The sequence below is a fragment of the Cibotium barometz genome, chromosome 7 (genome assembly GCF_041138505.1).
Source record: "Cibotium barometz isolate CiBa-2024 chromosome 7, ASM4113850v1, whole genome shotgun sequence".
NCBI lineage: Eukaryota > Viridiplantae > Streptophyta > Polypodiopsida > Cyatheales > Cibotiaceae > Cibotium > Cibotium barometz.
The window spans coordinates 18,247,175-18,319,263 of NC_141052.1; positions in this window are offsets into that span (position 1 = coordinate 18,247,175).

Sequence of the window (72,089 nt, forward strand, 5' to 3'; positions counted from 1 at the left end):
CATAAAAGAAAGGGATTAACTAAGTTCTCAACAAAGATAACCTCTCTAATTGTGTTTAGATCATAGAGTCTATACGGGTGGTTGCAAGATGAGGTTATCTAGTTTCATGTAGTGGGCGCCCTTGGCTTTAGCTCAAAAACAGGCATTTTTTCAAGAAGAATAGCCAATCTCTTCTAGTTAGCCAAGGAGTTTCACTTCAAGGTCTTCTAATGAAACATCATATGCAAAGTTGGGCACCTAAAACTATAATCTGATCGAATATCCAATAATTGCAAATCCCCTTTTCTTTGGGAACTAAGTTTGTATACAGGCCCTGTCGTAGGTTTAGACAGGTACAGTGAATGTGAGTAAATTGCCTATAACTTTTACATTATTACTCATATGATGCTCCCACTTTGCATATCACAAATACAAATAACATAGAGCTTAACTTGATTTATCGAGTAATTTTTGATGTGTTCTACTATTTTCTATATTATTTAAAATGTATTAGAATTGTTAAAAACATACTATTTTATCCTCCCCCCACATCTACCATTTAAAATGCTCAAATTGTATGGATCTAGTGATGATTAGATTGGGAAAGATTAGTATAATGTGGGTATAAGGTAAAATTACAAATCTAACGGTTGGATTTTTGTAGATTTACTTTGGAAAATTTATGACTGTCCGAGGCCCATTAAATCAATTGTAATTTATTTCTAGAAAATTAAATATTGAATCTTTCAATCTAAAAACTCTAGGGATCATTACTCTTGTTGCCATGAATTTATTAAAAAAAATTTGGCTTAATTTGAGTATAGAAAGGTCCATTTTCAATCCTCCCAAGTGAAAATTCCCATATTGTGTCCACTCTCCCCTTTTCAAGTCTAAAACTAATCCTAGTTAGGTTTGGAAATCTAGGCTTGGTAAACTTCACAGCTTAGGTTTCATTCCATGTGTGAGGCTTGGGAAGGCACAAATCTTATATATGCATGCCACTTTATGTCCACATGAGCTTCGAGAGGATCCACATAAGCAGCTTGACACCTCAGCTTGCCACCTCCACCCTCCATGTCAACATGGTCAACCTAGTTGACTCCCCACCTCATCATCCTAATCATCATTAATGCCACATCTTCTTGCCACATTTGCATGCCACCTCGCACTTGGTGACATGGCATGCCATATCATGGAATTGCCACATCAACCATAATAGTGCCACATGTCAAGAGAATGCCACGTGTCATGCATGCATGTGACACGTGGCACCTCCTTCCCACTTCTCCTTTTTTTTCAAAAACATATATTTGAAAAAGTTAATTTAGTAATTTAGAGAAATAGAATATAGAATTTTAAATAATAAAATATATATAACTTATTAAATAAAAGAATTCAAAATCACTAATTTTAAAGGATTATATTTTGAAATTAGATCAATAATATTATTATTAAAATTTATATTATTTAATTTAAAAAAATAAATTTTTTATTTTAATATTTCTTGAAATTTTTTTATGTAGAATAAACCTTTGAATAAAATTTAAAAAAATACTTTATTAAAAAAAGTAGTTATATAATTATAAAATAAAAGATATATTTAAAGATATATTTATATATTTAGTAATGATAAATATTTAGATTTGTTAATAAATATTATTAATAATATTGATTTTTATGTGGATAATAGTTTATCTTTAATTATCTTTATGTTTATTTTAATTATCCAATCAATCTTAGATAGGAAATCCAAGAAGGCATATGGGGTTATATGAATGGGAATGTGGAAATGGATGTATGTATGTGGATGTGTGGATGTGGAGATGGGAGTGTGGATGTATGAATGTGAAAATGGATGTATGGATGTATGCATGTGAAAATGGTTATATGAATGGGAGTGTGGATGTATGAATGTGAAAATGGATGTATGCATGAAGATGTATATGCATAGATGTGAATGTGGATGTAGATGTGGATGTATAGATGTGAATGTGGAATGTGGATGTGGATGTATGTATGTATGTGGTGGATGTATAGATGTGAATGGGAATGTGGATGTAGATGTGGATGTATAGATGTGAATGTGGAATGTGGATGTGGATGTAGATGTGGATGTATAGATGTGAATGTGGAATGTGGATGTGGATGTGGATGTATGTGAATGGGAATGTGGATGTGGATGTGGATGTATAGATGTGAATGGGAATGTGGATGTGGATGTATGTGAATGTGGATGTAGATGTGGATGTATAGATGTGAATGTGGAATGTGGATGTGGATGTATGTATGTATGTGGATGTAGATGTATGTATGTATGTGGATGTATGTATGTATGTGGATGTAGATGTGGATGTATAGATGTGAATGGGAATGTGGATATGGATGTATGTATGTATGTGGATGTGGATGTATGAATGAGGACGTGATAGTGGATGTATGCATTGTAAGATTCCTCCCCCAACCCCTTTTTGATGTCTAGTATCTTCCCCTGTAATCAATCCCTCTTCAAAAATATAAAAGACGTTTCTAACTCTTTTAGCCTAGAGAGAGAAAAATATTCTAGAGAGAGAATATTCAAATTTTGAATATTTTTGGATAGAAAAATATCTCTTCTAATTCAGATGAGTTCCCCTGAAACAGAAATTAAAAAAGAATTTTCCAATGTGCAATTGGAATTAATTGAAAATAGCTATAAAGAACCTTAGCCTAAGGGTCTAGATTTTCAGAAATCTTTAGACTATGGTCCAATTAAGGTTCCTATGGACCAATAGCATCAATCCATGTGTAGGGAGGAGATAAATCCAACTTGTAAAAAGAAAATACCCAAAAATGAGTAAATTCTCTATGTGCAATATTAAAAATATGAGATATTTTGGGTATAATGATTTTATTATGACACATATGTAAGGAAGGGGAGTCCCTTAAATGCTCACATAAGATGAAGAGTTGAAAATGTACAAGGTTTATTAGTAAAAAACTATGAGCAATATTAAAAATATGACATATGTAAGGAAGGGGAATTCTTTAAAGGAGGTGCATATTTCACATAAGATGAAGAGTTGAAAATGTACAAGGATTATTAGTAAAAAACTATGAGCAATATTAAAAATATGACATATGTAAGGAAGGGGAATTCTTTAAAGGAGGTGCATATTTCACATAAGATGAAGAGTTGAAAATGTACAAGGTTTATTAGTAAAAAACTATGAGCAATATTAAAATGATTCCATTATGACACATATGTAAGGAAGGGGAGTTCTTTAAAGGAGGTGCATATTTCACATGCTTGAATGAGTTTTAAACTCATAAAAATTGAGATAGTTCATCTCTCCTCTCTCCTCATTCAAGTCTAGTTCCAAAAAGTTAGCTTAACTGACCTAAAAATGGTCAAATATTGACCAAACTGATTTAGAAAATTCTAGAATCAGTTTGTTTGGTTAGGAGCTCAATTTTTCCTATAAATAGAAGCCTCCCCCTTGTTGAAAAATATATATAGTGTTTATGCATCGTTACTCTACTCCACCTAAGCCAAGAACTGTGAATTCATTTAATAATTCACTAGTTTTTGGAGCTTCCCTCTTTCTTCAATCCCAATTAGTGGCTCCATCAACATACTTAACCAATTGATTGGTTGGGGGCCTCTACCGTGAACAAAGAATCAAGCAAGTTGTAAGGTAATTAGTGAATATTGATCTTTCTATAATTTCTCAATGTTTCTCTCTTCTCAACCCCTCTCAAGCTTGAGAAGTTTAATTGGTATGGTTTTTTTTAATGCTATTGAAGTTTGAATAGTAGTGAAGAGTTACATAATGCTATTGAAGGTAATTTTCATTTATGTTTAAATTCTAATGATTTTTATGTAAATTCTCTCTCTCACTCAAGAAATGGTCATACTCATGAACCGTTCTCAATCCAAATCAAGCTTTTCATAAAGCTTTTCCTTAACCCAAGATTAAGCTATGCTTGAGGCCAAATTAATGGCTTTTTTCTATGCTTTTAGTTTATGTATATTAATGATTCAATCCATTATGGATTGATAATCCAATTAGAGATTATTTTAATTATTTTCTTAGTGATAAGCATTATCCCTTAGAAAAATTGAGATTTATCAGTCATAGCAGCGGAGCTATGGCAAAATTTTTATAAAAATTATGCATAAAATAATCTCATTCAAAGCATAAAAAGAGGACTTCCTACCATATTCTAGGAATTATCATCCTAGATTAATTGAAAGAATTTCATTACAATCATGGAGAAACTGAATTTTAATATTATGCATAATGGATAAATTTTTATATTAAAAGTGTTACTTTTACTATTTTTAATTTTCATGCATAGAAGTATGCATAAAGGAAAATTTTTATATCAAAAGTGTTACTTTTATCATTTTTAATTTGAATTAATGTGTCGTCGATATGAGGAAATGGATGAGAATGAGTACACATTGAATGGAATGTGGAATAAGTAATGTGGACTAAGGAGGGATAATGTGGAAAGACGAGAGTTCGATTTAGAAACTGTATTTTGTGACTGTTTGTAAATGACTGTTTTATGTCAAGAATGCTGGGGAAGCATTTTGACCGTCTTATGGATTAAGGTCATGAAGACCTAACTGTTAAAGTTGCAACTGCTGCTGACGGAGAGTCAATGGAGGACGTCTCGCGTAGCAAGGTCGACCGAGGTCTTGACCAGCCTCGGTTCGATTTAAATGGTAAGCTTCCGGTACGGTGGATGAGGGACCAAGGAAGCGGCCTATGAGTGAAGCGCTAGGTCACCTGCGAAGGATCCTAGAGGGTGCTGACCATACGGTGCTCGGGCTCTGGGTCGCCGAAGATACCCACACGTGCGTCGTGGAAGATATTGGAACAAGGAGTAAGAGTTGTTTTGTGAAACCGGGCATGGATCTGGTTGATTGACCTTGCTGGTCTTCAATGGATGAGTCCATGGCTCTTTATATGGATCTGTTGGTTGATCTTGCTGATCTTCAACGAGAGTCCATCTTGATTTTTATAAGTGATTATATTGCCGAGTATTATGGGCTAGGAACTATTGAAAAGGCCCCTGTGTGGACAGGTGGTGAGTGTTCTAGTTGCCAATGATGCCATAGATACTCTGATGAAGGAATGATGGGAAATTATGAATCAACTGGATAAATTGGAAGATTGTGATCAGTGGTACTATGGTTTCCTTAAAGGATTGTTTTAAAGTTAGCTGATGCTAAGAAAAAGGCAATTTCATATTGGGTGTGTAAGTGGTGTGGCTAGTTTTATGTTTGCATGAACTTCCGGCTAGGGGGCCTTGGAACTCTTTTCCTTGGTACCCGGGACAAAACCTAACCAAATTCCAAATTGGATCCCATCACTACAGTGGTTGGGCGGTTGGCTAACCCATGGGATCGGATGGGGTTAGGCTGGACTGATGGATCCGTAAATCGAGATTTAAATTCTAATATTACGATAGATGAAGTAAATCCCGGATAGAAATTGTTCTATGGATAGGAATCAACGGCTGTGCCTCTTGATGGGGAAAAAAGCGTTGATCCCAATGATCCAAGTGCAAGTTCTTCCTTGATTTGACCAAGTACCGTTAAAGGTGCAGTCAGATCAGTTTGATCAATAATGATCTTGACTACGTTAGAGTAAAGAGTTATCCTGGTGGAATCGCCCGTGCTTTCCGGGTAAAGGAAGTTTTTCCGGTTTTGGTTTTGGACAAACCGACGGATTAGTCTCTTGTCCGGATATCCGTGGGCGAGGCCCCGAGTGTGGGACCCCTGTCCCGCGCGAGAAGTGCTACTTCCGCTGCTAGTACCCCGAATCCGTTGCTCGGTGGGAACAGGGATCTCACAGTTGGTATCAGAGCATTTGGTTAATAAAGATCAACTGAGAAGACAAATATGTCAAAAATTTATCAAGAAACACAAAAAGGTTGTAATTGTGTGATATAAGTCATACAAATTGATATTCAAACTAAAATTCGTAATTTGGTAATTGGGTCTTCAGATGGAAGTACTGTAATTATATAGAATCCCTGACTTGCTTGAGGCCTAGACATGATGGTATTTACCTTATAATTCCAAGGACCGTGACTACCCGTATATACCGAAAGTATACTGCAGCTCTTTACTGACAGTATATACGAGTAAATCTAAGACTTGAAATTATAAGCATTATTGCTATCCAGAGGATGATTTCGAATGTGGTTGATATGATTTTTAATTCTGTTTGAGAATTGATGAATTGATTTGGATTCTGATTGAAAAATGATGATCCCTGAAATTTGGTTGAAATGTAATAAGCTGAGCGAAACCTCAATGAGGATGAATGGGACGAGTCCCTGTGATGATATTCATAACTGGAATGATGATAATGATTTCAGCAAATCACTATGAGATTAGTGGATTGTGCTGTCAGATTGCTACTATTAATACTTGACCATTAGATCAAGTTAAGGGATGACAAATTGAGAACTTACTTGACTGAAATTCCCGTGGAGGAATGTTCAGAAGGAAATTTTTCGGTCTAATGGACCATAATCATGTTAAAGATATGAATGATATATCTGAATGAATTGTTGATGAGTTCTAAGGGATATTTATCCCAGTATTCTGTTGGGTTGACCAGAATATAAGGAACCCCAGAATAAAATTGGATCGTAAGAAAAAGAGTTATCCTCTACCTTGCGAGATGAGGACATCTCGCACTTTTTTAAGTGGGGTAGAATGTAAGATTCCTCCCCAGCCTTAGAGGTATACAGGAGTAAGAATCTCCCTTTCTGATCTTATAATTATTCTCTCTCTAAAATAAAAGAAAGATTCTGTTTAAAAAAGGAAGAACCTTTTTCCTGAATACTTCTCAAGAGTCCCACCTGTTTTAAGGATTCAGAAGTGAGAATCGATGTTTTGGATATCAAGGTTTTGGTCTCGAGTACGGCCCAAAAGAAGTTCTTTATCTCTTGGGAAGTATAAGAAGTTATCTCCCTGATATTGTGGACCAAAGAAAGTAGGTGATTTAGCTTACGAACTTCTTTTATCTCCTCATCTCAAAGTTTTGAATGCCTTCTATAGAAAAATGTGCCAAACCCAAATCATGGAAAGACGGTAAAACTTCAGTGGCAAGTTACCGTTGGCTTCTAAGTTACGCTAGCTCCTTCCTTTATATAAGTCGTAACTTTTACTTGTCGTTCACAGTAATCTTACTTCCATCGATCTCCTTTCTTTCTTAATCTCCTTCATGGCTTGGCAACAAGATTTTATAGAGCAGTATGAGCGCTCACTTTTCCCTCACTTGGGAACTTCTGTAGCGCAGACAAAATGGCGGACCTATCAAGACATAACTAGGGTAACACCCTGGGGTCAACAGCACTTTCGTAACAATGTCCGCTTGGCCATGGTTATTGAAGCTTTGGGTTTGGGTCCCCGATACTACTGCGTCATGAGATCAATGCATCCTGGGTTTTCTGAGCGGGTCTTCTTACTGGCGTGTTTTCTTCCTCATGAGAAGATATGCCTTTACCCCGTTTTTGGCTTGCCTCTCAGAGGTCCTTTTGTTAGAACACCTCATACCACTGAGATAGGCGCAGCAATAACCCACAGAATCATTCCCATAGATGAGTTACCTTATACTTGTGCAGCTTGTGAGGACTGCTTTTGTGACCATATGATGGACGGGCTTATGGAAGTGTAAAGAGTTCCTCTATCTTTACTGTATAAGTTCCGAGAATGAATAAAGTTTAAATCTTGTTCGTATTTTGAATCTTGCTCTCTTTAAGACTTATCTTGGTGGTTAATCTTGATTAAAATTTTTCTCTAAGTCTCATATTCGTGAATCTTGCGAAATTATCACAAGTTGCGAGATGAGGACATCTCGCGTTTTTTAAGTGGGGTAGAATGTAAGATTCCTCCCCCAACCCCTTTTTGATGTCTAGTATCTTCCCCTGTAATCAATCCCTCTTCAGAAATATAAAAGACTTGTTTCTAACTGTTTTAGCCTAGAGAGAGAAAAATATTCTAGAGAGAGAATATTCAAATTTTGAATATTTTTGGATAGAAAAATATCTCTTCTAATTCAGATGAGTTCCCCTGAAACAGAAATTAAAAAAGAATTTTCCAATGTGCAATTGGAATTAATTGAAAATAGCTATAAAGAACCTTAGCCTAAGGGTCTAGATTTTCAGAAATCTTTAGACTATGGTCCAATTAAGGTTCCTATGGACCAATAGCATCAATCCATGTGTAGGGAGGAGATAAATCCAACTTGTAAAAAGAAAATACCCAAAAATGAGTAAATTCTCTATGTGCAATATTAAAAATATGAGATATTTTGGGTATAATGATTTTATTATGACACATATGTAAGGAAGGGGAGTCCCTTAAATGCTCACATAAGATGAAGAGTTGAAAATGTACAAGGTTTATTAGTAAAAAACTATGAGCAATATTAAAAATATGACATATGTAAGGAAGGGGAATTCTTTAAAGGAGGTGCATATTTCACATAAGATGAAGAGTTGAAAATGTACAAGGATTATTAGTAAAAAACTATGAGCAATATTAAAAATATGACATATGTAAGGAAGGGGAATTCTTTAAAGGAGGTGCATATTTCACATAAGATGAAGAGTTGAAAATGTACAAGGTTTATTAGTAAAAAACTATGAGCAATATTAAAATGATTCCATTATGACACATATGTAAGGAAGGGGAGTTCTTTAAAGGAGGTGCATATTTCACATGCTTGAATGAGTTTTAAACTCATAAAAATTGAGATAGTTCATCTCTCCTCTCTCCTCATTCAAGTCTAGTTCCAAAAAGTTAGCTTAACTGACCTAAAAATGGTCAAATATTGACCAAACTGATTTAGAAAATTCTAGAATCAGTTTGTTTGGTTAGGAGCTCAATTTTTCCTATAAATAGAAGCCTCCCCCTTGTTGAAAAATATATATAGTGTTTATGCATCGTTACTCTACTCAACCTAAGCCAAGAACTGTGAATTCATTTAATAATTCACTAGTTTTTGGAGCTTCCCTCTTTCTTCAATCCCAATTAGTGGCTCCATCAACATACTTAACCAATTGATTGGTTGGGGGCCTCTACCGTGAACAAAGAATCAAGCAAGTTGTAAGGTAATTAGTGAATATTGATCTTTCTATAATTTCTCAATGTTTCTCTCTTCTCAACCCCTCTCAAGCTTGAGAAGTTTAATTGGTATGGTTTTTTTTAATGCTATTGAAGTTTGAATAGTAGTGAAGAGTTACATAATGCTATTGAAGTTAATTTTCATTTATGTTTAAATTCTAATGATTTTTATGTAAATTCTCTCTCTCACTCAAGAAATGGTCATACTCATGAACCGTTCTCAATCCAAATCAAGCTTTTCATAAAGCTTTTCCTTAACCCAAGATTAAGCTATGCTTGAGGCCAAATTAATGGCTTTTTTCTATGCTTTTAGTTTATGTATATTAATGATTCAATCCATTATGGATTGATAATCCAATTAGAGATTATTTTAATTATTTTCTTAGTGATAAGCATTATCCCTTAGAAAAATTGAGATTTATCAGTCATAGCAGCGGAGCTATGGCAAAATTTTTATAAAAATTATGCATAAAATAATCTCATTCAAAGCATAAAAAGAGGACTTCCTACCATATTCTAGGAATTATCATCCTAGATTAATTGAAATAATTTCATTACAATCATGGAGAAACTGAATTTTAATATTATGCATAATGGATAAATTTTTATATTAAAAGTGTTACTTTTACCATTTTTAATTTTTATGCATAGAAGTATGCATAAAGGAAAATTTTTATATCAAAAGTGTTACTTTTATCATTTTTAATTTTCATGCATAGAAGTATGCATAAAAGATAATTTTTTTATATTAAAAGTGTTACTTTTACCATTTTTAATTTTCATGCATAGAAGTATGCATGAAGGAAAATTTTTATATCAAAAGTGTTACTTTTATCATTTTAATTTTCATGCATAGAAGTATGCATAAAAGATAATTTTTTTATATTAAAAGTGTTACTTTTACCATTTTTCATGCATAGAAGTATGCATAAAGGAAAATTTTTATATCAAAAGTGTTACTTTTATCATTTTTAATTTTCATGCATAGAAGTATGCATAAAGGATAATTTTTTTTATATATCAAAAGTGATACTTTTATCATATTGGATTTCATGTATAGAGGTATGGATAAAAGATGATTATTTTAATGTAAAAAGTGTTACTTTTGTCACAATTGAATTTCATGCATAGAGGTATGCATAAAAATTGATTATTTTATTATAAAAGTGTAACTTTTATCATAATTGGAATTCATGCATGGAGGTATGCATAAAAGATATTCTTTTTATACTAAAAGTGTGATTTTCATCATAAATGGATTTTATGCATAACTTAGATGCATAAGAGAAATTCTTTTATTCTAAAAGTGTAATTCCTACCAAATTGACTTTATGCATAAGAAGATGCATTTTAAAAAAAATGATTTTTAATTCAAAAGTGTCATTCTCATCTAAATTGAATTTATGCATAGGAAGATGCATAAAAGATTGAATTTTAATTCAAAAGTGTCATTTTCATTTAAAATGAATTTATGCATAAGAAGATGCATAAAAGATTGATTTTTCTTCGGAAGTATTAATCTCCTTAAATGGAATTTATGCATAAGTAAATGTGTAAAGAAATCTTATATCAAATATAAGAGTTCTCTTGTATTCTATAAATAGATATGAGATGTGATAGGATGTGATAAGAGGTGTATAAGAGATGATAAGAGGTGATAAGATGAATTAAGATGTGATAAGATGTGTATGGGATGAGGTAAGAAGTGTATGTGATAGGATAAGATGCATATGGGTTGTGATAGGACGAGAATGGATGTGATGTAAAAGATTAGATGTGAAGGCATATGGGGTTACATGAATGGGAATGTGGAAATGGATGTATGTATGTGGATGTGTGGATGTGGAGATGGGAGTATGGATGTATGAATGTGAAAATGGATATATGAACGTGAAAATGGATGTATGCATGAAGATGTATATGCATAGATGTGAATGTGGATATAGATGTAGATGTGGATGTATAGATGTGAATGGGAATGTGGATGTGAATGTGGATGTAGATGTGGATGTAGATGTGGATGTATAGATGTGAATGGGAATGTGGATATGGATGTATGTATGTATGTGGATGTAGATGTGGATGTATAGATGTGAATGGGAATGTGGATGTGGATGTATATGAATGTGGATGTATAGATGTGAATGGGAATGTGGATGTGAATGTGGATGTAGATGTGGATGTAGATGTGGATGTATAGATGTGAATGGGAATGTGGATATGGATGTATGTATGTATGTGGATGTAGATATGGATGTATAGATGTGAATGGGAATGTGGATGTGGATGTATATGAATGTGGATGTATAGATGTGAATGGGAATGTTGATGTGAATGTGGATGTAGATGTGGATGTAGATGTGGATGTATAGATGTGAATGGGAATGTGGATATGGATGTATGTATGTATGTGGATGTAGATGTGGATGTATAGATGTGAATGGGAATGTGGATGTGGATGTATATGAATGTGGATGTATAGATGTGAATGGAAATGTGGATGTGGATGTATGTATGTATGTGGATGTAGATGCGGATGTATAGATGTGAATGAGAATGTGGATGTGGATGTATGTATGTATGTGGATGTGGATGTATGAATGAGGACGTGATAATGGATGTATGCATGTAGATGTGGATATATGGATGTGAATATGAATGTGGATGTGGATGTGGATGTATGGATGTGGATATGGATGTGTATGTATGAATGTAGATAAGGGATGTGGATGTATAAATGAGGATGTGAAAATGGAGGTATGCATGTAGATGTGGATGTATGGATGTGGATGTGGATGTGGATGTGGATGTATAAATGAGGATGTGAATGTGGATGTGAATGTGAATGTGGATGTGGATGTGGATGTTGGATGTGGATATGGATGTGTATGTATGAATGTGGATATGGGATGTGGACGTATAAATGAGGATGTGAAAATGGATGTATACATGTAAATGTGGATGTATGGATGTGAAGGTGAATGTGTATGTGAATTAATGTGTCGTCGATATGAGGAAATGGATGAGAATGAGTACACATTGAATGGAATGTGGAATAAGTAATGTGGACTAAGGAGGGATAATGTGGAAAGACGAGAGTTCGATTTAGAAACTGTATTTTGTGACTGTTTGTAAATGACTGTTTTATGTCAAGAATGCTGGGGAAGCATTTTGACCGTCTTATGGATTAAGGTCATGAAGACCTAACTGTTAAAGTTGCAACTGCTGCTGACGGAGAGTCAGTGGAGGACGTCTCGCGTAGCAAGGTCGACCGAGGTCTTGACCAGCCTCGGTTCGATTTAAATGGTGAGCTTCCGGTACGGTGGATGAGGGACCAAGGAAGCGGCCTATGAGTGAAGCGCTAGGTCACCTGCGAAGGATCCTAGAGGGTGCTGATCATACGGTGCTCGGGCTCTGGGTCGCCGAAGATACCCACACGTGCGTCGTGGAAGATATTGGAACAAGGAGTAAGAGTTGTTTTGTGAAACCGGGCATGGATCTGGTTGATTGACCTTGCTGGTCTTGTAAGATTCCTCCCCCAAACCCTTTTTGATGTCTAGTATCTTCCCCTGTAATCAACTCTCTTCAGAAATATAAAGACCCTGTTGCTAACTATTTTAGCCTAGAGAGAGAAAAGTTATTCTAGAGAGAGAATATTCAGATTTTGAATATTTTTGGATAGAAAAATATCTCTTATAATTCAGATGAGTTCCCCTGAAACAGAAATTCAAAAAGAATTTTCCAATGTGCAATTGGAATTAATTGGAAATAGGTATAAAGAACCTTAGTCTAAGGGTCTAGATTTTCAGAAATCTTTAGACTATGGTCCAATTAAGGTTCCTATGGGCCAATAGCATCAATCCATGTGTAGGGAAGAGATAAATCCAAATTTGTAAAAAGAAGATACCCAAAAATGAGTAAATGTTCACATAAGGTGAAGAGTTGAAAATGTACAAGGTTTATTAGTAAAATACTATGAGCAATATTAAAAATATGAGATATTTTGGGTATCCAAAAATGAGTAAATGCTCACATAAGATGAAGAGTTGAAAATGTACAAGGTTTATTAGTAAAAAAACTATGAGCAATATTAAAATGATGCCATTATGACACATATGTAAGGAAAGGGAATTCTTTAAAGGAGGTGCATATTTCACATAAGATGAAGAGTTGAAAATGTACAAGGTTTATTAGTAAAAAACTATGAGCAATATTAAAATGATGCCATTATGACACATATGTAAGGAAAGGGAATTCTTTAAAGGAGGTGCATATTTCACATAAGATGAAGAGTTGAAAATGTACAAGGTTTATTAGTAAAAAAACTATGAGCAATATTAAAATGATTCCATTATGACACATATGTAAGGAAGGGGAGTTCTTTAAAGGAGGTGCATATTTCACATGCTTGAATGAGTTTTAAACTCATAAAAATTGAGATATTTCATCTCTCCTCTCTCCTCATTCAAGTCTAGTTCCAAAAAGTTAGCTTAACTGACCTAAAAATGGTCAAATATTGACCAAACTGATTTAGAAAATTCTAGAATCAGTTTGTTTGGTTAGGAGCTCAATTTTTCCTATAAATAGAAGCCTCCCCCTTGTTGAAAAATAGTTAGTGTTTATGCATCGTTACTCTACTCCACCTAAGCCAAGAACTGTGAATTCATTTAATAATTCACTAGTTTTTGGAGCTTCCCTCTTTCTTCAATCCCCATTAGTGGCTCCATCAACATACTTAACCAATTGATTGGTTGGGGGCCTCTACCGTGAACAAAGAATCAAGCAAGTTGTAAGGTAATTAGTGAATATTGATCTTTCTATAATTTCTCAATGTTTCTCTCTTCTCAACCCCTCTCAAGCTTGAGAAGTTTAATTGGTATGGTTTTTTTTAAATGCTATTGAAGTTTGAATAGTAGTGAAGAGTTACATAATTTAATAAATGCTATTGAAGTTAATTTTCATTTATGTTTAAATTCTAATGATTCTTATGTAAATTCTCTCTCTCACTCAAGAAATGGTCATACTCATGACCCATTCTCAATCCAAATCAAGCTTTTCATAAAGCTTTTCCTTAACCCAAGATTAAGCTATGCTTGAGGCCAAATTAATGGCTTTTTCTTATGCTTTTAGTTTATGTATATTGATGATTCAATCCATTATGGATTAAGGATCCAATTAGAGAATCATTTTAATTATTTCCTTAATGATAAGCTTTATCCCTTAGAAAAATTGAGATTTATCAGTCATAGCAGCGGAGCTATGGCAAAATTTTTATAAAAATTATGCATAAAAAATTTTCATTCAAAGCATAAAAAGAGGACTTCCTACCATATTCTAGGAATCATCATCCTAGATTAATTGAAAGAATTTCATTATAATCATGGAGAAATTGAATTTTAATATTATGCATAAAGGATAAATTTTTATATCAAAAGTGTTATTTTTACCATTTTTATTTTCATGCATAGAAGTATGCATAATGGATAAATTTTTATATCAAAAGTGTTACTTTTATCATTTTTATTTCATACATAAAAGTATGCATAAAAGAAAATTTTTATATCAAAAGTGTTACTTTTATCATTTTTAATTTTCATGCATAGAAGTATGCATAAAGGAAAATTTTTATATCAAAAGTGTTACTTTTATCATTTTTAATTTTCATGCATAGAAGTATGCATAAAGGAAAAATTTTTATATCAAAAGTGTTACTTTTATCATATTGGATTTCATGCATATAGGTATGCATAAAAGATATTCTTTTTATACTAAAAGTATGATTTTCCTCATAATTGGATTTTATGCTTAACTTAGATGCATAAGAGAAATTCTTTTATTCTAAAAGTATAATTCCCTACCAAATTGAAATCATGCATAAGAAGATGCATAAAAGATTGATTTTAATTTCGAAAGTGTTAGTCTCCTTAAATGGAATTTATGTATAAATAAATGTGTAGAGAAATCTTATATCAAATAAAAGAATTCTCTTTTTTTTTTTTAAAGATATGAAATGTGATAAGATGTGATAAGAGGTGTATGAGATGTGATAAGAATTGATAAGATGCGTATGGAAAGTGATAGGATGTGATAAGAGGTGTGATAAGAGGTGATAAGATGCTTATGAAATAAGTTAGGATGTGATAAGATGAATTAAGATGTGTATGGGGGGATGAGGTAAGAAGTGTATGTGATAGGATAAGATGTATATGGGTTGTGATAGGGCGAGAATGGATGTGATGTAAAAGATTAGATGTGAAGGTATATGGGGAAAATGGAGGTAAGCATGTAGATGTGGATGCATGTATGTGAATGTGAATGTAGATGTGAATGTGGAATGTGGATGTATAGATGTGGATGTATGGGAATGTGGATGTGGATGTATGTATGTATGTGGATGTAGATGTGGATGTATAGATGTGGATGTATGGGAATGTGGATGCATGTATGTGAATGTGAATGTAGATGTGAATGTGGAATGTGGATGTATAGATGTGGATGTATGGGAATGTGGATGTGGATGTATGTGAATGTGAATGTAGATGTGGATGTATAGATGTGAATGTGGAATGTGGATGTGGATGTATGTATGTATGTGGATGTAGATGTGGATGTATAGATGTGGATATATGGGAATGTGGATGCATGTATGTGAATGTGAATGTAGATGTGAATGTGGAATGTGGATGTATAGATGTGGATGTATGGGAATGTGGATGTGGATGTGGATGTATGTGAATGTGAATGTAGATGTGGATGTATAGATGTGAATGTGGAATGTGGATGTGGATGTATGTATGTATGTGGATGTAGATGTGGATGTATGGATGTGTATGTATGAATGTGGATATGGGATGTGGATGTATAAATGAGGATGTGAAAATGGAGGTAAGCATGTAGATGTGGATGCATGTATGTGAATGTGAATGTAGATGTGAATGTGGAATGTGGATGTATAGATGTGGATGTATGGGAATGTGGATGTGGATGTATGTGAATGTGAATGTAGATGTGGATGTATAGATGTGAATGTGGAATGTGGATGTGGATGTATGTATGTATGTGGAAGTAGATGTGGATGTATGGATGTGTATGTATGAATGTGGATATGGGATGTGGATGTATAAATGAGGATGTGAAAATGGAGGTAAGCATGTAGATGTGGATGCGTGGATGTGAATGTGGATGTGGATGTGGATGTGGATATGGATGTGTATGTATGAATGTGGATATGGGATGTGGATGTATAAATGAGGATGTGAAAATGGAGATAAGCATGTAGATGTGGATGTATGGATGTGAATGTGGATGTGGATGTGGATGTATGGATGTGGATATGGATGTGAATATATGATATGTGATGTGAAGGAATCTGAAGTGAAGAGATGGAAAAGGAGGTGATTGGATGAGTACACATATACATGGAATGTGGAATAAGTAATGTGGATTAATGAGGGATAATGTGGAAAAATGAGAGTTAATATAGAAACTGTATTTGTAAACTGTTTGTAAATGCTGTTTGTAAATGGCTGTTTTATGTCAAGAATGCTGGGGAAGCATTTTGACCGTCTTGTGATTAAGGTCGTGGAGACCTAACTGATAAAGTTGCAACTGCTGACGGAGAGTCAATGGAGGACGTCTCGCGTAGCAAGGTCGACCGAGGTCTTGACCAGCCTCGGTTCGATTAAAATGGTGAGCTTCCGGTACGGTGGATGAGGGACCAAGGAAGCGGCCTATGAGTGAAGCGCTAGGTCACCTGCGAAGGATCCTAGAGGGTGCTGACCATACGGTGCTCGGGCTCTGGGTCGCCTAGGATACCCACGCGTGCGTCGAGGAAGATATTGGAACAAGGAGTAAGAGTTGTTTTGTGAAACCGGGCATGGATCTGGTTGACTGACCTTGCTGGTCCTCAACGGATGAGTCCATGGCTCTTTTATATGGATCTGTTGGTTGATCTTGCTGATCTTCAACGAGAGTCCATCTTGATAAGTGATTATATTGCCGAGTATTATGGGCTAGGAACTATGGAAACGGCCTCTGTGTGGACAGGTGGTGAGCGTTCTAGTTGCCAATGATGCCATAGATACTCTGATGAAGGAATGATGGGAAATTATGAATCAACTGGATAAATTGGGAGATTGTGGTCAGTGGTACTATGGTTTCATTAAAGGATTGTTTTAAAGTTAGCTAATGCTAAGAAAAAGGCAATTTTCATATTGGGTGTGTAAGTGGTGTGGCTAGTTTTATGTTTGCATGAAATTCCGGCTAGGGGGCCTTGGAACTCTTTTCCTTGGTACCCGGGACAAAACCTAACCAAATTCCAAATTGGATCCCATCACTACAGTGGTTGGGCGGTTGGCTAACCCATGGGATCGGATGGGGTTAGGCTGGACTGATGGATCCGTAAATCGAGATTTAATTTCTATTATTACGATAGATGAAGTAAATCCCGAATAGAAATTGTTCTATGGATAGGAATCAACGGCTGTGCCTCTTGATGGGGAAAAAAAGCGTTGATCCCAATGATCCAAGTGCAAGTTTCTTCCTTGATTTGACCAAGTACCGTTAAAGGTGCAGTCAGATCAGTTGATCTGTAATGATCTTGACTGCGTTAGAGTAAAGAGTTATCCTGGTGGAATCGCCCATGCTTTCCGGGTAAGGGAAGTTTTTTCGGGTTCGGTTTTGGAAAAACCGACGGATTAGTCTCTTGTCCGGATATCCGTGGACGAGGCCCCGAATGTGGGACCCCTGTCCCGCGCGAGAAGTGCTACTTCCGCTGCTAGTACCCGAATCCGTTGCTCGGTGGGAACAGGGGGACCTTACAGTTATTCCCAGATATTGTGGACCAAAGAAGGTAGGTAACTTAGCCTACGAACCTCTTTTATCTTCTCATCTCAAGGTTCTTAATGCTTTCTATAGAAAAATGTGTCAAACCCAAATCATGGAAAGACCGTAAAACTTCAGTGGCAAGTTACCGTTGGCTTCTAAGTTACGCTAGCTTCTTCCTTTATATAAGTCGTAACTTTTACTTGTCGCTCACAGTAATCTTACTTCTATCGATCTCCTTTCTTTCTTAATCTCCTTCATGGCTTGGCAACAAGAACTAGTTTTATCCATAATGATTCCTCACCTTCAAGACGCAAGTGAATCTGTGAAGAAGGATTTTATAGAGCAGTATGAGCGCTCACTTTTCCCTCACTTGGGAACTTCTGTAGCGCAAACCAAATGGCGGACCTATCAAAACATAACTAGGGTAACACCCTGGGGTCAGCAGCACTTTCGTAACAATGTCCGCTTGGCCATGGTTATTGAAGCTTTGGGTTTGGGTCCCCGATATTACTGTGTCATGAGATCAAGGCATCTTGGGTTTTCTGAGCGGGTCTTCTTACTGGCATGTTTTCTTCCTCATGAGAAGATATGCCTTTATCCCGTTTTTGGCTTGCCTCTCAGAGGTCCTTTTGATAGATCACCTCATACCACTGAGATAGGTGCAACAATAACCAACAGAATTATTCCCATAGATGAGTTACCTTATACTTGTGCAGCTTGTGAGGACTGCTTTTGTGATCATATGATGGACGGGCTTATGGAAGTGTAAAGAGTTCTTCTATCTTTACTGTATAAGTTCCGAGAATGAATAAAGTTTAAATCTTGTTCTTATTTTGAATCTTGCTCTCTTTAAGACGTTTCTTGGTGGTTAATCTTGATTAAAATTTTTCTCTAAGTCTCATATTCGTGCATCTTGCGAAATTATCCCAGTTTGCGAGATGAGGACATCTCGCATTTTTTAAGTGGGGTAGAATGTAAGATTCCTCCCCCACCCCCTTTTTGATGTCTAGTATCTTCCCTTGTAATCAACCCTCTTCAGAAATATAAAGACCCTGTTGCTAACTATTTTAGCCTAGAGAGAGAGAAATTATTCTAGAGAGAGAATATTCAGATTTTGAATATTTTTGGATAGAAAAATATCTCTTATAATTCAGATGAGTTCCCCTGAAACAGAAATTCAAAAAGAATTTTCCAATGTGCAATTGGAATTAATTGGAAATAGGTATAAAGAACCTTAGTCTAAGGGTCTAGATTTTCAGAAATCTTAAGACTATGGTCCAATTAAGGTTCCTATGGGCCAATAGCATCAATCCATGTGTAGGGAAGAGATAAATCCAAATTTGTAAAAAGAAGATACCCAAAAATGAGTAAATGCTCACATAAGGTGAAGACTTGAAAATGTACAAGGTTTATTAGTAAAAAACTATGAGCAATATTAAAAATATGAGATATTTTGGGTATCCAAAAATGAGTAAATGCTCACATAAGATGAAGAGTTGAAAATGTACAAGGTTTATTAGTAAAAAACTATGAGCAATATTAAAATTATTCCATTATGACACATATGTAAGGAAGGGGAATTCTTTAAAGGAGGTGCATATTTCACATAAGTTGAAGAGTTGAAAATGTACAAGGTTTATTAGTAAAAAACTATGAGCAATATTAAAATGATTCCATTATGACACATATGTAAGGAAGGGGAATTCTTTAAAGGAGGTGCATATTTCACATAAGATGAAGAGTTGAAAATGTACAAGGTTTATTAGTAAAAAAAAACTATGAGCAATATTAAAATGATTCCATTATGACACATATGTAAGGAAGGGGAGTTCTTTAAAGGCGGTGCATATTTCACATGCTTGAATGAGTTTTAAACTCATAAAAATTGAGATATTTCATCTCTCCTCTCTCCTCATTCAAGTCTAGTTCCAAAAAGTTAGCTTAACTGACCTAAAAATGGTCAAATATTGACCAAACTGATTTAGAAAATTCTAGAATCAGTTTGTTTGGTTAGGAGCTCAATTTTTCCTATAAATAGAAGCCTCCCCCTTGTTGAAAAATAGTTAGTGTTTATGCATCGTTACTCTACTCCACCTAAGCCAAGAACTGTGAATTCATTTAATAATTCACTAGTTTTTGGAGCTTCCCTCTTTCTTCAATCCCCATTAGTGGCTCCATCAACATACTTAACCAATTGATTGGTTGGGGGCCTCTACCGTGAACAAAGAATCAAGCAAGTTGTAAGGTAATTAGTGAATATTGATCTTTCTATAATTTCTCAATGTTTCTCTCTTCTCAACCCCTCTCAAGCTTGAGAAGTTTAATTGGTATGGTTTTTTTTTAAATACTATTGAAGTTTGAATAGTAGTGAAGAGTTACATAAGTTAATAAATGCTATTGAAGTTAATTTTCATTTATGTTTAAATTCTAATGATTTTTATGTAAACTCTCTCTCTCACTCAAGAAATGGTCATACTCATGACCCGTTCTCAATCCAAATCAAGCTTTTCATAAAGCTTTTCCTTAACCCAAGATTAAGCTATGCTTGAGGCCAATTTAATGGCTTTTTTCTATGCTTTTAGTTTATGCATATTGATGATTCAATCCACTATAGATTAATAATCCAATTAGAGATCATTTTAATTATTTCCTTAATGATAAGCTTTATCCCTTAGAAAAAATTGAGATTTATCAGTCATAGCAGCGGAGCTATGGCAAAATTTTTATAAAAAATATGCATAAAATAATTTCATTCAAAGTATAAAAAGAGGACTTCCTACCATATTCTAGGAATTATCATCCTAGATTAATTGAAAGAATTTCATTATAATCATGGAGAAATTGAATTTTAATATCATGCATAAAGGATAATTTTTTTATATCAAAAGTGTTACTTTTATCATTTTTAATTTTCATGCATAGAAGTATGCATAAAGGAAAAAAAAATTATATTAAAAGTATTACTTTTATCATTTTTAATTTTCATGCATAGAAGTATGCATAAAGGATAATTTTTTATATCAAAAGTGTTACTTTTATCATTTTTAATTTTCATGCATAGAAGTATGCATAAAAGAAAAATTTTTATATCAAAAGTGTTACTTTTATCATTTTTAATTTTCATGCATAGAAGTATGCATAAAGGATAATTTTTTTATATTAAAAGTGTTACTTTTATCATTTTTAATTTTCATGCATAGAAGTATGCATAAAGGAAAATTTTTATATCAAAAGTGTTACTTTTATCATTTTTAATTTTCATGCATAGAAGTATGCATAAAGGATAATTTTTTTATATCAAAAGTGTTACTTTTATCATATTGGATTTCATGCATAGAGGTATGCATAAAAGTTGAATATTTTATTATAAAAGTGTTACTTTTAGCATAATTGAATTTCATGCATAGAGGTATGCATAAAAGATATGGGAAGTGATAAGATATGATAAGATGCATGTGGATGTGGATGTATGGATGTGAATGTGGATGTGGATGTGGATGTATGAATGTAGATGTATGGATGTATGAATGTGGATGTATGGATGTGAATGAGGATGTAGATGTGGATGCATGGATGTAAATGTGGATGTGGATGTGGATGTATGAATGTGGATGTATGGATGTATGAATGTGGATGTATGGATGTGAATGAGGATGTAGATGTGGATGCATGGATGTAAATGTGGATGTGGATGTATGGATGTATGCATGTAGATGTGGATGCATGAATGTGGATGTATGGATGTGAATGAGGATGTAGATGTGAATGCATGGATGTAAATGTGGATGTGGATGTATGGATGTATGCATGTAGATGTGGATGCATGAATGTGGATGTATGGATGTGAATGAGCATATAGATGTGGATGTATGGATGTGAATGTGCATGTAGATATGGATGTATATATGTGAATGGGAATGTGGATGTGGATGTATGTATGCATGTGGATGTGGATATGGATGTGTATGTATGAATGTGGATATGGGATGTGGATATAGATGTGTATGTATGAATGCGGATATGGATGTGGATATGGATGTATATGTATGAATGTGGATATGGGATGTGGATGTATAAATGAGGATGTGAAAATGGAGATAAGCATGTAGATGTGGATGTATGGATGTGAATGTGGATGCGGATGTGGATGTATGGATGTGGATATGGATGTGAGTATATGATATGTGATGTGAAGGAATCTGAAGTGAAGAGATAGAAAATGATGTGATTGGATGAGTACACATATAAATGAAATGTGGAATAAGTAATGTGGATTGTATGAGGGATAATGTGGAAAAATGAGAGTTAACATAGAAATTGTATTTGTAAACTGTTTGTAAATGCTGTCTGTAAATGGCTGTTTTATGTCAAGAATGCTGGGAAAGCATTTTGACCGTCTTGTGATTAAGGTCGTGGAGACCTAACTGATAAAGTTGCAACTGCTGACGGAGAGTCAATGGAGGACGTCTCACGTAGCAAGGTCGACCGAGGTCTTGACCAGCCTCGGTTCGATTAAAATGGTGAGCTTCCGGTACGGTGGATGAGGGACCAAGGAAGCGGCCTATGAGTGAAGCGCTAGGTCACCTGCGAAGGATCCTAGAGGGTGCTGACCATACGGTGCTCGGGCTCTGGGTCGCCTAGGATACCCACGCGTGCGTCGAGGAAGATATTGGATCAAGGAGTAAGAGTTGTTTTCTGGAACCGGGCATGGATCTGGTTGACTGACCTTGCTGGTCCTCAACGGATGAGTCCATGGCTCTTTTATATGGATCTGTTGGTTGATCTTGCTGATCTTCAACGAGAGTCCATCTTGATAAGTGATTATATTGTTGAGTATTATGGGCTAGGAACTATTGAAACGGCCCCTGTGTGGACAGGTGGTGAGCGTTCTAGTTGCCAATGATGCCATAGATACTCTGATGAAGGAATGATGGGAAATTATGAATCAACTGGATAATTTGGGAGATTGTGATCAGTGGTACTATGGTTTCATTAAAGGATTGTTTTAAAGTTAGCTGATGCTAAGAAAAAGGCAATTTTCATATTGGGTGTGTAAGTGGTGTGGCTAGTTTTATGTTTGCATGAAATTCCGGCTAGGGGGCCTTGGAACTCTTTTCCTTGGTACCCGGGACAAAACCTAACCAAATTCCAAATTGGATCCCATCACTACAGTGGTTGGGCGGTTGGCTAACCCATGGGATCGGATGGGGTTAGGCTGGACTGATGGATCCGTAAATCGAGACTCAAACTTTTGTTTTTATGATAGGTAAAATAAATCCCGGACAGTAACTGTTCTATGGATAGGAATCAACGGCTGTGCCTCTTGAATGGGGAAAAAAGCGTTGATCCCAATGATCCAAGTGCAAGTTTCTTCCTTAATCTGACCATGTATCTTATAGATGCAATTGGATCAGCTCGAACAGAAATGTTCTTGACTACGTTAGAGTAAAAAGTTATCCAGGTGGAATCGCCCGTGCTTTCCGGTAAAGGAAGTTTTTCCGGGTTCGGTTTTGGAACAACCGACGGATTAGTCTCTTATCCGGATATCCGTGGGTGAGGCCCCGAATGTGGGATCCCTGTCCCGCGCGAGAAGTGCTACTTCCGCTGCCAGTATCGTGAATCCGTTGCTCGGTGGGAACAGGGATCTTACAGTTGGTAAATGTATGTATGTGGAAGTAGATGTGGATGTATGGATGTGTATGTATGAATGTGGATATGGGATGTGGATGTATAAATGAGGATGTGAAAATGGAGGTAAGCATGTAGATGTGGATGCGTGGATGTGAATGTGGATGTGGATGTGGATGTGGATATGGATGTGTATGTATGAATGTGGATATGGGATGTGGATGTATAAATGAGGATGTGAAAATGGAGATAAGCATGTAGATGTGGATGTATGGATGTGAATGTGGATGTGGATGTGGATGTATGGATGTGGATATGGATGTGAATATATGATATGTGATGTGAAGGAATCTGAAGTGAAGAGATGGAAAAGGAGGTGATTGGATGAGTACACATATACATGGAATGTGGAATAAGTAATGTGGATTAATGAGGGATAATGTGGAAAAATGAGAGTTAATATAGAAACTGTATTTGTAAACTGTTTGTAAATGCTGTTTGTAAATGGCTGTTTTATGTCAAGAATGCTGGGGAAGCATTTTGACCGTCTTGTGATTAAGGTCGTGGAGACCTAACTGATAAAGTTGCAACTGCTGACGGAGAGTCAATGGAGGACGTCTCGCGTAGCAAGGTCGACCGAGGTCTTGACCAGCCTCGGTTCGATTAAAATGGTGAGCTTCCGGTACGGTGGATGAGGGACCAAGGAAGCGGCCTATGAGTGAAGCGCTAGGTCACCTGCGAAGGATCCTAGAGGGTGCTGACCATACGGTGCTCGGGCTCTGGGTCGCCTAGGATACCCACGCGTGCGTCGAGGAAGATATTGGAACAAGGAGTAAGAGTTGTTTTGTGAAACCGGGCATGGATCTGGTTGACTGACCTTGCTGGTCCTCAACGGATGAGTCCATGGCTCTTTTATATGGATCTGTTGGTTGATCTTGCTGATCTTCAACGAGAGTCCATCTTGATAAGTGATTATATTGCCGAGTATTATGGGCTAGGAACTATGGAAACGGCCTCTGTGTGGACAGGTGGTGAGCGTTCTAGTTGCCAATGATGCCATAGATACTCTGATGAAGGAATGATGGGAAATTATGAATCAACTGGATAAATTGGGAGATTGTGGTCAGTGGTACTATGGTTTCATTAAAGGATTGTTTTAAAGTTAGCTAATGCTAAGAAAAAGGCAATTTTCATATTGGGTGTGTAAGTGGTGTGGCTAGTTTTATGTTTGCATGAAATTCCGGCTAGGGGGCCTTGGAACTCTTTTCCTTGGTACCCGGGACAAAACCTAACCAAATTCCAAATTGGATCCCATCACTACAGTGGTTGGGCGGTTGGCTAACCCATGGGATCGGATGGGGTTAGGCTGGACTGATGGATCCGTAAATCGAGATTTAATTTCTATTATTACGATAGATGAAGTAAATCCCGAATAGAAATTGTTCTATGGATAGGAATCAACGGCTGTGCCTCTTGATGGGGAAAAAAGCGTTGATCCCAATGATCCAAGTGCAAGTTTCTTCCTTGATTTGACCAAGTACCGTTAAAGGTGCAGTCAGATCAGTTGATCTGTAATGATCTTGACTGCGTTAGAGTAAAGAGTTATCCTGGTGGAATCGCCCATGCTTTCCGGGTAAGGGAAGTTTTTTCGGGTTCGGTTTTGGAAAAACCGACGGATTAGTCTCTTGTCCGGATATCCGTGGACGAGGCCCCGAATGTGGGACCCCTGTCCCGCGCGAGAAGTGCTACTTCCGCTGCTAGTACCCGAATCCGTTGCTCGGTGGGAACAGGGGGACCTTACAGTTGGTATCAGAGCATTTGGTTAATAAAGATCAATTGAGAAGACAAATAGGTCAGAAATTTATCAAGAAACACAAAAAGGTTGTAATTGTGTGATATAATTCATACAATTTGATATTCAAATTGAAATTCGTAATTTGGTAATTGGATCTTCAGATGGAAGTACCGCAATTATATAGAATCCTTGACTTGCTTGAGGCCTAGACATGATGGTATTTACCTTATAATTCCAAGGGCCGTGACTATCCGTATATACCGAGAGTATAACTGCAGCTCTTTACTGACAGTATATACGAGTAAATCTAAGACTTGAAATTATAAGCGTTAATGCTATCCAGATGATGAATTTGAATGTGGTTGATATGATTTTTAATTCTGTTTGGGAACTGATGAATTGATTGGGATTCTGATTGAAAAATGATGATTTTTGAAATTTAGTTGAAATATAATAACTTGAGCAAAACCGCAATGAGGATGAATGGGACGAGTCCCTGTAATGATAAATGATGAAAATGATTCAGCAAATCACTATGAGATTAGTGGATTATGTTGTCAAATTGCTACTGTTAATACTTGAGACGGTAGATCAAGTTAAGGAATGACAAATTGAGAACTTGCTTAACTTAAATTCCGTGGAGGAATGTTCAGAAGGAAATTTTCGGTCTAATGGACCATTATCGTGTTAAAGATATGAATGATATGATTGAATGAATTGTTATTTAATGATGAATTCTATATAAGGGATATTTATCCCCATATTCTGTTGGGTTGACCGAAATATAAGGAACCCCAGAATAAATTGGATCTTAAGCAAAAAAGTTGTCCTCTACTTGCGAGATGAGGACATCTTGCACTTTTTTAAGTGGGGTAGAATGTAAGATTCCTCCCTAGCCTTCGAGGCATACAGGAGTAAGAATCTCCCTTTTTGATCTTAAAATTATTCCCTCTCAAAAATAAAAGAAAGATTCTGTTTAAAAAAAGGAAGACCCTTTCCCTAGAATACTTCTCAGGAGTCACGCTGTTTTAAGGATTTAGAACAATGAGTTCAGAAGTGAAAATCGGTGTTTTGGATACCAAGGTTTTGGTCTTCATTCGAGTACGGCACAAAAGAAGTTCTTTATCTATTGGGGAGTTTAAGAAGTTATCCCCCAGATATTGTGAGCCTTATCTGACTTCAAAGAAAGTAAGTGACTTAGCTTACGAGCTTCTTTTATCTCCTCATCTCAAAGTTCTTAATGCCTTCTATAGAAAATTGTGCCAAACCCAAATCATGGAAAGACGGTAAAACTTCAGTGGCAAGCTACCGTTGGCTTCTAAGTTACGCTAGCTCCTTCCTTTATATAAGTCGTAACTTTTACTTGTCGTTCACAGTAATCTTACTTCCATCGATCTTCTTTCTTTCTTAATCTCCTTCATGGCTTGGCAACAAGAATTAGTTTTATCCATGATGATTTCTCACCTTCAAGACGCAAGGGAGTCTGTGAAGAAAGATTTTATAGAGCAGTATGAGCGCTCACTTTTCCCTCACTTGGGAACTTCTGTAGCGCAGACAAAATGGCGGACCTATCAAGACATAACTAGGGTAACACCCTGGGGTCAGCAGCACTTTCGCAACAATGTCCGCTTGGCCATGGTTATTGAAGCCTTGGGTTTGGGTCCCCGATACTACTGCGTCATGAGATCAAGGCATCCTGGGTTTTCTGAGCGGGTCTTCTTATTGGCGTGTTTTCTTCCTCATGAGAAGATATGCCTTTACCCCGTTTTTGGCTTGCCTCTCAGAGGTCTTTTTGTTAGATCACCTCATACCACTGAGATAGGTGCGGCAATAACCAGCAGAATCATTCCCATAGATGAGTTACCCTATACTTGTGCAGCTTGTGAGTGCTGCTTTTGTGATCATATGATGGACGGGCTTATGGAAGTGTAAAGAGTTCTTCTATCTTTACTGTATAAGTTCCGAGAATGAATAAAGTTTAAATCTTGTTCTTATCTTGAATCTTGCTCTCTTTGAGACTTTTTCTTGGTGGTTAATCTTGATTTAAATTTTTCTCTAAGTCTCATAATTCGTGCATCTTGCGAAATTATCCCAGTTTGCGAGATGAGGACATCTCGCGTTTTTTAAGTGGGGTAGAATGTAAGATTCCTCCCCCAAACCCTTTTTGATGTCTAGTATCTTCCCCTGTAATCAACTCTCTTCAGAAATATAAAGACCCTGTTGCTAACTATTTTAGCCTAGAGAGAGAAAAGTTATTCTAGAGAGAGAATATTCAGATTTTGAATATTTTTAGATAGAAAAATATCTCTTATAATTCAGATGAGTTCCCCTGAAACAGAAATTCAAAAAGAATTTTCCAATGTGCAATTGGAATTAATTGGAAATAGGTATAAAGAACCTTAGTCTAAGGGTCTAGATTTTCAGAAATCTTTAGACTATGGTCCAATTAAGGTTCCTATGGGCCAATAGCATCAATCCATGTGTAGGGAAGAGATAAATCCAAATTTGTAAAAAGAAGATACCCAAAAATGAGTAAATGTTCACATAAGGTGAAGAGTTGAAAATGTACAAGGTTTATTAGTAAAATACTATGAGCAATATTAAAAATATGAGATATTTTGGGTATCCAAAAATGAGTAAATGCTCACATAAGATGAAGAGTTGAAAATGTACAAGGTTTATTAGTAAAAAAACTATGAGCAATATTAAAATGATGCCATTATGACACATATGTAAGGAAAGGGAATTCTTTAAAGGAGGTGCATATTTCACATAAGATGAAGAGTTGAAAATGTACAAGGTTTATTAGTAAAAAACTATGAGCAATATTAAAATGATGCCATTATGACACATATGTAAGGAAAGGGAATTCTTTAAAGGAGGTGCATATTTCACATAAGATGAAGAGTTGAAAATGTACAAGGTTTATTAGTAAAAAAACTATGAGCAATATTAAAATGATTCCATTATGACACATATGTAAGGAAGGGGAGTTCTTTAAAGGAGGTGCATATTTCACATGCTTGAATGAGTTTTAAACTCATAAAAATTGAGATATTTCATCTCTCCTCTCTCCTCATTCAAGTCTAGTTCCAAAAAGTTAGCTTAACTGACCTAAAAATGGTCAAATATTGACCAAACTGATTTAGAAAATTCTAGAATCAGTTTGTTTGGTTAGGAGCTCAATTTTTCCTATAAATAGAAGCCTCCCCCTTGTTGAAAAATAGTTAGTGTTTATGCATCGTTACTCTACTCCACCTAAGCCAAGAACTGTGAATTCATTTAATAATTCACTAGTTTTTGGAGCTTCCCTCTTTCTTCAATCCCCATTAGTGGCTCCATCAACATACTTAACCAATTGATTGGTTGGGGGCCTCTACCGTGAACAAAGAATCAAGCAAGTTGTAAGGTAATTAGTGAATATTGATCTTTCTATAATTTCTCAATGTTTCTCTCTTCTCAACCCCTCTCAAGCTTGAGAAGTTTAATTGGTATGGTTTTTTTTAAATGCTATTGAAGTTTGAATAGTAGTGAAGAGTTACATAATTTAATAAATGCTATTGAAGTTAATTTTCATTTATGTTTAAATTCTAATGATTCTTATGTAAATTCTCTCTCTCACTCAAGAAATGGTCATACTCATGACCCATTCTCAATCCAAATCAAGCTTTTCATAAAGCTTTTCCTTAACCCAAGATTAAGCTATGCTTGAGGCCAAATTAATGGCTTTTTCTTATGCTTTTAGTTTATGTATATTGATGATTCAATCCATTATGGATTAAGGATCCAATTAGAGAATCATTTTAATTATTTCCTTAATGATAAGCTTTATCCCTTAGAAAAATTGAGATTTATCAGTCATAGCAGCGGAGCTATGGCAAAATTTTTATAAAAATTATGCATAAAAAATTTTCATTCAAAGCATAAAAAGAGGACTTCCTACCATATTCTAGGAATCATCATCCTAGATTAATTGAAAGAATTTCATTATAATCATGGAGAAATTGAATTTTAATATTATGCATAAAGGATAAATTTTTATATCAAAAGTGTTATTTTTACCATTTTTATTTTCATGCATAGAAGTATGCATAATGGATAAATTTTTATATCAAAAGTGTTACTTTTATCATTTTTATTTCATACATAAAAGTATGCATAAAAGAAAATTTTTATATCAAAAGTGTTACTTTTATCATTTTTAATTTTCATGCATAGAAGTATGCATAAAGGAAAATTTTTATATCAAAAGTGTTACTTTTATCATTTTTAATTTTCATGCATAGAAGTATGCATAAAGGAAAAATTTTTATATCAAAAGTGTTACTTTTATCATATTGGATTTCATGCATATAGGTATGCATAAAAGATATTCTTTTTATACTAAAAGTATGATTTTCCTCATAATTGGATTTTATGCTTAACTTAGATGCATAAGAGAAATTCTTTTATTCTAAAAGTATAATTCCCTACCAAATTGAAATCATGCATAAGAAGATGCATAAAAGATTGATTTTAATTTCGAAAGTGTTAGTCTCCTTAAATGGAATTTATGTATAAATAAATGTGTAGAGAAATCTTATATCAAATAAAAGAATTCTCTTTTTTTTTTTTAAAGATATGAAATGTGATAAGATGTGATAAGAGGTGTATGAGATGTGATAAGAATTGATAAGATGCGTATGGAAAGTGATAGGATGTGATAAGAGGTGTGATAAGAGGTGATAAGATGCTTATGAAATAAGTTAGGATGTGATAAGATGAATTAAGATGTGTATGGGGGGATGAGGTAAGAAGTGTATGTGATAGGATAAGATGTATATGGGTTGTGATAGGGCGAGAATGGATGTGATGTAAAAGATTAGATGTGAAGGTATATGGGGAAAATGGAGGTAAGCATGTAGATGTGGATGCATGTATGTGAATGTGAATGTAGATGTGAATGTGGAATGTGGATGTATAGATGTGGATGTATGGGAATGTGGATGTGGATGTATGTATGTATGTGGATGTAGATGTGGATGTATAGATGTGGATGTATGGGAATGTGGATGCATGTATGTGAATGTGAATGTAGATGTGAATGTGGAATGTGGATGTATAGATGTGGATGTATGGGAATGTGGATGTGGATGTATGTGAATGTGAATGTAGATGTGGATGTATAGATGTGAATGTGGAATGTGGATGTGGATGTATGTATGTATGTGGATGTAGATGTGGATGTATAGATGTGGATATATGGGAATGTGGATGCATGTATGTGAATGTGAATGTAGATGTGAATGTGGAATGTGGATGTATAGATGTGGATGTATGGGAATGTGGATGTGGATGTGGATGTATGTGAATGTGAATGTAGATGTGGATGTATAGATGTGAATGTGGAATGTGGATGTGGATGTATGTATGTATGTGGATGTAGATGTGGATGTATGGATGTGTATGTATGAATGTGGATATGGGATGTGGATGTATAAATGAGGATGTGAAAATGGAGGTAAGCATGTAGATGTGGATGCATGTATGTGAATGTGAATGTAGATGTGAATGTGGAATGTGGATGTATAGATGTGGATGTATGGGAATGTGGATGTGGATGTATGTGAATGTGAATGTAGATGTGGATGTATAGATGTGAATGTGGAATGTGGATGTGGATGTATGTATGTATGTGGAAGTAGATGTGGATGTATGGATGTGTATGTATGAATGTGGATATGGGATGTGGATGTATAAATGAGGATGTGAAAATGGAGGTAAGCATGTAGATGTGGATGCGTGGATGTGAATGTGGATGTGGATGTGGATGTGGATATGGATGTGTATGTATGAATGTGGATATGGGATGTGGATGTATAAATGAGGATGTGAAAATGGAGATAAGCATGTAGATGTGGATGTATGGATGTGAATGTGGATGTGGATGTGGATGTATGGATGTGGATATGGATGTGAATATATGATATGTGATGTGAAGGAATCTGAAGTGAAGAGATGGAAAAGGAGGTGATTGGATGAGTACACATATACATGGAATGTGGAATAAGTAATGTGGATTAATGAGGGATAATGTGGAAAAATGAGAGTTAATATAGAAACTGTATTTGTAAACTGTTTGTAAATGCTGTTTGTAAATGGCTGTTTTATGTCAAGAATGCTGGGGAAGCATTTTGACCGTCTTGTGATTAAGGTCGTGGAGACCTAACTGATAAAGTTGCAACTGCTGACGGAGAGTCAATGGAGGACGTCTCGCGTAGCAAGGTCGACCGAGGTCTTGACCAGCCTCGGTTCGATTAAAATGGTGAGCTTCCGGTACGGTGGATGAGGGACCAAGGAAGCGGCCTATGAGTGAAGCGCTAGGTCACCTGCGAAGGATCCTAGAGGGTGCTGACCATACGGTGCTCGGGCTCTGGGTCGCCTAGGATACCCACGCGTGCGTCGAGGAAGATATTGGAACAAGGAGTAAGAGTTGTTTTGTGAAACCGGGCATGGATCTGGTTGACTGACCTTGCTGGTCCTCAACGGATGAGTCCATGGCTCTTTTATATGGATCTGTTGGTTGATCTTGCTGATCTTCAACGAGAGTCCATCTTGATAAGTGATTATATTGCCGAGTATTATGGGCTAGGAACTATGGAAACGGCCTCTGTGTGGACAGGTGGTGAGCGTTCTAGTTGCCAATGATGCCATAGATACTCTGATGAAGGAATGATGGGAAATTATGAATCAACTGGATAAATTGGGAGATTGTGGTCAGTGGTACTATGGTTTCATTAAAGGATTGTTTTAAAGTTAGCTAATGCTAAGAAAAAGGCAATTTTCATATTGGGTGTGTAAGTGGTGTGGCTAGTTTTATGTTTGCATGAAATTCCGGCTAGGGGGCCTTGGAACTCTTTTCCTTGGTACCCGGGACAAAACCTAACCAAATTCCAAATTGGATCCCATCACTACAGTGGTTGGGCGGTTGGCTAACCCATGGGATCGGATGGGGTTAGGCTGGACTGATGGATCCGTAAATCGAGATTTAATTTCTATTATTACGATAGATGAAGTAAATCCCGAATAGAAATTGTTCTATGGATAGGAATCAACGGCTGTGCCTCTTGATGGGGAAAAAAGCGTTGATCCCAATGATCCAAGTGCAAGTTTCTTCCTTGATTTGACCAAGTACCGTTAAAGGTGCAGTCAGATCAGTTGATCTGTAATGATCTTGACTGCGTTAGAGTAAAGAGTTATCCTGGTGGAATCGCCCATGCTTTCCGGGTAAGGGAAGTTTTTTCGGGTTCGGTTTTGGAAAAACCGACGGATTAGTCTCTTGTCCGGATATCCGTGGACGAGGCCCCGAATGTGGGACCCCTGTCCCGCGCGAGAAGTGCTACTTCCGCTGCTAGTACCCGAATCCGTTGCTCGGTGGGAACAGGGGGACCTTACAGGTCTTCAATGGATGAGTCCATGGCTCTTTATATGGATCTGTTGGTTGATCTTGCTGATCTTCAACGAGAGTCCATCTTGATTTTTATAAGTGATTATATTGCCGAGTATTATGGGCTAGGAACTATTGAAAAGGCCCCTGTGTGGACAGGTGGTGAGCGTTGGCAACGTGTTTTAGATATGTATCGTCAACGCATGGAAACTATGCTAAAGTTGCCCTGTGAAACCAGATTTTGCACTAATTTTTATATGCTTCAATCTCTCCTAAGAAATAGGAATGCAGTGATGGAAACCTTTGTGTGTGCTGGCTTCTCTGAGTGGGAGGTTGACCAGTCCGAAAAGGTTAAAGAAAAGGTGAGGTACATGCGATCTTTGATATCGGATCGTAGTTTATGGGAGGAAGCAGCAGATTGTTATCATGTTATGATGCCAGTTATGCTTGCTTTGCGCCAGTTGGATTCTAGATTGCCAAATATCGGGAAGGTTTGGATGGCGTGGTGGTCCATTCAAGAAAGCCTCGCAAACCCAGAGGAGCCCACTAAAACTGTTGTCAAGCATTGGAGTCCTCCATTCACCAGAGCAAGGAGAAATATCTTGGCCAAGTATGTAAGCGCTCGGTGGGTAGGAGCACATAGTCCATTGCATAGTGTTGCATATTGTCTTGACCCAGAATACTGTCATATGGACGTGAATGCCCTAGATGAGGAGGTAATCGATGATTTCTATGATGTTGTGGAGCGATTTTATGAAGGTTCAGATGAGCAAGCAACAGCGGTAATTGAGCTAACCAAGTATAAATTGAAAGAAGGTAGATTTGCCTTGGAGTTTGTGCAAAAGCTTGCTAAGGAACAGCCTGCTTGGAAATGGTGGATGTTGAATGGGGGAAGTGTTCCAACTTTGCGACGCTTAGCTGTGAGAGTGCTTGCGCAATGTGCTTCAAATTCTAGTTCTGAACGTAATTGGAGCAGTTACAAGTATGTGCATTCTATTAGCAGAAATCGTTTATTGAGTGATAGAGCTGAGAAGTTGGTGTATATGTATTGTAATGATAAATTGGTGAAGTCAATTGAGTCAGATGATTACAACGAAGAGATGCCTAAGTGGACATATGACATTACTCAGTATGAGTATGATGCAGAAGAGAATGGAGATGTAGAGCCTAATGTCCCACATACGAGCGATAACTTGTGCTTTATTGAAGAGATAGAAGAAAACTTGCAACCCGATTTTGGTGTTAGTAAAGCCACCCGCAGACGCTCGTCACGTTTGATGTAATCATGTTAGTTGACACACTCCAATGTAATCCGTCTTGCAACAACTGGATATCAAACATGTTGGTGAACATTTTAGAGAGAATGGTTTTTAGTCTTGTCATGTTAAACTTGGAATACGAAATCATGTTAGTTTTGACACACTCCAATGTAATCCGTCTTGCAACAACTGGATATCAAACATGTTGGTGATCAATTTAGAGAGTATGGTTTTTAGTCATATCAAATTAAACTTAGAATACGAAATCATGTTAGTTTTGACACACTCCAATGTAAACCGTCTTGCAACAACTGGATATCAAACACGTTGGTGAACATTTTAGAGAGAATGGTTTTTAGTCATGTCATGTTAAACTTAGAATACGAAATCATGTTAGTTTTGACACACTCCAATGTAAACCGTCTTGCAACAACTGGATATCAAACATGTTGGTGAACATTTTAGAGAGAATGGTTTTTAGTCATGTCATGTTAAACTTAGAATACGAAATCATGTTAGTTTTGACACACTCCAATGTAATCCGTCTTGCAACAACTGGATATCAAACATGTTAGTGTCAATTTAGAGAGTATGGTTTTTAGTCATGTCATGTTAAACTTAGAATACGAAATCATGTTAGTTTTGACACACTCCAAAGTAATCTGTGTGCATGTGTTTGTGTGTGTGCGAGAGAGAGAGAGAGAGAGAGAGAGAGAGAGAGAGAGAGAGAGAGAGAGAGCATTGGAAATCTTTTGAACAAAGTTGCCGAATCTTGTTAAATTCCAGGGTTGCATTTAAGAGAGAGATAAGTTTAAATGCGGCTCTAACTCGTCCATGTGTCGTACATTGGTCAACCGATCATGGTCGGCACCCAATTTAAAACATATATACAAATTTTTGTGAAATTCTTTGCCGCACAAAGCACACGTAGTACTGTTGACCATATGTTGCAAAAGACAGGTCAAGTGGTACATGTGCCCACATGGGACAGTGTAGTGGCCAGACCATGAGTGAAAGAAACTATAACAAATAGGGCATGGTCCGCCACTTTCGTGCCCATGTAGAGGTGGTTGCTCCAAACTATTCGGGTGTTCAAATGCCGTCATAGGAGAGTTTGCATGGCCTTGCTCCTCCATTTGCGTTATGCGTCTCTTCAAGAGCTTGTTCTCTCTTAGTATATCTCTAGCGCTTGAACTTTCAGGTGCTTGCCCGCGCTCTGGTGCTGCTTCCGTCTGTTGAGGGCCTTGGGTGCCTCTAATTTGGTTGATTTGAGTTTGAAGCTCATCAACCGTGTGATGAACTTCCATTGAGGCTCCAAGAATGGCCAGTTGCAACTCATCTCGAGGCATAGTGATTGACTCACTCCGAATGTCTTCCACATGTAGATGAGGAGGTCGAGAGCTAAAGTCTACAACTGAATTCTGCACAAATTGTGCATATAGCATTTTAGCAAACCAGAAGGGACAGTCACCGTGATGCATGGGTTGGGCCATGACATCCACAAAAATGCGCTCCGCATGCTCGATAATTAAAGGAACACTACATTGTGTCAGCTTCAAGCGCCCTTTTTTTATGGCATCATTGGAGACGTCAGGCCAGATGCTCTTGACCATCTCTTTGGACACATTCTTGTTTACTTGGGCATACTGTAATCCATGGGCCGGTGCCCATTTGGAGGTGCGTCCGGCAATACGTGCCACATCATTCACAGTGCCACTGCTCGAGATTTGCTTTAAGCGTTCAAATGCCTTCTTTGCGGCTTCATTATTATCAGCCATCTGAGAAAAAGTATGTACACTTTAAGTTTATAGAATCAATGTTAATTTAGGAATAGCTTTAAAGTTATTTTCAGATGTTAGGTATAAGTTTATAAAATCAATGTTTATTTACTGCAAACTTGTTATTTTCAAATACTCATAGAGAGAGAGAGAGAGAGAGAGAGAGAGAGAGAGAGAGAGAGAATTGGGATCAAAACAATATTTAACAATTGGGACCAAAATAGTGTCAGTCGATTAAAGGCAGGTCATGGAATAGATAGCCAACCAAAACATATCATTTACAAGAGGCTTTATAATAAGTGTGGTGTCATCTCAGATAGTGGACGTAAGCATGCAGCAGGTGACACTTCCAAATTCTTCAATTGCTCCTCAAAATCTGCCATGGTCTTCCTATCTTCCTTTGATGGCGTCATATAGGCAGCCGTCCATTCCTTAATCAAATTTGTGTGGATGGCAGTTTTACCCACCCACGGCACTTTGGTCATTTCTGCAAACTCAGCACAAAATAATGTAAACTTTTCAATCACCCAAGCCAAGCAGAAGACATCTGATGCCTTGCTCCATGGACAAGGGGACCTTACATCTGCGAGCTCAGGGGCTCTCCAGGGGCGTTGATCGTGCTCTGCTTTGTTGGCGATATTTGTGGGTTTGAACTCAATCCCATCCCTCAATGCAAGACCCCAGTCAATGATGCCTACCCGTGGCACCCCTTCTTTGGTGAAATCTATCATTATATTCCAGGGGTGGCAATCATTGTGGATGATCCCTTCAGCATGTGCAAAGGCCATGGTATTCACAAGGGCACAGATAAGCTCGGGAGCATGAAAAATCAAAGACTTGTATCGCTCCATTTCATGAGGAGCCACTTGTTTTTTCTTGTATCTGTTGCCTTTGTCTGCAGCAAGCATGGAACTGAGGGTCCCCTTAGGAGGCGGAACACACTCCATTATATCTCCAAGACTTCCCCCATTAAAGAGGGGGAAGAGCAGTATCCATGGCTCCTTCCTTGTGTGCCCAATGGCGCGCACTATGCCCCTGTGGGTTAGGTCGATTGAAGCCTCCTGAGCAAAAGACTTCAATTGAGCCCTTCGGCTACCAAGGAATTGCTTTGCACAATAAGAAATGCCTTCTGGAAACCAGGAGACACCTTGAATATGGCATTTATGTACAACGCCGTACGATCCAGAGCCCATCTTCTTTTCTGTGATGATGGCCTCTGCAGGCAACCCAATTGTCATGCTGCAGTTAGTATTATGCATTGTGCGCTGCAAGTGGGTGCCTTTAGAGACCTCACGTGCACCAGATGATAAATCTTCTTGTTCATCAGCAGGCCGGTCCAGCTCTTTGCGAGCTCTCTTGCTCAGGATAGCTTGGGTGTCTATGGCCTTTGCACGCTTGGACCTCTCTTTCTCTACCTTCCATTTTGTGTGGAAGTGCTCCAGCTTGGATTCATTTGTTTCCGCTGGTCTGTCGTCACCTAGGTCAACAGCGCATCTAGGCATGTTGCCCACAATGCTAGTAACAAAATGCTTGATGGCTGCTCCATCAGCACCCTCATGGATATTTTTCACTGCGCGGACAACCTCACCTAATATTTGCTCAAATCGATTCCTATCAGACACAATACCCTCGATGTGATTAGGTGACAAGCAACTAATGAGGGTAACGAGTTTGATACGAATTGATTTCTTGATTTCAGGAGTAAGCGTCGCCATCAATCTGCACAATATAATTGACAAATAGTTGCAACATTTATAACCACAAAAAATGCTATTTGTAAGCTAACTAAGAGATTTCTACATCCAACACACTTATGACTCATGTCATGCAAACTAAATAATCACAGTCATCGTCAAAAACAAACACAAAACACAAGTTTAGGACTTAACTTGACGTCAGCAGACCTAGTCAGTATACCGACCATCTGCAGATATCGCATTAAGATGAAAACTATGGCACAAGTTAAATGCTTTGACACATCGTCAGCAGACCTAGTCAGTATACCGACCATCTGCAGATGACTATCAAACCAAATAACAAAAACAAACTTCACCACATAACTTGGTGTCAGCAGACCTAGTCAGTAAACCGACCATCTGCAGATACCGTACTAAGTAGCAAAGCATCACACATGTCAAATGCTACGAGCGCACATCAGCAGACCTAGCCAGTAAACCGGCCATCTGCAGCGGGCTCTCAAAGCATTTAACAAAAACAAAGCCGCATTGTAACTTGGTAACTGCAAACCTAGTCAGTAAACCGACCATTTGCAGATACCGTGCCACAACGAAAACTTCTACATAAGTTAAATATTAAGAGTGCACATCAGCAGACCTAGCCAATCGCTCGGCCATCTGCAGCGGGCCTCTTAACATTTAACGACACATGCACATGCATCACAAACAACCTTAAACTTAAGCATATGCAAAAAATTAAATGACACCAACACTTTCAACTTAAAAATTACCTCAAATAGATCACACTAGCACCACTGACACCAAGTACAAGGAAGATTCTGTGAACAGTGACCCCCTGGACCACTCTTTTATACCACAATATGGCCCGCCGGGCCGGGAGTCGGGCCCGGCGGGCTTCTGCGCGCCCGGCGGGCCCGGCGGTCCAGACTTGTAGCCCGGCGGGCCAATTGTGGGTTACCAGGTCATCCCACCCTCTAGGATTTGAGAACTGTGAATTTTGTGAACATTGAGATTTGTGAACAATAGCTGTGATCACAAGAAAAAAGGCTGTGATCACGTGAATATGAAATCCCTGCCTGAAACACAAGGAACTGGAAACGGGGACCTGGTGCTCATGTATGGTGTTGGCAGCACCAAGAAAAAGAAACTCAAATACAGAGGGTTAGGACCTTTCAGAGTGTCTGAAATCGCCCCTCAAGGGTCGGTCCAAATTGAATTCATCGAGAGAGTAGAAATGGAAGGATACATCAATGGTAGCAAACTCAAAAAGTTTTACGGACCCTTGACCCAGGAAATGCTCACACAAGAGAATCTTTTGAAACAAAAGAAGGAGCTAGCCAAAGAAAAAATCAGACAAGCTCAAGAAGAAGCCAAGGAAAAGCAGAGACTCGAGGGAGAAATGGTACATGTGAACATGGCTTCACTCACCTTGCTTGACGAGGATGACCTGGACATTGTGCTTGCACCTTTCAGTGTAAAAGTGTCTTTGAAAGAGAGTAACACTTAGAACATTGTGCTTGCACCTTTCAGTGTAAAAGTCTCTTTGAAAGAGAGTAACACTTAGAACATTGCATTAATTGATAGAGGATCAAGTCATAACTTGATCTCCTATAAAACGTGGGTAGCTCTAGACAAACCTCACCTCGAGGCCTCTGATGCAGAAGTTCGCAATAGTGTGCATTTGTCAACTACAAAAATTGTGGGATTTTTTAATGTTAATATTTCTATCAGGAATAATCACTTGGTTGGAAAGGTGTTTTTCAAGCCTGAAGGATCCATGGAAGAAGAGATGATTCTTGGACGATCCTTGATTTGCGCTAGTAATTGTCTCATCCAATGGAAATAATGGGCAACACAACTCAATGATGGCAAGGATACCATTACTATGCCATTATGGAGTCCATTAAATAAAGGAAAATAGGAAATGACATGTGACATGGAACCACCAGTATCCAAAGAAACAAGAGGCCATAATAGAGAAAGTTTCCACGTCACAACCTCATCTCCATACAAGAAAACCACAAGAAAAGTAGCAAAAGTATCCATAGTACGTCAATAGTGGATTCCCAAAGCCCAACTTCAAGCCTAAGGGTACTATAATACAGACAAGACCTCAAGGGGATCCAACCAAAAAAGGCATACTACAAGCAAGGGACCAGGAAAGCATCCCAAGGACATGAAGAAATATTCCAAGCAAGCTTGCTCTCAACTCAGCATTCAAAAGTTATGGGTCCAAAAGGACTTACTAGCAGCACAGGGCTACTATCAAGGGAATGCAACAGTATGGGTACCAAATACCACTCCAAGACCCAATGCTACGTGCACCTTTAGGATAATAGAAGAGGCCCATAAGCACAAACAAAACCAATCCCCTGCTAAATCAAGTCATAAAAAAGAACCAAAATTGGCCTGGCGGCGTGGCGAATGAAATTTGTTCAACCAAGTAAACAGGAGAGTGCCACACTGCCAATGTCATCTACTAAGGAGAAAGAGCTAAATCAAATTATGGACTAGGGTAAAGAAGACATGAACTCACATGCACAAGAAATAGAACACGTTCACCAAGATTTGGTAGATGCATTTGTCAACTCGATGGAGGGAAAAATCAAAAGCTCTCAAAGATCCTTGTCCCCTCCGCGCAACGATTTCAAGGATGCTAGCAGCAAACGTAGCACTTCTTGTGCGGGGCAAGGTCCCTCACTCGGGACCTTGGCCCATGGATATCCGAACAAGAGACTAATCCCTCGGTTCTTCCAAAACCAAACCCGAAAAGACTTCCCTCGCCCAAAAAGCACGGGCGATTCCTCTAGGATATTTTTACTCTAACGCAGTTAAGAGTCTTAACTAACTGATCTGATCTGACCGAGCCCGTTAAGTCCCATAGTCAGATCAAGGAAAAGACTTGCACTTGGATCATAGAGACCAACGCTTTTTTCCTCATTGAGAGGCACACCTTTTGATTCTTTTCCATAGAATTTTTTTTTTCCAGGATTTACTTCATTTATTGTACCATAACAGAATTGAGTCTCAATTTTAGGGATCCATCAGCCCCAGCTAGTCTCGTGGGTTAGCCAACCACTGTAGTGATGGGATCCATTTAAGAATTTGGCTAGGTTTTGTCTTGGGTACCACGGAAAAGAGTTCCTAGGCCCCCTAGCTATATATTCATGCAAACTTAAAACTAGTCACACCACTTACACACCCAATATGAAATTGCCTTTCTCATAGATTCAGCTGTCTTTAAAACAATCTTTTAATGAAACTATAGTATCACTGATCATAATCCTCCAAAATATCTGGTGGAATCCTAATTTCTAATTTTTTCTTTCATCGGTGTACCTATGGCATCATTGGCAACCTGAACGCTTACCACATGTCCATTCAAGGGCCTTTTTGATAGTTCCTAGGTCATAGTACCTGGCAATATATTCACTTAAAAAATCAATATGTAATCTCCGTTGAAGATCAGCAAGATCAACCAATAGATCCATATAAAAGAGCCATGGACTCATCCGTTGAGGACCAGCAAGGTCAATCAACCAGATCCATGCCCGAATTTAGAAAACAACTCTTACTCCTTGTTCCAATATCCTCCACGACGTACGTGTGGGTATCTTCGGTGACCCAGAGCCCGAGCACCGTATGGTTAGCACCTTCTAGGATCCTTCACCTAGCGCTTCAGTCATAGGCCGCTTCCTTGGTCCCTCATCCACCATACCGGAAGCTCACCATTTAAATCGAGGCTAGTCAAGACCTCGACCGACCTTGCTACACGAGACGTCCTCGGTTGACTCTCCGTCAGTTGTTGCAACTTTATCAGATAGGTCTCCACGACCTCATTCACAAGACGGTCAAAAATGCGTCCCCAGCATTTTTGACATAAAACAGTCATTTAAAAATAGGTCATAAATACAGTTTCTATAACGAACTCTTGTCTTTCAACATTGTTCCACATCAAGCTTCATTTATTTCATATGTATTCCCATTCACATCACATCATTTTCCATCTCATCACATATTTTCTCATTTATCCGCATCAGATCTCATCACTCGTATCTACCCATTTCCACATCTCATCACATCATATTCATTCACATCACATATCACATCTATCCCAATTTACATCACATCTCATTCACTCACATCCCGATTCACATCTATCCCAATTTACATCACATCTCATTCACTCACATCCCGATTCACATGACATCACATCTCATTCATTCACATCTCGATTCACATCACATCATATCTATTCACTTCCATCACATTCTTTCTCATAACCATCCCATCACATGCATTCTATCCACATCATATCTCATTCATACACATCTCATCTCATTCATCCACATCCATCCACCAATCGTTCACATGTACGACTACTCACATCTATCCATACATTCATATCTATCACCTCACATCCACATACATTCATATCTATCACCTCACATCCACATATATTCATATATACCACATCACTTCTATCCACATCCACATATATTCATATATATCACATCACTTCTATCCACATCATATCTCATTCATCCACATCTCACATGTACGACTACTCACATCTCATCTCAATCGTTCACATGTACGACTACTCACATCTATCCATACATTCATATCTATCACTTCACATCCACATATATTCATATATATCACATCACTTCTATCCACATCATATCTCATTCATACACATCTCATCTCATTCATCCACATCCATCCAATCGTTCACATGTACGACTACTCACATCTATCCATACATTCATATCTATCACTTCACATCCACATATATTCATGTCACATCACATTCTTTCACATACACATCCACATCCATTCTTTCACATACATCCACATCCATTCTTTCACATACTCATCCACATCCATTCTTCACATACACATCCACATCCATTCCTCACATACACATTCACATCCATTCTTCACATACACATCTATATCCATTCTTCACATACACACTCACATCCATTCTTCACATACACATCCATATCCATTCTTCACATACACATTCACATCCATTATTCACATACACATTCACATCCATTCTTCACATACACATCCACATCCATCCATTCCTTCATATCTATTTGATTCACATCACATCTCATCACATCTATTTGATTCACATCACATCTCACCACATCTATTCACATCACATTACATCCATTCACATCTATTCACATCACATTACATCCATTCACATCTATTCACATCCATTCACATCTATTCACATTACATCTATTTGATTCACATCACATCTCACCACATCTATTCACATCACATTACATCCATTCACATCTATTCACATCACATTACATCCATTCACATCTATCCCAATTTACATCACGTCCATTTCACATCACATACACATCCACATCCATCCATTCCTTCACATCTATCTGATTCACATCACATCTATCAGTTCACAGGTTAGAGAACGCAGTTTCTCCAGATATTTTGGTGGACTTGATAGAGCCACCAAAGATACCACATGAACCTGAAAATATTCTAGAGTATCGTGTGACAGACAAACCCGACATAAAGTGTACCAGGAAGTACTTGTTAAATGGACAGACAGGGATGAGGAGTCAGCTACTCGGAAACGTCGTAATGCAATTTCCAAAAGGTTTCCCCAGTTTGTTTTTGAGGACGAAAAGTCTTCTTAAGGGGGGGTAATGTCACGTAGGCTGTTAACGCATGTGGTGGGCGACGGCAGACCGGATGGCCAGATGGGGCTTTAGCGTCAGCGCCTCGATCGGAGCACCAAGGACGTGGCCATCCAGGGTTCAGTGGGAGAGGACGCCCATGCGGAGTCATGGGCGGCCAGGCTAGTGTGGACGGCAGGCCACACACTATATAGCCTGGGGGATGAGGGGCAATCCTTATTCTTCCTCTGTGGGGCTAGGTGGTGAGCCAGAGGCCGCCGTCCCCTCCTGTGGTAGTGCCCGTAGTGGTGCTACGGGCATCTAACATCTCATCACATCTATTCACATCACATTACATCCATTCATCTGATTCACATCACATCTCATTACATCTATTCTATGCAAGTTTTTAGTTTGATTTTCTTTTGAATACAAGGACTATTTCTTGAACTAGTATCCCCAAAACTTCTTAATCTGAGTTCTGAATTTCATACCAAAATTCCTCGAATTCTATAACCTTGATCCACAAACCAATTCGAAGGGTTTCAAACTTAGTTCCAGATTTGGCAGGAGTTTTGAGTGTATTTTTCTAAACTGGTCACACCTTCTTCCTCAAAACTTACGAAAGAGATTGGTCTTGGTCATGGTCTGGTTCAAGGTTCAAGTCGGATACCTGATCTATCTTTCTCGAAAAGGTTTGATAATTCAGTTACTATTTTACTGAATTTCTTCCTTTGAATGTTCACTTAACTGATTTCTAAATTAGTTACGAATTCCAATGAGAAAATAGATTAATCATTTATCTGCATATTTTGATCTTGATAGATTTCTTGAATTCTCTTTTTACAATCCGTGTGAATATAAAACGATAGAAATTTCTCTCTTAGAGTATTTAATTATTCATTTATCAAATACTCATAGAATTTAAACATAGAATTTAAGAGAATTCTAATTTTGATATAAAAATTCTTTATGCATAAAAATCAACTTCAGTGGAATAACTCTTTTATTAAAAAAAATCCTTTTATGCATCTATTTATGCCTAAAATCAAATTTAATAGGAATAACACTTTTAAAATAAAAAGAATTTCTTTATGCATCTATTCATGCATAAATGTAAATTTTTATAAAAATAACGCTTTTATAATTAAAAAAATTCCTTTATGCATCTTTCCATGCATAAAAATCAATTTATTAATAAAAACACTTTTGTTAAAAAAATTCCTTTATGCATCTTTCTATGCATAAAAATCAAAATTAATGAGAATAACACTTTCGTAATAATAAAAAAATTTCCTTTATGCATCTTTCTATGCATAAAAATCAAATTTAATGAGAATAATACTTTTGAAATTAAAAAAATTCCTTTATGCATATTTCTATGCATAAAAATCAAATTTAATGAGAATAACACTTTTGTAATAAAACAAATTCCTTTATGCATCTTTCTTTGCATAAAAATCAAATTTAATGAGAATAACACTTTTGTAATAGAAAAAATATTCCTTTATGCATCTTTCTCTGCATAAAAATCAAATTTAATGAGAATAACACTTTTGTAATAAAAAATATTCCTTTATGCATATTTCTATGGATAAAAATAAAATTTAATGAGAATAACACTTTTGTAATTAAAAAAAATCTTCTATGCATCTTTCTATGCATAAAAATCAAATTTAATGAGAATAACACTTTTGTATAATAAAAAAATTCTTTTATGCATCTTTCTATACATAAAAAACAAATTTAATGAGAATAACACTTTTGTAATAAAAGAATTCATTTATGCATCTTTTTATGTATAAAAATCAAATTTAATGAGAATAACACTTTTGTAATTTAAAAAATTCCTTTATGCATCTTTCTATGTGTAAAAATCAAATTTAATGAGAATGACACTTTTGTAATTAACAAAATTCCTTTATGCATCTTTCTATGCAAGCATAAAAATCAAATTTAATGAGAATAACACTTTTGTAATAAAAAAATTCCTTTATGCATCTTTTTTTGCATAAAAATCAAATTTAATGAGGAACACTTTTGTAATTAAAAAAAATTTCATTTATGCATCTTTCTATGCATAAAAATCAAATTTAATAAGAATAACACTTTTGTAATAAAAAAATCTTTTATGCATCGTTCTATGTATAAAAATCAAATTTAATGAGAATAACACTTTTGTAATTAAAAAATTTCCTTTATGCATCTTTCTATGCATAAAAATCAAATTTGATGATTAATATCACTGATATCTATGCATATTCATAGGTGAATATGTACATGGAGTAATTAGAATATTTCTTTTAGCTGGAAAAAAGGTAAACTTTCTTTTCCACAAAATTTTGGAAAATTTTACAAAACATAAAAATTAAGAAAACCATAGATTCTTCATTAAACAAGTGAGAAAATTAGCTTACATGGAGCTTATAAGCTCTCCTTTGGCTTGAGGGATTGAGGGTTATACTCTTGTTTGAAGCAAGAGTGGCCACCAATTCACTTTGGAGAGGATTAGGCCAAAAACAATTGAATTATTAAAAAATTCAATGTAGATGGCTCAAGACAAGAGCAGAGTAATAGTGCATAAACACCATTAAGCTTTTACAAAGGAGGAGGCTTCTATTTATAGGAAAAAGTGAGCCTCTAACCAAGCAAACTCATTCTATAATTTTTCAGATCAGTTTGGTCAATTTTTGACCATTTTTGGGTCAGTTCAACTTACTTTTTGGATCTAGTTTTGAAATAGGAGAGAGGAGAGATAAAAATATCTCATTTTATTGATTAAAAATTGGGGGTAATGATGAGAAAAAGGTGCCTACTTCATGAGGGGAGATCCCCACACACTGAGGTGTCAAATTTAGTTTTTTTAAATGTTTTCTTTGGTCCTTAGTCCACTCTTCATCTTATGTAAGCATTTACTCATTTTTGGGGGGTTTTTCTTTTATTCTTAAATTTATCTCCTCTCTACATTTGGATTAATCTTATTGGTCCATAGGAACCTTAATTGGACCATAATCCAAAATTTTTTGAAAATCTGGATCCTTAGGCTAAGGTCCTTTATACCTATTTTCAATTAATTCCAATTGCACATTGGAAAGTTCTTTTTGAATTTTTGTTTCAGGGAAAACCATTTTAGGCACTAGGAGGATTTTTATATCCAAAAATATCTCAATTTTGAATTACCTCCCTCTAGACATTTTCTCTCTCCAGGCCAAAACATGGTAAAACAGGATCTTTCTTTTATTTCAGAGAGGGGAATAATTATAAGATCAAAAGGGGAGGTTATTACACCTGCACACCTCAAAAGCTGGAGGGAGGAATCTTACAAGCTTACAATAACAAATACCCATAGGTTCCAAAGTACCCCATTGGTTTTCGTGGCAATAAACGGAGAATGCTCATAAGAGGTCCCCATACCCAAGTAAGTGGGTACAAGGTAAAGGAGTATGCCTTTCATGCTGTGAAATGTGTTTGTTTATTTCACATGTACTTTCCTCCTCCTTTGAATGCATAATGTGTGGCCTTCAGTGTTTGAGTATATAGGAAGCCATAGGATATCAAAATTTACATGCATAAGGGATCAAACAGTTTCACGCCATGAGCCGGTCTGGGCTACTTCATTCCATGAAACACTTAGAATTGTTTCACGTCGTGAAACATTTCAAAATGGTTCACGACATGAACCAACTCTAATAGTTCACGCTATGGGTCCAAAAAACCTTGCAAAAATCATACACGAACACGTGGCATACCCATTTGAGTTGGTCATCGGGATTGATGGGGCTGAATTGAGAGGTCCCCCTGTTCCCACCGAGCAACAGATTCGGGTACTAGCAACGGAAGTAGCACTTCTCGCGCGGGACAGGGGTCCCACATTCGGGGCCTCGTCCACGGATATCCGGACAAGAGACTAATCCGTCGGTTTTTCCAAAACCGAACCCGGAAAAAACTTCCCTTACCGGAAAGCACAGGCGATTCCACCAGGATAATGTTTTTCTCTAACGAAGACAAGATCATTTCTGATCAAGCTGATCCAATTGTATCTTCAAGATACTAGATCAGATCAAGGAAGAAACTTGCACTTGGATCATTGGGATCAACGCTTTTTTCCCCATTCAAGAGGCACAACCGTTGATTCCTATCCATAGAACAATTACTGTCCGGGATTTACTTTATCTATCGTATTAACAAAAGTTGAGTCTCGATTTACGGATCCATCAGTCCAGCCTAACCCCATCCGATCCCATGGGTTAGCCAACCGCCCAACCACTGTAGTGATGGGATCCAATTTGGAATTTGGTTAGGTTTTGTCCCGGGTACCAAGGAAAAGAGCTCCAAGGCCCCCTAGCCGGAAGTTCATGCAAACATAAAATTAGGCACACCACTTACACACCCAATATGAAATTGCCTTATTCTTAGCATCAGCTAAGAATAAGACAAACATAAAATTAGGCACACCACTTACACACCCAATATGAAATTGCCTTATTCTTAGCATCAGCTAACTTTAAAACAATCCTTTAATGAAACCATAGTACCACTGATCACAGTCTTCCAAATTATCCGGTTGATTCTCAAATTTCCCTTCATTCCTTCATCATCAGAGTATCTATGGCATCATTGGCAACTAGAACGCTCACCACCTGTCCACTCAGAGGCCGTTTCCATAGTTCCTAGCCCATAATACTCGGCAATATAATCATTTATCAAGATGGACTCTCGTTGAAGATCAGCAAGATCAACCAACAGATCCATATAAAAGAGCCATGGACTCATCCGTTGAGGACCAGCAAGGTCAGTCAACCAGATCCATGCCCGGTTTCACAAAACAACTCTTACTCCTTGTTCCAATATCTTCCTCGACGCACGCGTGGGTATCCTAGGCGACCCAGAGCCCGAGCACCGTATGGTCAGCACCCTCTAGGATCCTTCGCAGGTGACCTAGCGCTTCACTCATAGGCCGCTTCCTTGGTCCCTCATCCACCGTACCGGAAGCTCACCATTTTAATCGAACCGAGGCTGGTCAAGACCTCGGTCGACCTTGCTACGCGAGACGTCCTCTATTGACTCTCCGTCATCAGCAGTTGCAACTTTATCAGTTAGGTCTCCACAACCTTAATCACAAGACGGTCAAAATGCTTCCCCAGCATTCTTGACATAAAACAGCCATTTACAAACAGCATTTACAAACAGTTTACAAATACAGTTTCTATATTAACTCTCATTTTTCCACATTGTTCCTCATTAATCCACATTACTTATTCCACATTCCATTTATATGTGTACTCATCCAATCACCTCATTTTCCATCTCTTCACTTCAAATTCCTTCACATCACATATCATATATTCACATCCATATCCACATCCATACATCCACATCCATATCCACATTCACATCCATACATCCACATCTACATGCTTATCTCCATTTTCACATCTTCATTTATACATCCACATCCCATATCCACATTCATACATACACATCCATATCCACATCCATACATCCACATCCACATCCACATTCACATCCATACATCCACATCTACATGCTTACCTCCATTTTCACATCCTCATTTATACATCCACATCCCATATCCACATTCATACATACACATCCATACATCCACATCTACATCCACATACATACATACATCCACATCCACATTCACATTCACATACATCCACATCCACATTCCCATACATCCACATCTATACATCCACATTCCACATTCACATCTATACATCCACATCTACATTCACATTCACATACATCCACATCCCCATTCCCATTCACATCTATACATCCACATCTACATCCACATACATACATACATCCACATCCACATTCCACATTCACATCTATACATCCACATCTACATCCACATTCACATACATCCACATCCACATTCCCATTCACATCTATATATCCACATCCATTCACATCTATACATCCACATCTACATCCACATTCACATCTATGCATCCACATCTACATCCACATTCACATCTATGCATATATATACATCCACATCCATTCCCATCTATACATCCACATCTACATCCACATTCACATCTATGCATATATATACATCCACATCCATTCACATCTATACATCCACATCTACATCCACATTCACATCTATACATCCACATCTACATCCACATTCACATCTATGCATATATATCTTCATGCATATATCCATTTTCACGTTCATACATCCACATCTACATGCTTACCTCCATTTTCACATCCTCATTTATACATCCACATCCCATATCCACATTCATACATACACATCCATACATCCACATCTACATCCACATACATACATACATCCACATCCACATTCACATTCACATACATCCACATCCACATTCCCATACATCCACATCTATACATCCACATTCCACATTCACATCTATACATCCACATCTACATTCACATTCACATACATCCACATCTACATTCACATTCACATACATCCACATCCACATTCCACATTCACATCTATACATCCACATCTACATCCACATTCACATACATCCACATCCACATTCCCATTCACATCTATACATCCACATCCATTCACATCTATACATCCACATCTACATCCACATTCACATCTATGCATATATATCTTCATGCATATATCCATTTTCACGTTCATACATCCACACTCCCATCTCCACATCCACACATCCACATACATACATCCATTTCCACATTCCCATTTATATAACCCCATATACCTTCACATCTAATCTTTTACATCACATCCATTCTCGCCCTATCACAACCCATATACATCTTATCCTATCACATACACTTCTTACCTCATCCCCCCATACACATCTTAATTCATCTTATCACCTCCTAGCTTATTTCATAAGCATCTTATCACCTCTTATCACACCTCTTATCACATCTCTTATCACCTTCTAACTTATTTCATAAGCATCTTATCACACCTCTTATCACATCCTATCACATCTCTTATCTATTTATAGAATACAAGAGAATTCTTACATTTGATATAAGATTTCTTTACACATTTATTTATGAATAAATTCTATTTAAGGAGATTAATACTTTCAAAGTAAAAATCAATCTTTTATGCATCTTCCTATGCATAAATTCATTTTTAATGAAAATGACACTTTTGAATTAAATTTTAATCTTTTATGCATTTTTCTATACATAAATTCAATTTAGATGAGAATGACACTTTTGAATTAAAAAATCAATCTTTTATGCATCTTCTTATGCATAAATTCAATTTGGTAGGAATTACACTTTTAGAATAAAAAAATTTCTCTTATGCATCTAAGTTAAGCATAAAATCCATTTATGAGGAAAATCACACTTTTAGTATAAAAAGAATATCTTTTATGCATACCTATATGCATGAAATTCAATTATGATAAAAGTCACACTTTTATAATAAAATAATCAACTTTTATGCATACCTTTATGCATGAAATCCAATATGATAAAAGTAACACTTTTGATATAAAAATTTTTCCATTATGCATACTTCTATGCATGAAATAAAAATGGTAAAAATAACACTTTTGATATAAAAATTTATCCATTATGCATACTTCTATGCATGAAATAAAAATGGTAAAAATAACACTTTTGATATAAAAATTTATCCATTATGCCTAATATTAAAATTCAATTTCTCCATGATTGTAATGAAATTCTTTCAATTAATCTAGGATGATAATTCCTAGAATATGGTAGGAAGTCCTCTTTTTATGCTTTGAATGAAATTATTTTATGCATAATTTTTATAAAAATTTTACCATAGCTCCGCTGCTATGACTGATAAATCTCAATTTTTCTAAGGGATAATGCTTATCATTAAGGAAATAATTAAAATGATCTCTAATTGGATTATTAATCCATAATGGATTGAATCATCAATATTCATAAACTAAAAGCATAGAAAAAAGCCATTAATTTGGCCTCAAGCATAGCTTAATCTTGGGTTAAGGAAAAGCTTTATGAAAAGCTTGATTTGGATTGAGAACGGGTCATGAGTATGACCATTTCTTGAGTGAGAGAGAGAATTTACATAAGAATCATTAGAATTTAAACATAAATGAAAATTAACTTCAATAGCATTTATTAAATTATGTAACTCTTCACTACTATTCAAACTTCAATAGCATTTAAAAAAAACAATACCAATTAAACTTCTCAAGCTTGAGAGGGGTTGAGAAGAGAGAAACATTGAGAAATTATAGAAAGATAAATATTCACTAATTACCTTACAACTTGCTTGATTCTTTGTTCACGGTAGAGGCCCCCAACCAATCAATTGGTTAAGTATGTTGATGGAGCCACTAATGGGGATTGAAGAAAGAGGGAAGCTCCAAAAACTAGTGAATTATTAAATGAATTCACAGTTCTTGGCTTAGGTGGAGTAGAGTAACGATGCATAAACACTATATATTTTTCAACAAGGGGGAGGCTTTTATTTATAGGAAAAATTGAGCTCCTAACCAAACAAACTGATTCTAGAATTTTCTAAATCAGTTTGGTCAATATTTGACCATTTTTAGGTCAGTTAAGCTAACTTTTTGGAACTAGACTTAAATGAGGAGAGAGGAGAGATGAAATATCTCAATTTTTATGAGTTTAAAACTCATTCAAGCATGTGCAATATGCACCTCCTTTAAAGAACTCCCCTTCCTTACATATGTCATATTTTTAATATTGCTCATAGTTTTTTACTAATAAACCTTGTACATTTTCAACTCTTCATCTTATGTGAAATATGCACCTCCTTTAAAGAACTCCCCTTCCTTACATATGTCATACTTTTAATATTGGTCATAACTTTTTACTAATAAACCTTGTACATTTTTAACTCTTCATCTTATGTGAAATATGCACCTCCTTTAAAGAACTCCTCTTCCTTACATATGTCATACTTTTAATATTGCTCATAATTTTTTACTAATAAACCTTGTACATTTTCAACTCTTCATCTTATGTGAAATATGCACCTCCTTTAAAGAACTCCTCTTCCTTACATATGTCATACTTTTAATATTGCTCATAATTTTTTTACTAATAAACCTTGTACATTTTCAACTCTTCATCTTATGTGAGCATTTACTCATTTTTGGGTATCTTCTTTTTCAAATTGGATTTATCTCCTCCCTACACATGGATTGATGCTATTGGCCCATAGGAACCTTAATTGGACCATAATCCAAAAATTTCTGAAAATCTAGACCCTTAGACTAAGGTCCTTTATACACATTTCTAATTAATTCCAATTACACATTGGAAAGTTCTTTTTTGAATTTCTGTTTCAGGGGAACTTATTTTAATAAGATGAGATAATTTTCTATCTAAAAATATTAAAAATCTGAATATTCTCTCCCTCTCTAGGTTAAAACAGTTAGAAACAAGTCTTTTATATTTCTGAAGAGGGATTGATTATAGAAGAAGATACTAGACATCAAAAAGGGTTTTGGGGGAGGAATCTTACATTCTACCCCACTTAAAAAACGCGAGATGTCCTCATCTCGCAAACTGGGATAATTTCACAAGATGCACGAATTATGAGACTTAGAGAAAAATTTAAATCAGGATTTAACCACCAAGAAAAAGTCTCAAAGAGAGCAAGATTCAAGATAAGAACAAGATTTAAACTTTATTCATTCTCGGAACTTATACAGTAAAGATAGAAGAACTCTTTACACTTCCATAAGCCCGTCCATCATATGATCACAAAAGCAGCACTCACAAGCTGCACAAGTATAGGGTAACTCATCTATGGGAATGATTCTGCTGGTTATTGCCGCACCTATCTCAGTGGTATGAGGTGATCTAACAAAAGGACCTCTGAGAGGCAAGCCAAAAACGGGGTAAAGGCATATCTTCTCATGAGGAAGAAAACACGCCAATAAGAAGACCCGCTCAGAAAACCCAGGATGCCTTGATCTCATGACGCAGTAGTATCGGGGATCCAAACCCAAGGCTTCAATAACCATGGCCAAGCGGACATTGTTGCGAAAGTGCTGCTGACCCCAGGGTGTTACCCTAGTTATGTCTTGATAGGTCCGCCATTTGGTCTGCGCTACAGAAGTTCCCAAGTGAGGGAAAAGTGAGCGCTCATACTATTCTATAAAATCCTTCTTCACAAACTCACTTGCGTCTTGAAGGTGAGGAATCATTATGGATAAAACTAATTCTTGTTGCCAAGCCATGAAGGAGATTAGGAAGAAAGGAGATCGATGGGAGTAAGATTACTGTGAGCGACAAGTAAAAGTTACGACTTATATAAAGAAAGGAGCTAGCGTAACTTAGAAGCCAACGGTAGCTTGCCACTGAAGTTTTACCGTCTTTCCATGATTTGGGTTTGGCACAATTTTCTATAGAAGGCATTAAGAACTTTGAGATGAGGAGATAAAAGAAGTTCGTAAGTTAAATCACCTACTTTCTTTGGTCCACAATATCTGGGAGATAACTTCTTATACTTCCCAAGAGATAAAGAACTTCTTTTGGGTCGTACTCGAGACCAAAACCTTGATATCCAAAACATCGATTCTCACTTCTGAACTCGTTGTTCTGAATCCTTAAAACAGGTGGGACTCATGAGAAGTATTCAGGAAAAAGGTTCTTCCTTTTTTAAGCAGAATCTTTCTTTTATTTTAGAGAGGGAATAATTATAAGATCAAAAAGGGAGATTCTTACTCCTGTATACCTCGAAGGCTGGGGGAGAATCTTACATTCTACCCCACTTAAAAAGTGCGAGATGTCCTCATCTCATAAAGTAGGGGACAACTCTTTTTCTTAAGATCCAATTTTATTCTGGGGTTCCTTATATTCTGGTCAACCCAACAGAATACTGGGATAAATATCCCTTAGAACTCATCATTAAATAACAATTCATTCAGATCATATCATTCATATCTTTAACATGATAAAGGTCCATTAGACCGAAAAATTTCCTTCTGAGCATTCCTCCACGGGAATTTCAGTCAAGTAAGTTCTCAATTTGTCATCCCTTAACTTGATCTAATGGTCAAGTGTTAACAGTAGCAATTTGACAGCACAATCCACTAATCTCATAGTGATTTGCTGAATCATTTTCATCATTTATCATTACAGGGACTCGTCCCAATCATCCACCTTGTGGTTTCGCTCAGCTTATTACATTTCAATCCATTTTCAGGGATCATCATTTTTCAATCAGAATCCAAATCAATTCATCGGTTTCCAAACAGAACTAAAAATCATATCAACCACATTCGAAATCATCATCTGGATAGCATTAACGCTTATAATTTCAAGTCTTAGATTTACTCGTATATACTGTCAGTAAAGAGCTGCAGTTATACTCTCGGTATATACGGTAGTCACCGCCCTTGGAATTATAAGGTAAGTCTAGGCCTCAAGCAAGTCAGGGATTCTATATAATTGCGGTACTTCCATCTGAAGACCCAATTACCAATTTACGAATTTCAGTTTGAATATCAAATTGTATGAGTTATATCACACAATTACAACCTTTTTTTGTGCTTCTTGATAAATTTTTGACATATTTGGTTTCTCAGTTGATCTTTATTAGTCAAATGCTCTGATACCAACTGAGAGGTCCCCCTGTTCCCACCGAGCAACGGATTCGGGTACTAGCAGCGGAAGTAGCACTTCTCGCGCGGGACAGGGGTCCCACATTCGGGGCCTCGTCCACGGATATCCGGACAAGAGACTAATCCGTCGGTTTTTCCAAAACCGAACCCGGAAAAAACTTCCCTTACCGGAAAGCACGGGCGATTCCACCAGGATAATTTTTTTCTCTAACAAAGACAAGATCATTTCTGATCAAGCTGATCCAATTGTATCTTCAAGATACTAGATCAGATCAAGGAAGAAACTTGCACTTGGATCATTGGGATCAACGCTTTTTTCCCCATTCAAGAGGCACAGCCGTTGATTCCTATCCATAGAACAATTACTGTCCGGGATTTACTTTATCTATCGTATTAACAAAAGTTGAGTCTCGATTTACGGATCCATCAGTCCAGCCTAACCCCATCCGATCCCATGGGTTAGCCAACCGCCCAACCACTGTAGTGATGGGATCCAATTTGGAATTTGGTTAGGTTTTGTCCCGGGTACCAAGGAAAAGAGTTCCAAGGCCCCCTAGCCGGAAGTTCATGCAAACATAAAATTAGGCACACCACTTACACACCCAATATGAAATTGCCTTATTCTTAGCATCAGCTAACTTTAAAACAATCCTTTAATGAAACCATAGTACCAATGATCACAGTCTTCCAAATTATCCGGTTGATTCTCAAATTTCCCATCATTCCTTCATCATCAGAGTATCTATGGCATCATTGGCAACTAGAACGCTCACCACCTGTCCACTCAGAGGCCGTTTCCATAGTTCCTAGCCCATAATACTCGGCAATATAATCATTTATCAAGATGGACTCTCGTTGAAGATCAGCAAGATCAACCAACAGATCCATATAAAAGAGCCATGGACTCATCCGTTGAGGACCAGCAAGGTCAGTCAACCAGATCCATGCCCGGTTTCACAAAACAACTCTTACTCCTTGTTCCAATATCTTCCTCGACGCACGCGTGGGTATCCTAGGTGACCCAGAGCCCGAGCACCGTATGGTCAGCACCCTCTAGGATCCTTCGCAGGTGACCTAGCGCTTCACTCATAGGCCGCTTCCTTGGTCCCTCATCCACCGTACCGGAAGCTCACCATTTTAATCGAACCGAGGCTGGTCAAGACCTCGGTCGACCTTGCTACGCGAGACGTCCTCTATTGACTCTCCGTCAGCAGTTGCAACTTTATCAGTTAGGTCTCCACGACCTTAATCACAAGACGGTCAAAATGCTTCCCCAGCATTCTTGACATAAAACAGCCATTTACAAACAGCATTTACAAACAGTTTACAAATACAGTTTCTATATTAACTCTCATTTTTCCACATTGTTCCTCATTAATCCACATTAATTTTTTTTACATTCCATTTATATGTGTACTCATCCAATCACCTCATTTTCCATCTCTTCACTTCAAATTCCTTCACATCACATATCATATATTCACATCCATATCCACATCCATACATCCACATCCATATCCACATTCACATCCATACATCCACATCTACATGCTTATCTCCATTTTCACATCTTCATTTATACATCCACATCCCATATCCACATTCATACATACACATCCATATCCACATCCATACATCCACATCCACATCCACATTCACATCCATACATCCACATCTACATGCTTACCTCCATTTTCACATCCTCATTTATACATCCACATCCCATATCCACATTCATACATACACATCCATACATCCACATCTACATCCACATACATACATACATCCACATCCACATTCACATTCACATACATCCACATCCACATTCCCATACATCCACATCTATACATCCACATTCCACATTCACATCTATACATCCACATCTACATTCACATTCACATACATCCACATCCCCATTCCCATTCACATCTATACATCCACATCTACATCCACATACATACATACATCCACATCCACATTCCACATTCACATCTATACATCCACATCTACATCCACATTCACATACATCCACATCCACATTCCCATTCACATCTATATATCCACATCCATTCACATCTATACATCCACATCTACATCCACATTCACATCTATGCATATATATACATCCACATCCATTCACATCTATACATCCACATCTACATCCACATTCACATCTATACATCCACATCTACATCCACATTCACATCTATGCATATATATCTTCATGCATATATCCATTTTCACGTTCATACATCCACATCTACATGCTTACCTCCATTTTCACATCCTCATTTATACATCCACATCCCATATCCACATTCATACATACACATCCATACATCCACATCTACATCCACATACATACATACATCCACATCCACATTCACATTCACATACATCCACATCAACATTCCCATACATCCACATCTATACATCCACATTCCACATTCACATCTACACATCCACATCTAAATTCACATTCACATACATCCACATCTACATTCACATTCACATACATCCACATCCACATTCCACATTCACATCTATACATCCACATCTACATCCACATTCACATACATCCACATCCACATTCCCATTCACATCTATACATCCACATCCATTCACATCTATACATCCACATCTACATCCACATTCACATCTATGCATATATATCTTCATGCATATATCCATTTTCACGTTCATACATCCACACTCCCATCTCCACATCCACACATCCACATACATACATCCATTTCCACATTCCCATTTATATAACCCCATATACCTTCACATCTAATCTTTTACATCACATCCATTCTCGCCCTATCACAACCCATATACATCTTATCCTATCACATACACTTCTTACCTCATCCCCCCATACACATCTTAATTCATCTTATCACCTCCTAACTTATTTCATAAGCATCTTATCACCTCTTATCACACCTCTTATCACATCTCTTATCACCTCCTAACTTATTTCATAAGCATCTTATCACACCTCTTATCACATCCTATCACATCTCTTATCTATTTATAGAATACAAGAGAATTCTTACATTTGATATAAGATTTCTTTACACATTTATTTATGAATAAATTCTATTTAAGGAGATTAATACTTTCAAAGTAAAAATCAATCTTTTATGCATCTTCCTATGCATAAATTCATTTTTAATGAAAATGACACTTTTGAATTAAATTTTAATCTTTTATGCATTTTTCTATACATAAATTCAATTTAGATGAGAATGACACTTTTGAATTAAAAAATCAATCTTTTATGCATCTTCTTATGCATAAATTCAATTTGGTAGGAATTACACTTTTAGAATAAAAAAATTTCTCTTATGCATCTAAGTTAAGCATAAAATCCATTTATGAGGAAAATCACACTTTTAGTATAAAAAGAATATCTTTTATGCATACCTATATGCATGAAATTCAATTATGATAAAAGTCACACTTTTATAATAAAATAATCAACTTTTATGCATACCTCTATGCATGAAATCCAATATGATAAAAGTAACACTTTTGATATAAAAATTTTTCCATTATGCATACTTCTATGCATGAAATAAAAATGGTAAAAATAACACTTTTGATATAAAAATTTATCCATTATGCATACTTCTATGCATGAAATAAAAATGGTAAAAATAACACTTTTGATATAAAAATTTATCCATTATGCCTAATATTAAAATTCAATTTCTCCATGATTGTAATGAAATTCTTTCAATTAATCTAGGATGATAATTCCTAGAATATGGTAGGAAGTCCTCTTTTTATGCTTTGAATGAAATTATTTTATGCATAATTTTTATAAAAATTTTGCCATAGCTCCGCTGCTATGACTGATAAATCTCAATTTTTCTAAGGGATAATGCTTATCATTAAGGAAATAATTAAAATGATCTCTAATTGGATTATTAATCCATAATGGATTGAATCATCAATATTCATAAACTAAAAGCATAGAAAAAAGCCATTAATTTGGCCTCAAGCATAGCTTAATCTTGGGTTAAGGAAAAGCTTTATGAAAAGCTTGATTTGGATTGAGAACGGGTCATGAGTATGACCATTTCTTGAGTGAGAGAGAGAATTTACATAAGAATCATTAGAATTTAAACATAAATGAAAATTAACTTCAATAGCATTTATTAAATTATGTAACTCTTCACTACTATTCAAACTTCAATAGCATTTAAAAAAAACCATACCAATTAAACTTCTCAAGCTTGAGAGGGGTTGAGAAGAGAGAAACATTGAGAAATTATAGAAAGATCAATATTCACTAATTACCTTACAACTTGCTTGATTCTTTGTTCACGGTAGAGGCCCCCAACCAATCAATTGGTTAAGTATGTTGATGGAGCCACTAATGGGGATTGAAGAAAGAGGGAAGCTCCAAAAACTAGTGAATTATTAAATGAATTCACAGTTCTTGGCTTAGGTGGAGTAGAGTAACGATGCATAAACACTATATATTTTTCAACAAGGGGGAGGCTTCTATTTATAGGAAAAATTGAGCTCCTAACCAAACAAACTGATTCTAGAATTTTCTAAATCAGTTTGGTCAATATTTGACCATTTTTAGGTCAGTTAAGCTAACTTTTTGGAACTAGACTTAAATGAGGAGAGAGGAGAGATGAAATATCTCAATTTTTATGAGTTTAAAACTCATTCAAGCATGTGAAATATGCACCTCCTTTAAAGAACTCCCCTTCCTTACATATGTCATATTTTTAATATTGCTCATAGTTTTTTACTAATAAACCTTGTACATTTTCAACTCTTCATCTTATGTGAAATATGCACCTCCTTTAAAGAACTCCCCTTCCTTACATATGTCATACTTTTAATATTGCTCATAATTTTTTACTAATAAACCTTGTACATTTTCAACTCTTCATCTTATGTGAAATATGCACCTCCTTTAAAGAACTCCTCTTCCTTACATATGTCATACTTTTAATATTGCTCATAATTTTTTACTAATAAACCTTGTACATTTTCAACTCTTCATCTTATGTGAAATATGCACCTCCTTTAAAGAACTCCTCTTCCTTACATATGTCATACTTTTAATATTGCTCATAATTTTTTTACTAATAAACCTTGTACATTTTCAACTCTTCATCTTATGTGAGCATTTACTCATTTTTGGGTATCTTCTTTTTCAAATTGGATTTATCTCCTCCCTACACATGGATTGATGCTATTGGCCCATAGGAACCTTAATTGGACCATAATCCAAAAATTTCTGAAAATCTAGACCCTTAGACTAAGGTCCTTTATACACATTTCTAATTAATTCCAATTACACATTGGAAAGTTCTTTTTTGAATTTCTGTTTCAGGGGAACTTATTTTAATAAGATGAGATAATTTTCTATCTAAAAATATTAAAAATCTGAATATTCTCTCTCTAGAATATTTTCTCTCTCTAGGTTAAAACAGTTAGAAACAAGTCTTTTATATTTCTGAAGAGGGATTGATTATAGAAGAAGATACTAGACATCAAAAAGGGTTTTGGGGGAGGAATCTTACATGAATCATTTTTCTATTTTTGTGCATTTTGCTTCATCTTGCTTCCGAAGCTTGAGAATTCATCATCATCTCCATCGCCTACTGGATTACGTTCACGTTAGTGTTCATCACCTTCTCCTAGCTTTGTGACTGTCGATCTCAGGTAGGAGCATGTTATCCACCTCTGATTGTTTCATTCATTTGAATAAGAGAATTATGTTCCAAACTATGTGAAATAATCAAACACATTCGTCACTTAATAGACTGTATATGTCCTTCTTCTTGTTTTTCTTCTTAAATCCTCCGTTACTCCATCTACATGATGCGGAGTGTGTCATCTTCCCCCACATCACCTCACAAGGGCATAAAGTATTACATCCGTGAAATAGAAGTCTGCTATTTCACGGAGTCTCTACTAATTATCGGTCTAGATAACAATACATTGATCACTTAGAAATTATTTTTTCTCATTCCAAGCCACAACACTAACACTCATTCCACACTAAAAAAACATGACACACCCAACCCTACTATTTCACGAAATAACAAACTTCTATCTCATAGATTAAGCCTCTCACACGGGCTAAGCCTCTCATGGCTTAACACTTCACGTACTAACACTTCATGAGCTAAGCCTCTCACGTCTTAAGCCTTTCATGCGTTAAGCCCTGCATAGCTCAACATTTCATGACTTAGAGTTTCATGCCTACGAAATTGCCTCCCGATTTAAACCTAATACACACCATTGCTCACCCCACTAACACCCTTCCCATCAAGCATAAAAACACACAAACTCATGCACCAAGATAAAAAGGGAACAGAGCTCCTACTAGTCATTATGGACTGATGCTTTTTTTAATGTTATAAATGTCTTCCTCTGCTACATCATACCCAAAAAGTAGAAGGGAATCCGCCCGTAACTTAGGCCAGTACCACATAGAGTCACCAATGGAAAGAAGAAAGAGAGCTCCACGGCGTTACTAAGCGTAGCTATCTTGGGCCATATGCATAGAAGTTTCACGGCTCCATGATCAACAAGAACATACAGACAGCTCAAGGTGAAAAGATTAAGTTTTAGTACCACAACCTAGCATGTTTGCAGATATTAGAGGATACATAGGTCAAAAATAGGTTGGAGAAGTTGGGCCTTCGACGATTGGCATAGATCCTCCCCCCGCACTATCAACACAAACTTATGTGTGCAAAGTATTTGAAATCTTATGACAAAACCACCAATAGAGGTACAATAACAAAGTCACATGATACGTGATGCTCTGCAGTTTCCCCCACCCATCTCGACACGTCCATAATTTCGAGTAGTTTCCCATGGAAAACATGCTGAAGAGGATTTCTTATAGATCTAATGGGGAAGAATACAACAATATAAGGGATGAAGTACATGAAAAGTCTTGTAGAGTCATGTCTATGCTCATGCAAGTAAAATCTGTGGGTGGGCACAGATATAATAGGGTACCTCTAAACCACATAGTTAAGGTCCATGAAGAAAAAGAGGAAGACTAGGCATGGTACATACATAGAGAAATAGAGAATTACCTCAAGTTGCACTAATCAAGGTTTGTAAACCATTGCTCCTTACTAAAGTGCTCAGCCATGCAGCTAGCCTTCCAGCAACTAACAGAAGGCACTTATGAAGCACAGGTAACCTAGGCTGAAGGATCCTTGGAACCAACTACTATCATTCTCGAAGAGCTACAATAGGGACAAACGCTCTTAAAAGACATTAAGGATCTACTGCAAGAGCTGCAAAAGGGTAAGATAACCACAAAAGACAAAAAGATGAGGGGGATCCTCGAGCACGTTGAAGCTAAATCCCAATGATTAGATGCAGAGGTAGCACAAGAGATAGCTTCATTTAAGCAGGCACTGGAGTAGCAAACAAGAAGCACAAGGAATTAAAAATATAAGAATACTAGCAAGTACATCTCCTGAGTTGCCACTTCACACACCACCCTCTGCCCAGATGGTACTCACAAACCTCTCAAATGCAAGGTATGAGGAAGCTACATCAACACAACCAGAGGTCATAAAGGAAGGCCACAAAGCTGAAAAGATAAAGAAAAAAGAAGAGCCTACAAGCCCTAACAAGAAGAGGGAAGAAATAGAAGATGAGGGCACAATACGAGAAGATTCCTTCTTGCACAACTTAGAGGCTGATCGATTCCTACACAAAACCATGGAAGGCCTCGACAACACATTGTAAATGTAACTTTGCAAAACAAAGAGCTTGGCTTGCACAAGTTCCTCTATTTGGGAACAAGAGAAAAGGGTATGGTGATGTAATTTACTTACTACTCACATGCTACATGACAGGAATGCCACCCTATGGAAACAAGTACACGAAGCGATGGACCAAGTGCGAGCGTTTAAGGAGCAAATGGTTGTAGAAGATGGAACACACACAGAGGTAATACTCAAAACCTTAAAAGCAGCAGAAGAGCAGGAAAATAGATTCCAAAAGTTAAAAGAACACAACAAACTACTCAGCAAAATAGTCCTTCAGAGAATCAAAGAAAACACGAAGCTTAAAGCACAAGTAGACCAAGCCAAAGGGAAACTTTAAAAGGAAGTGGCACATGCAAGAGAGAAAGAAGAGCAACATACACAACAACTTAAGGACTCCCATGCCACATTCCAAGACAAGGAAGAAGGATTTACAATGCACATCACTACACTCACTTAAGTTGTGCTGTAGTCAAACAAAGAGTGATCAACCTTTAAATCGAAAGGGAGTAGCTGAACAAAGCCCATGCATAGAAGATTAAAGCCTTCAATGAGGTGATGACTGCAAGACTTGTGGAAATGGATCAGATGGCCAATCATCAGCACATGCTTAAACATGTAAATCAGTAGTACAGCCATAGCTTGGCAGTAGAGGCTAAAGAAGATTGAAGATGCTAATGCATAAGCCACCACTGCAAGAAGGGCACAAGAAGATATGAGGAGCTGGACGTTGCTAGAGAGGTACGAGAGGTTTCCATCTCTCACCTCCTTTTCTCACCAACAACGCAAGGATACAGGAATTGGAATGCCATCTCACCATGCAACAAAGGACTCAGAGGACGGAAAAAACTTATGAATTACGACTCCTCATCGAACACGCCTCGGAGATAGTTTCATTTTGCCAGTAACTCCTCGGGCCCCTCATCAAACAGTAATATTATTTTTATCTACACTCACCCTCTCTCTGCTACAATACGAGATTAACCTCACAGAAAGACCTCAGTCTAGGAGACCTCACACTCATTCATCAGAATAATACAGAAAGAGATGATGACCCCACATTTGGGAAAAGAGAAATAATGGAATTAGCTTAATCTAGTGGAATAATCATAATTAAGTTTATGATTATGGTTAAAATTATGATTTAAATTCATAATTTTATTTTAAGCATAAAAGAGGAACTACTATCATATTTTCATTACAAGCTTTTATTGTTTAGAAAAGTTTGAGAATTATCAGTAATAGCAACGAAGCTATGGTAAAAATTTTAAAAAATAATACATATCTTATTTTTATGCATAATGCTAAAAGAGGACTTCCTACCATATTCTAGGATTGGACATTCTATTCAAAAACAATGATTTTCATCATATTCATGAGAACTAAGTTTTTTGTAATTATGCATAATTAATTGATTATGAGGAGAGTAAATTTTGGTAAATTTATTTTTATGCAAAAAGAGGAATTCCATGATATTTGAGATCCAAGTACTTAAATGGTAAAAGAGGAATTTTCGGCAAAGTTCAAATTATGATTATTTATCAAAAGTGAAATTTTGAGCACTATTAATTTTATTGGGAAATATGGGTAGAATTGATTTTTGTAAATCCCATGAATCTTTTACTCAAAAAGAAGAATATTGAATATTTTCACTTGAGAAAATTGAAAAAGAATATGAAAATATCCATCGAGAAAAAGTACCTTTAACTAGGCCAAGAAATTGGCAGAAACTTAAAAAAGTACCTTTAACTAGGCCAAGAAATTGGCAGAAACTTAAAAAAGTCCCATCGGTATCGAAAGTAGAAAATGGTATTAAATGTGAATGTGATAAGATGTGATGTGATCTAAATAGATTTGATGTGATGTAAATAGATGTGATGTGATGTGATGTAAATAGATGTGCATGTGATAAGATGTGAATGTGATGTGAGGAGATGTGAGTGGATGTGGATGAGATGTGATGTGATGTAAATAGATGTGCATGTGATGTGATAAGATGTGAATGTGATGTGAGGAGATGTGAGTGGATGTGATGAGATGTGGATGAGATGTGATGCGATGTAAATGGATGTGGATGTGAATGTGATGAGATGTGATGTGATGTAAATAGATGTGGATGTGAATGTGATGAGATGTGAATAAGATGTGATGATATGTGAAAGGATGCAATGTGATGAATATGGATGAGAATAAGATGCGATGATATGTGAAAGGATGTGATGTAACTGGATGAGAATGAGATGTGATGATATGTGAAAGGATGTGATGTGATGTAAATGGGTGAGAATGAGATGTGATGTGATAGATATGCATGCGAATCAATGGATGAATGTGGATAGATGTGAATGAATGGATAAATGTGGATAGATGTGAATGTGGATAGATGGATGGATGTGGATAGATGTGCATGTGACTGAATGGATGGATGTGGATAGATGTGCATGTGAATGAATGGATGGATGTGGATAGATGTGAATGTGAATGAATGGATGGATGTGGATAAGATGTGAATGTGAATGAATAAATGAATGAATGGATGTATGTGGATAGATGTGAATGTGAATGAATGAATGGATGTGGATGAATGTGATAAGATGTGAATGGATGTGATGAGATATGGATAGAAGTGGATGTGATGTAATGTGGATGGAATGAATGAGATGTGATGTGGATAGAAGTGGACGTGATGTAATGTGGATGGAATGAATGTGATGTGATATGGATGGAATCAATGTGATGTGATAAGGATAGATGTGGATGGAATATATGTGTTGTGATGTGGATGCAATGAATGTGATGGATTTGAATGGTTGTGATGAATGTGGATGGGTGTGATGAGATGTGAATGGATATGATGAGATGTGAATGGATGTGATGTGATGTGAATATGATATGATGAGATTTAAATGAATGTGAATGTGATGTGATGAGATGTGAATGGATGAGATGTGATTTGGATGGATGTGATGTGATGGATGTGAATATGGGTGTGATAAATGTGGATGGGTGTGATGAGATGTGGATGGGTGTGATGAGATGTGAGTGGATGTGATGTGATGTGAATATGATATGATGAGATTTAAATGATGAGACGTGAATGGATGAGATGTGATTTAGATGGATGTGATGTGATGAGATGTGGATCTAAATAAATATAAATGGATGTGATGTAATGTGAATGGATGGATGAGATGTAAGGTGGATGAATGTGACATGATGTGGATCTAGGTAGATGTGAATGGATGAGATGTGATGTGGATGGAAGTGAATGGATGAGATGTGAATGGATGAGATGTGTTGTGAGTGGATGTGAATGGATGAGATGTGATGTGGATGAATGTGAATGGATGAGATGTGAATGGATGAGATGTTGTGAATGGATGAGATGTGATGTGGATGGATGTGAATGGATGAGATGTGATATGTTGTGAATGGATGAGATATGTTGTGAATGGATGTGATGTGATGTGGATCGAGGTAGATATGAATGAATAAGATGTGATGTGGATATGGGTAGATGTGAATGGATGAGATGTGATGAGAGGATAGATGTGAATGGATGAGATGTGATGAGAGGATAGATGTGATGAGATGTGATGAGATGTAATATGATGTGATTGGATGAGAATGAATGAAGATAATAGGAATACATATGCGTGGATGTGGAATAAGCAATGTGAATTGATGTAAAAGAATGTGGAATAACGAGAAATGATGTGGAACAATGTGGAAAGATGAGAGTTCGTTACAAACTATATTTATGAAACCTGTTTCTAAATAATTGTTTTATGTCAAGAATGCTGGGATAGAATTTTGACCATCTTGTGAATGAGGTCGTGGAGACCTAAGTGATAAAGTTGCAACAATTGACGGAGAGTCAATGGAGGACGTCTCGCATAGCAAGGTCGGCCAGCCTCGGTTCGATTAAAATGGTGAGTTACAAACTATATTTATGAAACCTATTTCTAAATAATTGTTTTATGTCAAGAATGCTGGGATAGAATTTTGACCATCTTGTGAATGAGGTCGTGGAGACCTAATTTTGACCATCTTGAGAATGAGGTCGTGGAGACCTAAGTGATAAAGTTGCAACAATTGACGGAGAGTCAATGGAGGACGTCTCGCATAGCAAGGTCGGCCAGCCTCGGTTCGATTAAAATGGTGAGCTTCCAGTACGTTGGATGAGGGACCAAGGCATCAGCCTATGAGTGAAGCACTAGGTGAACTGTGAAGGAGTCTAGAGGGTGCTCTCCATACGGTGCTCGGGCTCTGGGTCACTGAAGATACCCACGTGTGCGTCTAGGAAGAAAATGGAAGAAGGTGTTAGAGTTGTTTTCTGAACTCGGGCATGGATCTAGTTGATTGTCCTTGTTGCTGGTCCTCAACGAATGAGTCCATGGCTCTTTTATATGGATCTGTTGGTTGATCTTGCTGATCTTCAACGGAGAGTCCATTTGGAATTTTTGATGTGATTATATTTCCGATTACTATGATCTAGGAACTATTGAAAAGACCCCTGAGAGTGAACAGGTGGTGAGCGTTCTCGTTGCCAATGATGCCATAGGTACACCGATGAAGGAATGATTGGAAATTAGAATTCAAGCTGGATATTTTGGAGGATTATGATCAGTGATACAATGGTTTCATTAAAAGATTGTTTTAAAGACAACTAAATCTGTGAAACTGGCAATTGCATATTGGGTGTGTGAGTGGTGTGACTATCTTGAAGTTTGCTTGAAGCGTCGGCGGGGCTGGGGGGCCTGGGAACTCTTTTCCCTGGTACTTGGGGAAAAACCTAACCAAATTTCTAAATGAATCCTATCACTACATTGGTTGGGCGGTTGGCTTGGGTGGTGGGATTGGGCTAGACTGATGGTTCCCTAAAATGAGACTCAATTTTGTTAAGTTACGATAGTTAAAGTAAACCCCAGATAACCCTTGTTCTATGGAAAAGAATCAACGGCTGCGCCTCTTGATGAGGAAAAAAGCATTGGACTCTATGATCCAAGTGCAAGTCTCTTCCTTGATCTAACCATGAGACTTACGAGTTTGGTCAGATTAGTTTGATTAGTGATGACCTTAACTACGTTAGAATAAGATTTTCCTGGAGGAAGCGCCTGTGCTTTCTGGGCGAGGGAAGTTTTTCAAGGTTTGGTAGAACCGAGGAATTAGTCTCTTGTCCGGATATCCATGGGCGAGGCCCCGAGTGAGAGGCTTTGCCCTGCGTAAGAAGTGCTACTTCCATTGCTAGCACCCCAGAATTCGTTGCGCGGAGGGGGCAGGGATCTTTCAGCTCTGGTATCAGAGTGAATTGGCTAAAGTGGAACAACCGAGAAGCCAAAAATGTCAAAAATTTATGAAGTACTAGTAAAAGATTGTAATTGTGTGATCAAATTCATACAAATTGAAATTCAAAATGAAGATTCATAAATTGGAAATTGGGTCATCAGATGGAGGTACCGCAATTGTATAGAATCCCTGACTTGCTTGAGGCCTAGATATGATGGTATTTACTTTATAGTTCCAAGGACCGTGACTACCCGTATATACCATGGGTATATCTGCACCTCTTACTGACAATATATACGAGTAAATCTAAGGCCTTGAAATTATAGCAAAAATGCTATCCAGATGATGAATTCGAATGATGGTTGATATGATTTTAGAATTCTGGTTGAGAATTCATGAGTTGATTTGGATTCTCATTGAAAGATGATGATTCTCGAATTCTGGTTGAAAGAAGATAAGTTGAACAAAGCCACAATGAGGATGAATTGGATTCTCATTGAAAGATGATGATTCTCGAATTCTGGTTGAAAGAAGATAAGTTGAACAAAGCCACAATGAGGATGAATGGAACGAATCCCAGTGATGATGGTAGTAACTAGAAGATGATTATAGCTTTCAGCAGATCACTATGAGATTAGTGGATTGTGCTGAGAGATTGCTACTATTTGACCTTTGACCTAGTGGATCTAATTAAGGGATGACAAATTGAGAACTTGCATAGCTGAAATTCTCGTGGAGGAATGTTGAGATGAAATTTTCGATCAAATGGACCATTATTGTGTTAAGGATATGAATGATATGTTCTGAATGAATTGTTCTTTGATAATGAGTTCTGTGTGTTCTTCTTGTAGAAGGGATGTTTATCCTAGGATTCTGTGTGGGTTGACCAAACTATAAGGAACCCCAGGAATTAGTTGGATCTTAAGGTGAAAGAGTTTATCCTCCAGCTGCTGCGAGATGAGGACATCTCGTGTTTTTTAAGTAGGGTAGTATGTAAGATTCCTCCCTCCAGCTTTTGAGGAGTAAAGGTATAAGAACCTCCCCTTTTGTTCTTGAGATTATTCCCCTCTCTGAAATAGAAGAAAGATCTTGTTTTACCCTATTTGGGCCTAGAGAGAGAAAATGTCTAGAGAGAGATAATCTAAAATTGAGATATCTTTGTGTATAAAAATCCTCCTAGTGTCTAAAATGGATTCCCTTGAAACAAAAGTTCAAAATGAACTCTCCAAGGTGCATTAGGAATTAATTGAAAATGTGTATAAGGAGCCTTAGCCCAAGGGTCTACATTTTAAAAAAAAAATAGATTATGGTCCAATTAAGGTTCTAATGGACCAATTAGATTAATCCAAGTGTTGGGATGAGATAAATCCAAAAGAATAAAAGAAAATACCCAAAAATGAGTAAATGCTCACTTAAGATAAAGAGTTGACTGAGTACAAGGTTTATTAGTTAAAAATTATGAGATATTACTAAAAAAATGAGATATTTTAGAATAATGATGCATTTTTGACACCTTGGTAAGGAGAGGGGGACTCTTGAGGTAGGCACTTTTTTCACATGTGTGGAAGGGTTTTTAATTCAAAACAATTGTGATATTTTTATCTCTCCTCTCTCCTGGATCAAACCAAATCAAAAAGGGAGCCAAACTGGTCCAAATCTTGTCCAAATTGAGTCAAACTGAACTTGGAAAATTCTAGAACCTAGTTGGACTTGGTTAGTGGCCTCCCTCATCTATAAATAGACCCTTAGTCTTCTGTATAAATATATTGGAGCTATACCATGCCAATATTATATTAAAATAATCATATTTTCTATTATCTCTTAATTTTTCCTCTCTCTTGGGAGCTCTATGAAAAGTTTTACGAACATCCAAGTCGAGCTCTTCCTCGTCGAGTTGGGGATTATCGTTTCTACTACGACGACCTCGATTCATGCTCCTATCTCAGTACGAAAATTCTTGTTAAGTCTCTTTATTTATGATTCAAATCCGATTTTAGATTCAACTGATTCTAGGGTTCTTTAGATTGGTCAGCTCCTCACATAATCATGGGATAAAGATATTCATATAGAACTCATTATCGGATATAAAATTCATTCATATATCTTTAACACAATAATGGTCCATTAGAATCGAAATTTCCATCTGAATAGTCGTCCATGGGGATTTGAATTATACAGATTTTTAATTTGTCATCCCTTAACTTGATCCACTGGGTCAAGTGTTAACAGTAGCAATTTGTGAGCACAATCCACTAATCTCATAGTGATTTGCTGAAGTCATTATCATCATTCCAGTTATGAACATCATCACAAGGACTCGTCCCATTCATCCTCATTGTGGTTTTGTTCAACCAAAATTCAGGAAACATCATTTTTCAATCAGAATCCAAATCAACTCATCAGTTCTCAACCAGAATTTTAAAATCATATCAACCACATTTGAATTCATCATCTAGATAGCATTTTTTGCTTATAATTTCAAGATCTTAGATTTACTCATATATACTACCAGTAAAGAGCTACAATTATACCCTCGATATATACGGGTAGTCATGGTCCTTGGAATTATAAGGTAAATACCGTCATGTCTAGGCCTCAAGCAAGTGAGGGATTCCATATAATTGCAGTACTTCCATCTGAAGACCCAATTACCAATTTATGAATCTCAATCTGAATAACAATTTGTATGAATTTATCACACACTTTCAACCTTTTACTGCTACTTCATCAATTTTTGACATTTTTGGCTTCTGAGTTGATCCACTTTAGCCAAATTTGCTCTGATACTAGCTATAAGGTCCCTGTCCCCACCGCGCAACGAATTCAGTGCCGCTGGTAGGCAGAAGTAGCACTTCTTGCACAGGCCAGGGTCTCTCACTTGGGGCCTCGCCCATGGATATCCGGACAAGAGACTAGTTAATCCATCAATTCTTCCAAAACCGAACTCGAATAAACTTCCCATTACCCGGAAAGCATGGGTGATTCCTCCATGATAAATTTTCTCTAACGTAGTCAAAAAGTCTTAACTAACTGAGCTGATCTGACGGAACTCGTAAGTCACATAGTCAGATCAGGGGAAGATTGCACTTGGATCATAGAGACCAATGCTTTTTTCCTCTTTGAGAGACACAACCATTGATTCTTTTTTATAGAACAATTTTTGTCCGGGATTTACTTCATCTATCGTACCATAATAGAATTGAGTCTCAATTTAGGGATGCATCAGTCCAGCCTAACCCCATCCAGTCCCATGGGTTAGCCAACCACCCAACCACTGTAGTGATGGGATCCAATTAAGAATTTGGTTAGGTTTTGTCCCGGGTACCAGGGAAAAAGAGTTCCCAGGCCCCCTAGCTGGATATTCATGCAAACTTAAAACTAGTCACACCACTTACACACCCAATATGAAATTACCTTTTTCACAGAATCAGTTGTCTTTAAAACAATCATTTAATGAAGCCATAGTATCACTGGTCATAATCCTCAAAATCCTCGGTTGAATCTTTATTTTCAATCATTCCTTCATCGGTATATCTATGGCATCATTGGCAACAACCAGAACGCTCACCACCTGTCCACTTTAGGGGCCTTTTTGATAGTTCCTAGCTCATAGTAACCGGCAATATATTCACATATCAAAAATGGAATCTTCGTTAAAGATCAACAAGATCAACCAAATGGATCCATATAAAAGAGCCATAAACGCATCCGTTGAGGACTAGCAATCAACCAAATCCATGCCCGAATTCAGAAAACAACTCTTACTCCTTGTTCCAATATCTTCCACGACGCACGTGTGGGTATCTTCGGTGACCCAGAGCCCGAGCACCGTATGGGCACCCTCTAGGATCCTTTGCAGGTCACCTAGCGCTTCACTCATAGGCCGCTTCCTTGGTCCCTCATCCACCGTACCGGAAGCTCACCATTTTACCTCAGCGGCCGACCTTGCTACATGAGACGTCCTCCATTGACTCTCTGTCAACTGTTGTAACTTTATTAGATTAGGTCTCCACGATCTCATTCACAAGATGGTCAAAATGCTTCCCCATCATTCTTGATATAAAACAATCATTGTTCCACATTGTTCCACATCATTCCTCATTTATTTCATCTGTATTCCCTTTCTGATCACATCATAATCATTCACATGACACCACATCAATTCTCGTCCATCACATTCAATTTCATCACATCATAATCATTCACATCACAATTCACAT